General features: G+C 34.4%; 6 protein-coding genes across 9 annotated transcripts; 1 reads left to right on the top strand and 5 right to left on the bottom strand.

The window, feature by feature from the left end:
• Positions 1 to 15,803: 15,803 nt before the first annotated feature.
• LOC113769389 (1-aminocyclopropane-1-carboxylate oxidase 4-like) lies at positions 15,804 to 18,434 on the bottom strand. Its single transcript, XM_027313841.1, has 3 exons — positions 18,079 to 18,434; positions 16,213 to 16,537; positions 15,804 to 16,127 (listed from the first exon to the last, which is right to left on the bottom strand). Exons 1-3 carry the CDS (start codon positions 18,432 to 18,434, stop codon positions 15,843 to 15,845), a joined length of 966 nt encoding a protein of 321 aa, XP_027169642.1. The 3' UTR covers positions 15,804 to 15,842.
• An 18,084-nt stretch (positions 18,435 to 36,518) lies between these two features.
• LOC113769387 lies at positions 36,519 to 37,160 on the bottom strand. The gene is made up of 2 exons (XM_027313840.1): positions 36,970 to 37,160; positions 36,519 to 36,849 (listed from the first exon to the last, which is right to left on the bottom strand). Exons 1-2 carry the CDS (start codon positions 37,158 to 37,160, stop codon positions 36,519 to 36,521), a joined length of 522 nt encoding a protein of 173 aa, XP_027169641.1.
• Positions 37,161 to 38,435: 1,275 nt separating this feature from the next.
• On the bottom strand, positions 38,436 to 39,722 carry LOC113769386 (flavonol synthase/flavanone 3-hydroxylase-like). Its single transcript, XM_027313839.1, has 3 exons — positions 39,364 to 39,722; positions 38,845 to 39,166; positions 38,436 to 38,708 (listed from the first exon to the last, which is right to left on the bottom strand). The coding sequence occupies exons 1-3, from the start codon at positions 39,720 to 39,722 to the stop codon at positions 38,436 to 38,438; spliced, it is 954 nt and encodes a 317-aa protein (XP_027169640.1).
• A 3,794-nt stretch (positions 39,723 to 43,516) lies between these two features.
• Positions 43,517 to 44,800, bottom strand: LOC113769385 (flavonol synthase/flavanone 3-hydroxylase-like). The gene is made up of 3 exons (XM_027313838.1): positions 44,442 to 44,800; positions 43,937 to 44,258; positions 43,517 to 43,789 (listed from the first exon to the last, which is right to left on the bottom strand). The coding sequence occupies exons 1-3, from the start codon at positions 44,798 to 44,800 to the stop codon at positions 43,517 to 43,519; spliced, it is 954 nt and encodes a 317-aa protein (XP_027169639.1).
• A 3,163-nt stretch (positions 44,801 to 47,963) lies between these two features.
• On the bottom strand, positions 47,964 to 53,770 carry LOC113767816 (NAP1-related protein 2). The gene is made up of 10 exons (XM_027312019.1): positions 53,548 to 53,770; positions 52,287 to 52,409; positions 52,142 to 52,192; positions 51,879 to 51,950; positions 51,682 to 51,795; positions 51,540 to 51,601; positions 50,707 to 50,770; positions 50,530 to 50,586; positions 50,350 to 50,394; positions 47,964 to 48,394 (listed from the first exon to the last, which is right to left on the bottom strand). Exons 1-10 carry the CDS (start codon positions 53,689 to 53,691, stop codon positions 48,314 to 48,316), a joined length of 813 nt encoding a protein of 270 aa, XP_027167820.1. The 5' UTR covers positions 53,692 to 53,770; the 3' UTR covers positions 47,964 to 48,313.
• Positions 53,771 to 59,358: 5,588 nt separating this feature from the next.
• On the top strand, positions 59,359 to 65,102 carry LOC113768283 (probable serine/threonine-protein kinase PIX13). Of its 4 annotated transcripts, none has more exons than XM_027312567.1 (9): positions 59,359 to 60,293; positions 60,441 to 60,572; positions 60,966 to 60,988; positions 61,583 to 61,975; positions 62,641 to 62,915; positions 63,435 to 63,570; positions 63,672 to 63,844; positions 64,169 to 64,210; positions 64,348 to 64,425. In XM_027312567.1, the coding sequence occupies exons 1-9, from the start codon at positions 59,677 to 59,679 to the stop codon at positions 64,366 to 64,368; spliced, it is 1,812 nt and encodes a 603-aa protein (XP_027168368.1). In that variant the 5' UTR covers positions 59,359 to 59,676; the 3' UTR covers positions 64,369 to 64,425. The 4 variants fall into 4 exon arrangements, with proteins under 4 accessions (XP_027168368.1, XP_027168367.1, XP_027168366.1 ...); XM_027312566.1 differs by having other exon boundaries at positions 59,360 to 60,293; positions 61,589 to 61,975; positions 64,078 to 64,210; positions 64,348 to 65,102; XM_027312565.1 differs by having other exon boundaries at positions 59,360 to 60,293; positions 64,078 to 64,210; positions 64,348 to 65,102.
• Positions 65,103 to 71,915: the final 6,813 nt, after the last annotated feature.

Below are 71,915 nucleotides of genomic sequence, written 5' to 3'. Positions count from 1 at the left end.
TCTATGAATCAACCCAACACTTGCCTCTAAAATTAATGATTTTGAGTGAATCCCAACAAATCATAATTTTAGTTAAATCAAACCCATCATTCTTGAGAACATTTCGCATAGCAAAAACACATAGTAAGTAAGGCAGCCTTGGGTGAATCCCAACAAACTAGCACTTAATAACTACTCTAGTTTTAGACTATAATGATGGAAGGCATTTTATTGATTTAATATTATTGTTGAGGGATTTGTCTCCTTTTTTCCAAAAATATTTTATAATTAAATTTTGGAAAAATTGCTCATTTGGTCTCATCAATAAACATGCATATAACCATATCAAACTTATAAACATGAATTTAAATCGTGGATGGTTGTGGATATTCCTAGACTAATTTCCCCGGCCATTAGGAAAATTAGCATGAGACTAAAATCTTTAATACCGCGACGAACCCCTTCGTTGTAGTATGCCTCCTTTCTTCTTTTCAAAGTTACAATTTCTATATAAATAATATAAATTTCTATCATCTATTCCTATCTATTGTACATTACAAATAGTATAGAAGAAACCCCGAGTTACATTCGGGGGGAATTTAGATGAGAAAAGAATTTACAATTAGAAAATAAGAAAGGCAGGACACGCAGGCCCTATTTTAAAATTAATTACAACCATTCAATCTTAGAATGATTGCAACCATCCAAAATACCACAATCATATTGCGTACTATATCCACAACCATCCACCATGCATTTTCACGATTTAAACAACTTTAAATAAAAGAAAAGCATGTAAAATAAGCAATCTCAATTCATGGATTAATTGGATTTAATTCCTAAGGTCCCAAACAAATTTTGGGTCCATGCATACGCAAGAAATATTGGTAAAATTAAATTTTATTAGGTCAACTTTATCCTCAACTAATTTGAGGAAATAATGGGAAAATAATTCAAATTAATCAAATTAGTTCTAAATTAATTCCCAACCTAATAATATATGAAATAAATGATTCCATAATACATTTTAACAATTAAAATGGGATTTAATTCAGAAGATTGCCAAAAGTTCAAAACTTCAAGTTTCAGGGAAGAAAAAAAAAATTTTTTTTTTTTCTTAAACCTCTCCTGCAATCGTTTTCCATTATCACCAGCAGCTACCACTGGACACCTCCACTTCAGCCACCACCGCTGAGGTCTCCACTGACCATCAACGGCAGCAACTCCCAGCGGCAGCCACCAGGGTGTTCACTGGAAGCAACCATTCGGCTGCAACACCATGCTTCCGCTGCTCCTGTCTTGTTGCTGCACTTCTTTTTCCAGCAGCACCGGCAACCACCACAAGCCACCACTGTTTTAGCCACCACCACTGAGGTCTCCATTGACCATCAATGGCAGCAACTCCCAGCGGCATCACCAAGTGGTCACAGGACGCAACTTCACGGTTGCTTCACCATGCTGCAATTTTCCTTGCAGATGTTGGCCGCTGCTCTTTTAACCCACAGAGCTCATAGCTCTTTACCCAGCAACTTCCAAGAGGGGTTTAACCTCTCTCCATCACCAAGGTGAGCTACCATGGCTCATTTGGCAGCAACGGCCGGTGACAGCAATTTGCAGCCGCGATATCGCAGCATCTGCAAGTTTGCAGGTTTTTTTTTTTTTGTTTTCAATGATCATCTTGCAACTTTTGCAGATGATAAACTACATCCATGGGTGACCCAAATCCACGAAAGAAGGGGAAACCAGGTGCTTGTGAAAACTTGCAGCTGCGGCCGCGGCTGCTTCATGCACTTAACGCAGGTTTTCAAAACCTTTCATGAAAACCTCTTTTTTTTTTTTTTTTAAACGAAAGTTAATTTTTTCCATAATTTCGCATATTAATTAAATCCAATCAGTAGTATTAATCCATGAATCCAAAATTGCCTAAAATCATACGTAAAATTCTTAGGGATGGCTCTGATACCACTGTTGGGTTTTAGGGACACTACGCAGCGGAAAAATAAAAATTTTTCCCTAAAACCATCCAGGAATCACCCTAGATTTTACGTATGATGTACTAAAGGTAGGGTTTTAGGATTACCTTAATCCAAGCGGCGTCTCCCTGCAGCGTTGTTTGAGGATGGTCAGCCCCTGAGCAGTCTAGTCGTCCTGCCTCTACTGATATCCACGCTAGAGCAACCCTGGATCGTCTCACGAACTATGTACTTAAGAGAAAAAGGTGCTAGCCTTTTTACACTTTTCAATTCTCTCTTTTGTGTGTGTGACAATCACAAAGCCTCGATTTTTAGTTTCTATATCTCAGTCCCCAAAAACCCATAGCAAAAAAACCTAGAGAGCCATTCATAAGAGAGATATATGATGATGTATATTGATAAGTCTTCTTGTCTGATTCAAAATCAAAACCATCAGACTTCTCATCACACAAGACTCTATCTATCATTATCTGATAGATAAGAGATAACCATTTACTCTTATCTGCTCAAAAAGGTCTGGAATTAATTTTCTTTTAAAATTAAACCCCTATAATACACATAGTTTCAATCCAGGATTAAATCTCTATTGCGTGTGACCCAATAGGTCCCGAATACATTGGTAATAATTATGGTTTAATAATTAGATAAAATAAACGACTTTATTTTATCATAACTTATAATAAATAATTAATCCATAATTATAAATCACGAGCGGTGTCTAGCAACACATCGTGATTGCCCAATTATTCGGAATTAGTCAAGGGAATTTGACCTAACCTTTCCGTGAAAAATTACCGTGTAATTATTATCCTTTCACCAAAGATATCCAATTAGTCAGGAATAAGGAATAAGTGCCAATTCCCTGATGACTAATTAAATTTTCTAGTTCCCGAAATTTACCCTTAATTAGGTTAAATTGAAGACATTCTTCAATTTACCTAATAGTCGACTTTAGGGTTAATTTCTCACTAGTGGCCATCCGGATATCAACTCCTTCTATCAGAGTGGTAAATCCTATCTTGATCACCCATTTTCTTTACGTGCTTCACACTACATCCAACTTCTACACTTTAAGGTACTCACGAAGAGTAACAAGTAAATAGAGTCAAAATGTAGCGATTCACACTCAAGATACTATGGTGATCTCAAGTCGTAGGATCACTTACACAATTTTTCACTAGAGATACACCATTGGCACTAGATAGATATCCTAACGGGATCTCTAAACGGATCACTCCAATGCATTTGTACTTTTCAAATCATCTACACATTAGCCTAAGTATCTTCATACCATAGTTGATGAGAACAACCACTAATTACATTAATTAGAGGCTAACTGTGTACTAGTTTTACCGTACTAAAGATGTCCTATTTCATTAGTACAAAAACTAGGAAATTTTAATAATATTACTATAAATGTGATTGATATCTCATAGTCACCAACTCTTGTGACTATCATCACATTAGTAATATTATAAGGACTTTATCGGTTGTATCTAATATTTAACAGATAAATAAGAAGTTATTAAAATACAAAACATATAATAAGGAATGTATAAAATAAAAACAAATACATTGTTTTAGGGCATACATTCCAACAGCTCATGGGACATACGAAGAACTTCAAGATCTTCACAGAAGCAATTGAGAGTTTTGGAATGTTTACTCTTAGATTTGGCTCCAAAAATTTGCTGTAATATCATAATGTGTTACAATATGTGCAGACGGAACGTTGGCTGCATGAAACTCTTGGATTTGTTTGAAGAAATTGAGGAAGAAATGGCCAAGAAAGGAAGATCATATCTCGAACATATTACGCCAAGGAAGCAGTATGAACATACTCGAATTCCTTTGTTTGGATTGGGCTTTATTTCCCCAAATTTATTTGCTTACATCATCATTGCAATTTCCAATACACCTTTTTACCTTCCCAATTATCTTTTTATCTCACATACATCACATCACAAAAAGTGCTATAGTAAAAATATCTCTAATAATTCACAATCCAAACAGACCTACGTACTAGTAATAGAAATAGTTGATATTGTTGGACTAATGTGCAGCTGAAGTTGTTGGCTCATGCCTATTTTGCTGAGGCTAAGTGGCTGCACCAAGGGTACATATATACCAACAATGAAGGAATGTATGGCAACCTGTGGATACACCACTCTTAAGATAACATCCTTCCTAGGCATGGGGGATATTGTCACGAAGGAGAGCTTCGATTGGGCATCAAATGACCCTGATATCTTAAGAGCTGCATCAATTATTTGCAGGCTTTGGGATGACATTGTGGGGCACAAGGTACAAACCAATTTCTTAAGCAAAACCCAAGGCAAATCTTGTCCTTAAAGAGTGTGGTCTCCTTCCTTTTTCTTTTCTTGTCTTTTTTTTTTTTGGTTAAAAAAATTCTAACTCTTGAAATAGGGACGGGTTATAATCAGTGTTTTAAAAGGCGAAAGCGTTGAGTAGGACGTTATATGTTCGCCTAGACGGAGCAAAGCCCCAGGGCACAAATTTTTATTTTTAAATATTTTAAAGTTTTAAAAATATAAAAATATTATATATATATTCATGTGTGTGTATATATATATGTATATGTATGTATAAAGGATTAGATAAAATAAAGAACAATTATAACCTTATGTCTACATAAGAAAGTAAAACTTATTTATGTGATTAAAGTATAACCTGCTTGTGTGACTAATGCCATGCCATGAGCAGAAATCCAACTAACTACTGTAAATTTCGATGATTATTTGTATAAAAAACTTGATATCATCACGCAAATTGATGGTCACAGTTGCAAAAACTTTTTTCAAGGCATTAACAAATGATATTTGTGAGTTTTTACCATCAAAACTAGTGTCTTTTCCCTATTTCTTTAGAGCATCCTCAATATGAGGTACAAAGTTTTGAAGTTTTACTTCCTTTACATCATTAAATTCCAAACTAACATCCATGTTCGCCAACTTAAATTTGCAGGCCAACATAAGAAAAGTTCTCAGAAATTTTTAGCTTGAGGGTCTCAACTTCCTTGAACAAGTGAAGAGAAAATTCAGTTTAGATGTTCTTTTGTAACTTAAAAGAAAGGAAAAAAGTGCTGAAATTTTATAAGCCTCGTAAGCCAACCAATGTTTTGAAAAATCGGATCGGTTCGATCGATTGAACCGTAAATCGATCATGTTTTTTATTCGATTCAATTAAAAATTCAAAAAATTAATTTAACCGGTCAAAAATCGATTGAACCGATCAAAATCGGGAAGTTCAATCTATTTTTATTAAGTATTTATTTTTTAAAATAAATATTTTAGTTTTATTCAAAAAAATTATTAAATCTTTGAATTGAGGTTGAACCGATCGAACCGTGAACCGAAAAGTTTTTCAAGAATTATCCGGATTTAAAAACATTGAAACCAACAACTCCTCGAGCCGACAAATTGAGGATGCGTGGAAGCTCATGAACCAACAACTCCTTAAGCCGAAGCTTTTTCAAACTCGCACAGCTGTTTCAATGATTTCATTGGTATACAGTCCAATGTCAATTCAATCTGAGCACCATTGTAGCAGCTGAGAAGGCTGAACTTGTGGGGGCCAAGTTAGCATAAAGAAATCATAAAATGCATAAAATTAAATTGAAGAAAGAGCAAAATAATTGGTTACCGGCGATAACCAGTGCCGGTAGAGATAGAAGTCGCATGACTGCTGGGTTAAAATTGTCTCTGCTGATTCAAATTATCTAAATTTATGAATCATGAAATGAGTTCTTTCTTTCTATTTCATATAACTACAAAATGAATCCAAAAATTTTTATGATTCTTACAATTTATTATTCATAAATTTAAAAACATGATTAATATGGTTTTGCAATTATTCTCAGCCCTTTTTTATCGTATACACAAGCAATTAGATCATGAATCATGAAAAGAGTTCCTACTTCATGATTCATGAATCCTGAAAAGAGTTCTTTCTTTCTACTTCACAAAACTACTGATCGAATCCATGAATTTGTAATTATTCTTACAATTATTGTTAAGACTTTCGCGATTCTTACACCATATTTGATTTTCTTTGCAATTATTCTTGGTCCTTTTCCTTGCAACTATACCTGATACTATAGGATGAAGTCACGAGATAAGCAACAATACATTAGAAAAGTTAGCTCTTATAAATAATCATTTCCTTACAATATCTCGTTCTATTAATTTGATCATATATTTGCAGTGCTTTTTCAAATCACAAAAGAAATATAAATTATTTGTTCATGTCTAATTTTCCAACATGCAAAGTATAATCTTGTATTTGTCCATGCTAACAATTGTTCTTAACTGTGTTATGACAGTCTAACCAATACGAGTCTTTGAATTTAAGCATCTATGAATTGGTACTATATTTGTGCACCATTACTCGGTATGATACTTTCTTCTTCTTTTTTAATGCAATCATAAGTAGCAATAATTATAGCTACATGGTTTATTTGCCTTGAAGTTATTGAATGAAAGTACTAATTTCTCAATTTAATGAATGCTACGTAGTTTCCATAATACAAATTACAATAAAACCTCTACACATTAACAAATTGGGACTATACAAATTCTATTATTTTAAAAAGGTATTAATTAATTGATAAATTAATAATTTTTTATTTATTGATTGTACTAACAATTCATAATTAATCGACTAAAGTTTTATTTTGTTTTATAAAAATATTAATTATTCTAATAATAAAAGAATCTTAAAAGTCTACATATGTTAATTACTTATTGGATTATCCGAATGAAAAAAAGACAAGATTAGAGGTCTCAAGTTTAGAAGAAATAATTGGTGGTTGTACTGAAAATCCTGCTAATGATGAAAGCTATAGATGATACAATAACTTTGGAGCCTATTACATAGAAGGGAGCGCTTAAAGTTAAAAGCATAATTAACTCTTCATAATTTATTGCAATATGAGAATTCACGTCCAAAACTTTTAGATACAATAAGAAAAATTAGGGATGAGGTTAGGATAGATTTAAATTTCAAGAAAAAACAAACAGCAATAGACTTTTGTTTTAGAAAAATATGATATATAAATGTTAGTGAATTATTAATTTATGACATGAATGGGATCAAAGGGTTATGTAAGGTTTTCAAACAAAAATTATTATCTTATTATTTTATTAAAATTATTACTTTGGTTGATTAGCTCAAGTCGGGACCCAAAAATTATTATTTAATAGAGCTTTTTTTTTTTTTTTTTGGCGAAACCCCAATGGGGGAGGGTAGCCAACCCTAAATTTTATTCACGAACGGTATTTAATAGAGCTTATTAATTTATCAAGTATTAATTTATGGATGCTTTACTATATATGTAGAACTTAATCATTATTAATAAATGGATATTTCTAACAACACTCGTTAAACACTCAAATCACACTTAACTTGAAATGTGAATGCACATTAACAATTATTATACTCTTTTGTATTTATACACTTTCTCTAATAAATTTTACTTTTTCTCAAATTTAATACTTGAATTATATCTTAATTGGGCACTCCTCATTAGATTGACCTTTTATAAAGTTCACATTGCCTTTTTCTTAATAGCCAAAATATTTTATTTTATGTGGCCTTCCATTATTTTGTAATATCAATTTATAATGGTTAATGCGCATATTCATATTTTTCATACTTTTCTTACGACAAAAAATAATTTCATGCTTTCTTTTCTGTAACAACATGGGTTAATGAGTATTGTGTTCGACAAGGCCATTTTTACAAGTGGACCAGCTTATTAAATAGCATTCTGTCAGACAGTACAACTTTTATAAGCAGGACCAGTTTATTGTTTACTTATGCGAATTTCTTTCTTCAACCGGGCTTATCTCTTCTCAAAAAAACCTATACTTTAGTGTTTGTTGTGTTGTCTTCCTCATAGCCGCTAATTTTGCCTTTACCACCAAAATGGTAGAAACTACCATATCATTTTATAAAATTTTTGCCCTTTAAGCCTAATACTACTGGTTTTTGCTGCAGCTGAATTTGTTCCTCCCAAGGCCAGTGTTTTTAAACTCAGACTGCCTAGTGGATCAGTTCCCGATTTTATTAGTTCAATCGATCCAATCTGCCAGTTCAATGATTCTGGGGTTTTTTTAAACAGTGACAAGGTAGTGGATAGAAAATAATATGAAATATGCCAAGTGCTAGTTTTTTTTTTTTTTTCTTTTAGACACAGGGAGTATCCGGGCTTTTGACCCGACTAATCTCCCTGCGGTCCTAGAGGGGAGGCCCTACCCCCTCGGATGCGGTAGCCCCAGGCAAGACTCGAAACCTGGTAAGCGTGGCCTGAAGAGGCGCTTGCTACCAGAAGAGCTAACCCAGGGAGGGCTCCAAGTGCTAGTTAGTGCTTCTAGAAAAGGTACTCAATTCAATTTGTAAAATTAATAAAGTTCCTAAAATCTAAAACCTCAACAAATAGAAAGAAACCCATCAAGTATTTTTATTTAGTAAATTTAATTTGACAAATGTGCTTGTTATGGTATTTTTTATTTTCAGTAATTTTTTCAAATTTTTTTTAAAAAATTTTTATGTGCTGCAATGTATGTATTGCCTGATATCCAATCGATATACCACGATGAATATGGAACAAGTTGTTGTCACGACTTGCGACCGTGAATCATGATTCGTCCATATGTGCTAAAAATAATGATAGGTAGACAGAGCTACAGCCTCCTCGACACCAAAAACTCAAAATATATCGTCCGAGGCCACACATCAGACTTCGAACATTTGAGCTCACCACAAGCATGGCTAACTAGCTAGTTGCTTCCTTGGATTTTCCCCCAACAATAAATTCCATCCCTGCACAGGTTTTTTCTGGATGCAATAATGCAGAATCTAGAATTTAAAAAAGAAATAATCAACAACCATGCAATAGTTTTTGTACAACCATGAATTGAAGAGATAAAACAAACACTTAAAATATATATGGGAGAAAAGAAAATAATCAACTCACAATATTATTAAAATCTCAAACAATGAAGAAAGTCACACCACAATAGAAAACCTAACAAACTCTTCTAAACTCTTTCAAGAAAACATCCTAAATAATGTCCTATTTATAATCTACCAAACTTGTTAGGAAAGAAACTACTTGAATAAGAAATTACTAAATAAAACACAAATTCTTAAATCATACAACTGCTAAAAATTTAACTCCAATAAAACCAATAAATAAATACTTCTAGATTTGATTTAATATGCCAACAGTTTCATTTGGTTTTACTACCTAATCTATAGGAAACCGGTATTAAATGATGCAGGAGAATGCGGATTCCATTAGGCTTGTCTTGGCTTAGAAGTTAGTGTGAGTACTGCATTTGAATACTGAATATGGGTTGCCACCATATACAAAGCAAATTGGTGGAATATATAATGAAATGTAGATGTTCATGCATACAAGTCGAGTTAAGTCGAGTTTCAACCTAATCGAATCGAGTCTCAACATAATTTTATGAAGTTCGAACTCAAACTCAAGTTCAATGAGTTCAAAATATCAAACTCGAGTTCGAGCTTAAAATAATAAAAAAATAATTATTTTATTTTTAAAAATAAATAAAATAATAATTGTTCTTAACAAATAATAAAATATCAGGAATAAATATAATTTTACTATTAAAATAATATATATATATATATATATAATCGAGTTTGAGTCGGCTCGCGAGTTAACGAATTTAACATTTTTGAACTCAAATTCAATTTGGTTAGCTCGAACTCGAGTCAAGTTCGGACTCGAGCCGCTCACGATAAACTCACGAGCGAATCGATTCGTTTGCAACCGTACTCGTTCCTCTAGTCGGAATCTTGTTTTGTCGTACTATTTGACGTCTAAGTCATCTAGCCTTAAGTCAATTCCCCCACTTTCTCAAGGACTTGATTTGAATCAAAGTTCAACGAGCTTGAATGGTGCTCGCACAACAATTGTCATGATTCCATCAAATTATTGAAAGTTCGAACTTATAAACATTCGGGCTGGATAATGGTCTAATCTATATAAGCACAGATATTTTGTTTGCACAAAGGACAAAATCTGGAAATGATGTTACATTGGCTATAAAAGTTTAAATTTTTCAACATTTAACTCAAATAAAGTGATAATCTCAAAGTTTTATGGCAGTCAGACTCACTTTTTATATGTTTATCCTGCGTCATCTGTGACATAAAATAGAAACGGCATCATTAAACAATGTTAAAATCAACATGCACATATCATTGATAAGCAAAATTTCGATTTGAGCCTCACAATTTTGAAGTATGATTCAGATCGGCATTAATCTTTCATTCCTTCTCCATGTCACACAGTTGTCACAATAATATGGGTGCCAATCATCCAATGTGGGAGAAATTGTTACATCAACCCCATGCAAATGTAGGAATTGTAGCTTGTTTTCAAGCCCTCGATTTTGTGCATTTTTATCATTTCCAATCACATGTTCTTGTGTAAAGTTAGATTACTTAAACACTTCACTATCTAATGTTATCCATAAAATTCTAATGAAATCCCCTTTTTAGAAGATTTTTCTAATTTGGAAAAATTTCTTTCTATGAATGGCCACCTTAAATAATTATTCTTGAGATGATCTTTCGTATTATTATTTATGCATTTTAAATGTTGACACATACTCATTTTCATTTATTAAAATTACTATTATTATTATTGTAATTTTTTTCTTTAAACGGTCTCATGAGAAATTGAACCATATGTAAATTCAGTTTAGTCCTAAAACCAGGCCCATAAATCAATTGATCTTACATTTATTTGAATCTTGGGCTTAAAAAATAAACTTGGATTTATAGAAGTTGCTTTTGGGTTCAATTAATAGCATTAGGTCAATTTTGATAAGGTTATTATTTTTTATTGTTTTATTTTTATTTTTTTCTAAAAGAAGCATTAGATTAGTCCATTAAAAGAAGATTTATATTTATTTAAATTTGGGCCTTACTGTTCTAAAATTAGACATGAGGCTTAGAATAATTATTGACATTTTAAATTCTTTGGGACCAAATACATTTTGTATTATCTGAGTAGATGACAGGCCCAACAAGCCTTTTGTGCTAAGGTATGATTTCCTCTAACAAGTATATTTTTGAATTACGAAATTAGTGGCTGAATAGATACTCAATCTGTACAGGCCTTTATTTAATACTTGTCTGCAGAGAAATAACACCGGTCCATAATATTAGGCCCAAATCCTTTAAGTTGAACCTATTTAGAAGAGTCCAATATTAGCTTGACCCGTTAACCAGATTTGTCTGACCCATTTGAGCAAAAGCTTGACTGATTTTACCCAAAGACTCGACCCATTAGTGAAATGGGTCATCTTCCTCGAAAATTCCCAAATCACAGAAATCTTATATTCCGTCTGGATTAGTTGTTTTTTGTGTGTTTTCAAAAATTTTACTGTAACTGTATATATGAAAAACTTTTACTGTAAATATTTTTGGGAGTAATTTTTAGAAGTATTTTTAACGGTTTTTAAAATATATTTTGGGGTATTTTACAATTTATCACTTTTTTGGGATATTTTTTTTTTAAAATTTTACATCACCTAACCACCACCACCCCCTCCCTCCCCCTCCTCTCTCTCCCTCTCCTCCTCCCCACTTTTCCCTCCTCTCTCTTTTCTCTCCCTCCTACCCCCTTCCCTCCTTTCTCCCCGATCCCAAATCCCTCTCCTATTCGCAGGTGGTGGCTGCAGCAGCCACTCTAGTCGCGACCTAGAAGGTCGCGGTCAATGGAGGGGAGGGGAGATTGGGGGAAAAGAAAAGGAAGGGAGAACAGAGGAAGGAGAAGAAAAGGGAAGAGAAAAAAAGGAGAGAGAGAGAGAGAGGGTGGTGGTGGTGATAGTGGAGAGTGACGGATGGTGGTAATGGTAGTGGTGGTGGGTAGTGTGTGGAAAAAGAAAGAAAAAATCTTTTTATTTTTTTAAAAATATTTGAGATGTGTTGTATTTTTTGAGTTTTTTTGAAGTTGTTTTTAGAGTTTATTATTATAAATGTGAAACATAAAAATAATTTTTCAAAAAAATGTTAAATCTCAACGGAGCCTTAATTTTTCAAATTCTAAACACCAACCACTTCCATCAAACATCATCACCACCATCACTACTTCAATCGTCATTATCACCTTCATTGCCAACCAAAAGTTCAAGTCCGGGCAGAAACATCATCTTCATTTATTTTATTATATATGAAAATGAAAGATACAACCCTTCGTATATCTATTTTGAAAGCTTTATGAATATAGAAACCCCTTTTGTCAACTCAATCTATGATTCTTTCAATCCTTTTGATTCCAGCCGCGTGACCACAACAAACTATCAATACATTGTCTTCGAATTCCGTACAAACTTTGGCCTTGTCGTTATATCATGAAATCCCTTTTCTCCAAACAAATAATACGTGAAAAGTATATAGTCTCAAAGGCTATTATGAATCAAGTCCAAACCAATATTTAGAAATATTAAATATACAAGAAGATCTAGACACATTCTTAGAGAATTTCTACATAGGTATCTAAATTTATGTAAATTGTAAAGTCAAAATTCACAAAATCCTGAGATTCGAGTCTTACTTGTACCGACATAAACAATGAGAATTTCTACATAGGTATCTAAACCTATGTAACTTGTAAAGTCAAAATCACAAAGCCTTAAGGTCTACGCTTTTATTATCTATAGTTTGCTACCTAGTGTTATTTTTGTCATAAAAGATCATATATAGAACTGCCAATGGACAAAATAATTGTCATGAGATTTACCTTGGTAAAAAATGTAACTCGAGTCAGTTCAAAAAATGCAAAAAAAAAAAAAAAAAAATGCAACTCGAGTATTTTCCTTTTTATGTGATGTGGTAGTGGAACAGTACTAATTATAACTTTAGACCATTTTGGCTGTTCTTGTGTATTATTGGCACAAAAAAGAGGGAACAGAATGTGGATGCATTGCAATCGCAATAAAACACTTTCTCCCTCGAGTGGTATTTATTTATTTATTTTTGTTCTTTTTTTTTTTAATTTTGTAAAGCTTAAACAATAGCTAGGAGGACACAACACTAATTATTGACAAGATCTACTCGTATTTTTGTCATAATCTGGTGCATATCACAGAAATGCTAAAAGATTTATCCTCAAGCTGAGCGCGGTGACAAGATCTACTCAAATATTTCCCTTTTATGACACTAAGTTGAAAACAGATTCTGGAAATGTAATTGTTCAGCATCAAGGCAGAAAGTAATTATGAATCATACTTTTGAAGATTTTGGTCGCTCTCTTGTGTTTAGCACAAAAAAAGAGGAATATAATGTGGATGCACAGCAACTGGAAAACTCAAATCTCTCTCGAGTGATATATATATATATATTCGTTTGATGGTTGTTTTTGTTTAGTTTTGTGAAGTTTAGACAATAGCGTATTGTGGGGTGGGTAACAAAACACTGGGATGATTGATAAAGTCCAATTTTGTGCTCTCATCCATGTTGTCTTGATGCTGAATATCATTCGTCCTTTTCTTGGTCGATGAGTTATCAATAAACAACATAGCTCTTTTAGTTTTAAGGGATAATTCCAGAAACCTCCTCTGAGGTTTCTAATAATTTCATTGAGCTCCTCTGAGATTTGAAAAATTACACTTACCTTCCTTGATTTGATAGTTTTAGTAACAAAAAGTCTTAAAATAATATTGACTTGGTCAATTTTTTAAATGAATACCCAAAAATGCCCTTATGTAATGAGTTTTAATTTATTTTCCTATACAATTATAAGATTATCTAGTATAATTATAAGGAAAAGGTGCCAAAATTTTCATGTCCATACCTACTATTTGATAAACAACTATAATAATAATTTTATCATTATGATAAGTGTTGACCTTGGTCGATCAATCCTTGGTTTTGATGATTAACAAACCAAAATGTAGATTTGGTCTAATGTTTTTATGTGAGAAATTTGTTAGAATCAGGTTCAATGGTGTCAAGGAAAGAAAACCAACCAAATAAAGAAGCAAAATCAGGTCACTCATGTCGGACGGCCAAAAGGAAACTATCGGACGTCCGAAAGGATGAAGAACATCAAGAAGGAAACTCTGTCGGACGCTCGTGACGAAGCATCGGACGTCCGGAAGAATCGGACACACGCCTCGGACGCACATCGATCGCATCGGACGTCCGAGAAATTTCGCAAAGATTTGATGACTCTCTGCCTACGTTCGGACGCAGGGTTCGGACGTCCGACAGGTGGTTCGGACGTCTGACAGGCACCTGTCGGACGTCCGACAGGCCAACGGCTAGTTTTGACAGCAATTAATATTTGACCGTTGGAGAGTCTTTTGGAGCCATTTCTCACCTTCTATAAAAACCCCAAAGCACAAGAAGACTAGAGACTTTTGCCAACACAAAATACAAGCTTACAAGTGAGATTTTTGAGTAGAAAGATTCTTTGTTGGTTGTATAAGGGGTTGGGGAAGTTGGGTTGTGAGGTTGCTCAAGTGAAGGTTACTCTCTTGGAGTAGTAAAACCTTGGTGAAGGTGAACCAATCACTTGGAGTGGTAAAACCTTGGTGAAGGTTGCCTCATTTGTATAAAATAGTTCTTAATTGGGTGAGTGATCTTTCAAGTGTAGGTTGTTGAGGGTTAACTAGAATAGTTGTAAAACTCCTTGGCTCAACCAAAGAGTATTTGGGGTGAGGAAGGAGTGAGCCTTCACTTGTACATCTTGGTTAGCATCGCCATCAATTGAAGAGGCTATTGGTTTGATATTTGGTTTGCATTTCTTATCTTTTCTCTTTAATTAAGTTTTCTTTATTGTGCTTAAATTTGATATATCTTTGTGCATCATTGTGAATTTGTTTGTACTCATTGGGTTGCACCGGGCTCTTACAATAAGATACTTTTGATGGTACTTTATTATGGATTTAGACTTATAAGATAGAAAAGAAAATGTTGAAATAATTCATTTAGACTTTATGAATTTTTTGGGTAGTGGGATTATCATAATTTCGTAGTGATTTTGGGCCATTTTTTGATTGATTGTTAATTTTAGTTCCAAAAATAAGAAAACAAAGATCATCAAGATTACATATAAAATTAACTCGTCAAAAAAATCATTAGTTCGACATTTGATTACAATAGAAACTAGAAACAATAGTGGTTATTTTACAGTTTTATTGGTGAAAAATTAAAAAAAAGGAAAAAGAATGAAAAAATAATTTTAAAACTCATTTTAAGTACAAGCATACCAAATAAGAGAATTTCATTAAAATATTTAAGGATAAAATTGTCATTTTAAATGATAAGAGATGTATGTATAATTTTTTAAATCTCCAGAGAGCTCAGTGAAATTGTCGGGAATCTCAAGGGAATTTCATTAAAATAAAATATTATTTTAAATAACAATAAAATGTTCTTAAGGGTTTCTCTTTTTTTTTTCTTAGATAATAAAAATCATAATTTTATTCGTGAAATCCGCATTAATGGTAGAAAATATATCAGAAACAACATAGATACAACAAAATTAACGGTCTAAAGACACATTAGATCTGAACAATAACCAAAATTTACATTTGAAACTCCAATATATTCAACAAATTGATATCAATCGCTTTGACTACCATGAACATATGTACATATCTTCTATTATCAGATCTATTATTTAACTTCTTTAAGTTAAAATATCTTGTTGAGATGGGAGAATACGCACATTAGAAATCCTGAAGAGATTTTATTACAAACCAAAACAAACAAGAAAGCAATTAATGATGGCCTCCCTCATAAAATGTTCATACTTCATAAGTAAAAATACATCACGAACACTTAATTTTATTCCAGATTTTCCAACTGAAGCTATTGACATCAATTGCCTTGATCCTGAGTGGAGATCGAGTAATGGGTAATATTTATGGCATCTTCAGGTCTGGCTGGTGGATCTAACTTGTTCTTTACTCTCAGTTGCAGGTATTCCTTGTACATAAATCCTCTATATTTGGGAGATTCTCCAATCTCTGTAGCAAATTTTGGCAGTGGCTCAATCCATTTGTCTCCATGTAAATTATCAAAAAATACGATGGAGCAACGACTTTTTCCTTTCTGCCTGATTACCCTATGACTCGCACTCTTAAACTTGTCATTGCTTAATACCTTACAAATGAAAAATATATGCGGGATTAACTACACGATATATATCAAACAAAAGCATAAAAAGCTAGGAAATGGATTGATTTACCTGAATCACATCACCTATGTTGACCACTATGGTACCTTTTGCAGGTAGTATTGGAATCCACTGCTCATTTTTTAGTACTTCCAGGCCTCCAACTTCATTCTGGAAAATGAAAGTGAGGCAGTTGGCATCTTTATGTGCTGGTCTTCCATTAATCTGATCAGCTTTCTCAATAGGGAAGTAATGAACTGCCTTTAAGAAGTCACAGCTCCTATCATTGTTGTATTCTGCGAGGAAGTTAGGAGCAAGGCCCAAGGATATGCTTACAATCCTCTCCATCAACCACGGCAATTCGACCAAGTTAGGAAAAATTTCCTCCAGTACATTTCTGGCAATGTTAATGAAAGCACCTCACATATCAACATGTCAAAACAAAATTTTACTTTGCAATTTGAAAAAGTGAAATTAGAATGATGCTACAGTTTTAATCAAGAGATGATCCTTCTCTAAACATAATGATTTATTTTTGGTTAGGGATGACAATGGGAGCGGGTGCCCACAGGGGGCTAATGGGGCCGGGATTGGGGCAGGGGGGAATTTTTTTCCCCCATTTAGAAACGGGGCGGGGGCGGGGGAGTATACCCTCGCCCCATCCCCCGCCCTGCCGCCCACTAAATATATATATATATATATATAAATCAATATATGTATATAATTATATATATAATATTTAATTTAATTAGTTACAAACTTATGATAATGATATTATTAGTTATATGTATTATAAAATGTATATTAGTATATATAATATAATTGATATTATCAATTATACTAATAATTATATATGTCTACTAATAGAAATTATTAATTAGTTATACTAAATTCACTAAAACATTTATACTAAATTCCTAATTGCACTTAATACAATAACACTTTTTTCTCAGAAAGAAAAAGCACAAGTACAATAACGAATTAGTGATTGTATTTGTGTCAAAAGTGAAAACTTGATTCCTTTAGTTGTATTTGTTTCATCATGTTGGATTGTATTCAAATAACATTTGTTTGATTGTTTTTATGAGTTTCAATTGTGAAATTACAATGAATAATAACTTGGTGATGTGTTGATATTTTAGTATTTGATTATTTGCTAAAATTTAACTATAATAAAATTATATAACAAATTTTTATTAACCTCACGTGTGCCCTCGTGGGGGAAGTGGGGCGAGACGAGGGCAGGGAGTAGGGGAGGGGTTCCCCGCCCCAACCCCGCGCCGTTGCCATCCTTATTTTTGGTGATAGATGTGCTAAAAGCTATTTTCTTTTTTGGTGCATTGAATATGGCAATCTTAAGATTCTACAATTATTGTCAAATTGGATTTAGCAATGTCAGCAACCACCTAGATTATATACTTTATGCCCAAAGCAGAGAGTTGGTTTACTAACTTTGGACGTAAATCACGAGTCGACAATGGATAAACTGAGTCAGTCTTTTAAGTATATTTCTGATCAATCAATCCTTCCATATCTTTTCGACGGGGGACATGGCCAGATGGGTGTTACAAATTGGGCAATAAGACAGGAATGATTTTTTACCAGATAAGGGAAGGGTCGCTTTAATTTGATTCAAGTCCAAGACAAGCCACTAATATCCTAATTGTTTAGTTTCAAAATTCGAATTCTGTATCTCACGGTCAAGGATGGAAAGGGTCTGGAAAAAGGTGAAAGAGTATAATAAAAAAAATGTATTGAGTTCTCAGCCACCCAATTGTTTAGCTTCCCAATCCATTATAGACAATGTAGGCACAGGTTGAAACTTTTTCAACTCTCTACGGACTTTCCACATAATTGATTCATTGCTCAAGAATTATAGCACAATCCATGTACTCAATTTATAGCATAACCTTGATGAAAAAGAAAGTTCGAACATACCTGAATTCAGGAGGATTTTCAGGATAGATATTAATGCCTGAACTTGGAGATAGAATCAAAAAATGTTCATTCCCGTCATTGGAGAAGTCTTGAAAGTTGACATAACCAGGCGGTGGTGATAGGCCAGGCTTCAGCAGAGATTTCTTTTTCTCCTCCATTGGATTGTTGAAGAACTCCATGGACAGGTCAATGGCTCTAGCCATTAGATCCAAGGGCACCCCATGGTTCACTACTTGGAAGAAGCCGAATTCTGAACAAGCTTGTCTTATTTCCTCCGTTGCCTTTTTCTTGGCATCTTCATCTCCATCTCTCAGGAAGGGTTCAAGATCAATTGTGGGAGTAGTTGAGCTAGCCATGCCCGTACGTCAATTTAGTTCAGTGCCTTCACATTTTGTTGGTTCATATTTAGTAACATGTGGTTCCTATATAATTAGTGTCTCGTATGTATAATGTCTGGACCAGAGGCGGGTATGGTTGGCAATTTCATACAATTGTCAAGTTGTTATACTTTTTATACTGTATAGTGTACGTTTATATAACTAGTAATAACGCACATGCTTTGTATGTGAATATATTCTTCCAAGATATAAAACCTTTAACATACTAATAAATTTTTGTGTAACACTTTGATTGTTAGCATAATATAAACTAAGAAAGTATAAAATGAACAAATTTAAGCAATTGATAGTTGTAACAAAATGTCTATTATATACAAAGTAATTAAAAATTTATTATGCATTCTGCAGTTATAAAAACTTTGAAGATGGAAGATTATTATATTTAAAGTAAGTTGTTGGTATGACATTGACTAAGAAATCATATAGTAAATAAAATTAAACAATTGTTAGTTGTACAACACTTCTATTATACACAAAGTAATTAAAAGTTTATTGTGCATATTAGAATTACAAAAACTCAGAAAATGGAATATTATCGTATCTAAACTAAAATATTGCATATTTTACTTGAATTATAACAGTAAAAAAAGGAAAAACTAGTACATGCAACAAAATTTGAGCAAAATATATGCTAAAACATTCTAATTTGTATACAACAAATTTTTATTAGTTTTAGTAGTTGTAAACCTTTTTTGTTGTTTTTTTTTATAATTATCAATAACTTTTTTTGGGAGTTTTCTTAATCAATATGACATAATATAGTGAATTTAATCATCAATTTAACCTTTTTTTATCTTATTAACTGTTTATAACTTTTTATCTTCTTATTAATCGTAATTTTCTTCTAAACCAATACGTATATAAAATATAATTAACTTTAATTATTCCTACCCTATAATGTACACACACATTGTACATACAGTACACCAATCATATTTAACCGGACCTAAACCAACTGTACGTGGCCTTTCCTATAATGTCTAAAGCCTAAAGGATCTCATATATGCTATAGTGTCTCATAGATTATTTTATAAAGAGAAAGACTTTTTAACTCATCGTCAGAAACTCAACGAATTTGGCCGGATGTGTTTTTTAACCTACAATCATGAACCATGTGGGCCACTTATTTCATATATAGGAGTCGAACATGAATTTTTGGAGATTTACTCTTCTTCTTTTTTATTGTTTTTGCCATTTTGGCTTGTCTTACGTTTGGTTGCTAAAATCCAAGCTCCAGCTGCAGGAATCTGATTGAGAAATGCCAAATGCTGCGACCAGCGTTCTTCATCTTTGACATCTGTTTAACACCCCTTTATTTGGCTTCTTAATCCATACATTCATCTTCTTCTTGAATCCGTTTTGATTTTGCTTGATTCCTAGATTCTGTTGCTGGAATATAATGCAGATCAATTTTACGAACCCAAATCGTATCATGATTGTATTCTTTGTGGAAGTTTTGGGGCAGATGAGGATAGTCAATTCTGAAGCTCTCAACAAGTTTAAAAGTTAAACCAAAAAAGAAAACGTTTGCCAATTTCTGAGGAGTAATTGAACTATTCTTCCAATGTTTCCCTAACCTTTAAAATCCACAAGGCCAACAAACCAATCAGCATCTGAACGTTCAGTTTTTTGTTTTTTTTTAAGCAAGCAGAATTAACAGCACATGTACACAAGTATTAGTCAAAGTTCTTCTTAAACCCTATTTGTTAACCAATTCAGCACTCTTAAACATGTTTGATAACAAAAAATCAAATGTCATAACTAATTAAGTAACTCTAAATTTTTTAGGTAAAACTTACTTAAAATAATAAGTGATAAGCTGTTCACTTATCTTTTAACCCAAAATACACTCAGACGTTAAGATTTCAGTATTTAACAATTCAATAACGTAACATATTCAAATTTTAGATTTCAAATTTAGTTTTAGTCTGCTCTAACACTTCAAGGCACAAACACAAGTAGCAATTATAGTTCTTGTTAGTCAGCTCCAACACTTCTGGGCACAAACAATTTTTTTTTTTTTTTAAAAAACCTTGTAGTTTTATTTATTGGACAAGCAATGAAGTGTTCATAAAGGGCCTATGCTGTACACAATTACAATTCCTTGTACAACTTTACGAGGAAACACAACAAACGAAACTAATTAATGTAAGAGGAGGGGAGGGGGGAGGGGGATAATGATAAGAAAGAATCTGATGTTGAGCATTTCAGTCTGAACCCTTGTCTTCTTTCGCCTTCATGGCATGGCATATTATGCGAAAGAATCTTTTTTCCTTTTTTTTTTTTCTAAAAATTATCTCTTGCAGCATTGGCATCATTGAGGGTTTTTTTTTTCTTTTTTTTTTATATGACTTTAACCTGAGAAATCCCCCAATTATCTGTGGTTCACAATAGCAATTTTATAAGTTTTTAAGAAGAATGTGAACCAAAAGAAGATTTGGTATACAACTAGTTGTACTAAAAAAGAAGCACTAGTATGCACTGTCAATATATATAAAGTTTACTCTAAAACTATTATTCATTTATTTACAAATCGAACTCTACCGTTCCCATATGGTTCTGTAATACCAATTATTCTTTCATTTGTTAATTTGTTTCTTCTTGTCCTGAGTAAGGCTTGAATCTGTATATCGAAAATTCTTGAAATCTGCTACCAGCTACTGATGCTTGCAAACAAGTAGCAAGACAAGGTTAGAAAACTTTCAAAAAACAGGATGATGCCAAGCCATTTTTTTTTTCTGGGAATACTAGCCCTAATTTTATTAAATCGTTAAAAAGAAGGGAGACATGAGGCTAACCTCCATTACAAGAGTGAATAGAGACTGTATGGATTAGAAATTATTTAGGATTTTAATTAGGTTATCTTCTATGATTTTATTGTTATTTTTAATTAATTTTAGTAGGAATATTATTGTTGTTATCGGCGTCAAAGGAGCCTGCAAAGGAAAGAGAAAGAAATCGCGTGAAACACTAACTTCAGACGAAGTTCGGCATGGTGCCCGAATGATGACCGTTTCCACTGGCAAGCTTTCGACAATTTCTAGCCTAACGACTGGTAGAAAGACAAGCACCAGATTATCGGCAGATTTTTTTTTTTTTGTTTCCTTATTTTCATTGTATGTTCTTAGGGTTTAGTATTAGTTCATTTCCTATTCTAATTAATTGTTTTAGGAATTTCTTAATTATCACTTAAGTTACTAGACCACTATTTTTAGCCTATATCTCTATGTCTTTTGTATTCAGTCTTTTATCAAATAATATATCAAAATTTGGTTGGTTACTAGCAATTGTGAGAGATTCCTCTCTGTTAGGACCGGGCCAGGAAATAGACAAACTCAAGTTAGTACAAAATAGGCGGTATAACCGACCATATAATAGATAGGCGGTAGATACCGGCCATATAATAATTATGCGGTAAAACTGACCATATAAAGACGGATAATAAAGCAAATAAAAGACACAGAAGATTTACGTGGTTCGGTCAAATTGACCTACGTCCACGGGCGAGGGAGGAGCAATATTTCTACTATGAAGAAGAAATACAAAAGACCGTAGGAAAGTGGTTCCTAGGCCAATAGGCACTTACAAAAGAGTTTAGAAAATATTCTTAAACTCAAAAACAAGAGATCCTAAAATATTTAACTGAATGGGCTAGATGACTCAAGAAGCTAATAGCCCATATAACTCTCTTGAGTGGTGCACCTTAAACCTTCATACGCTTCCCTATTTATAGGAAAACAACGGAAGGCTTTCCTTGGCTGCCATCGATGTGGGATGGAAATGTTTGCCACACAAGTCAAGCCGCAATGCTTGACAATTCAACAAATCTCCACCTTGGCAAAATTTGGAATCCCACCATTGACAATAGTAAAACTGCTCCACCTTCTCCACATAAGCCCCAATGGGCTTAAATCACCAACAATGAACACCAACCAAATCCAAGCACTGCTTGAACTTGTAAACTGGAAGAGGTTTCGTAAACATATCGGCTGGATTGTCCTTAGTATTGATTTTCTGAATAAGGACTTTTCCCTCAGCAACGATATCCCGAATGAAGTGATACTTCACATCAATATGTTTCGTCCTCTCATGATACATCTGATCTTTAGTCAAGTGTATGGCACTTTGACTATCACAGTGAATATCAATAACACCTTGATATAGATTTAGCTCGCTAAATAAACTCTTCAACCACAAGGCTTCTTTGATTGCCTCGGTCACAGCCATATATTCTGCTTCAGTAGTAGACAAAGCTACGACAGGTTGTAGAGTAGCTTTCCAACTAACAGCACAACCGCCAATGCAAAATACATATCCTGAAAGTGATCTTCTCCTGTCAAGATCCCCAGCGTAGTCTGAGTCTACAAAACCAACCAAAGTGTTATTATTTCTTCCAAACTCCAAACATGCATTTGAAGTACCTCGCAAGTATCTGAGAATCCACTTCACAGCTTGCCAATGTGCTTTACCAGGGCAAGACATATATTTGCTAACAACACTGACTGCATGTGAGATATCTGGACGAGTACAAACCATTGCATACATAATACTGCCGACTGCACTGGAATAAGGAACCCGTGCCATATAATCTTCCTCTTCATCTGATTTTGGTGATTGAGCAGCAGATAGCCGAAAATGGCTAGCAAGAGGAGTAGATACTGGTTTAGCATCTTTCATGCCAAAACGCTCCAAAACTTTCTCAAGGTAATTTTTCTGGGTCAAGAACAACTTCCCTACTCCTCGATCTCGCTTGATATCCATGCCAAGAATTTTCTTAGCTGCTCCCAAATCTTTCATTTCAAATTCACTATTTAACTGCAGTTTCAAAGTGTGAATTTCTGACAAATTCTTGGCAGCAATGAGCATGTCATCAACATAAAGCAGCAAATAAATGAAAGAACCATCATTTAACTTCCGGAAGTAAACACAACTATCATACATGCTCCTCAAATAACCATGACCCAACATAAAGGAATCAAACCTTTTATACCATTGTCTTGGAGACTGTTTCAATCCATATAAGGATTTCTTCAATAAGCAAACATGGTCTTCCTTACCTTCAATTTCAAAACCCTGGGGTTGTTTCATATAAATTTGTTCTTCAAGTTCGCCATGTAAGAAAGCTGTCTTAACGTCGAGCTGTTCTAACTCCAAATTATACATGGCAACTAAAGCAAGCAAAACACGAATAGAGCTATGTTTAACAACAGGTGAGAATATATCATTAAAATCAACACCTTGTACCTGACTATAGCCCTTTGCAACCAATCGTGCTTTATATCTTGCATCTTCAACCCCTGGAATACCTTCCTTTTTCTTGAAGACCCACTTGCAACCAACAATTTTCTTAGCTGACGGCGGCTTTACAAGAACCCAAGTTTCATTCTGATGAAGAGATTCAATTTCTTCATTCATTGCAATCAACCACTTTGCAGAATCATCACAAGAAACTACTTCTGAATAGGTGGAAGGCTCACCAGTTGCATCAGTTTCTTCTGCAACAGACAAAGCATATGCAACTAAATTTGCATATCTTTGTGGTGGTCGAATGTCTCTCCTTTGTCTATCTCTGGCTATGGAATACTCCTCTTCTTCTGAACTATCTTCAATAGTAGATTCAAGTGCATCTACTGGCACTTGCTGAATAGAAGATTTGGATTGAGAAGGACCAGAACTGCCAATATCAAGCTCCACCTGCTTCTGTGTACTATCAGTAGTACAAGGACTACAAGACTCCTTCTTGGAAGATAACATAGACAATTCATCAAAAGTAACATCTCTACTGATTACAAATTTTGAGGATTTGGGATCAGGACACCATAATCTGTATCCTTTCACCCCAGAAGCATACCCAAGAAAAATGCACTTTTTAGCCCTAGGCTCCAATTTTCCATCATTCACATGCATGTATGCTGGACACCCAAAAACTTTTAAATTGGAGTAATCAGCAGGAGTACCTGACCAAACTTCCTCAGAAGTTTTGAAATCAAGAGATGCAGAAGGAGAACGGTTGACAATATAACAGGCCATATTGATCGCCTCTGCCCAAAAGTCGTTTGTCAACCCTGCATTAGAGATCATACACCTTGCTCTCTCCAAAAGCGTCTGTTCATACTTTCGGCCACACCATTTTGTTGAGGTGTCATCCTGACGGTGTGATGCCGAACAATTCCTTCATTCTTGCAGAATTCATTAAATTCACCTCCACAAAATTCCATGCCATTATCTGTTCTCAACCGCTTAACATGTTTTCCTGCTTGTTTCTCAATCAAAACTTTCCATTGCTTGAAAGTTAGGAAAACATCATTTTTATGCTTAAGAAAATAGACCCAAACTTTCCTTGAATAATCATCAATGAAAGTCAACGTGTACCTAGCACCACCTTTAGAAGAAGCACGAGAAGGCCCCCAGAGGTCTGAATGAATGTAGTCCAAAGTTCCTTTTGTCCTGTGAACTGCCGGCAACTGGAAGCTAACTCTCTTCTGCTTTCCAAAAATGCAATGTTCACAGAGTCCCATCTTTCCAATACTTTGACTACCAAGAAGACCTCGTTTGCATAAAATAGATAAGCCCTTCTCGCTCATGTGCCCCAATCTCATGTGCCATAGTTTGGTAAAATCAGAATCAGACAAAGTTGATGTAGAAACAGCAGCAACACCTGTAACAGTAGATCCCTGCAAAATATATAAAGTACCAGATCTGTGTGCCTTCATAACAACAAGGGCTCCTCGACTGATTTTGAGAACTCCATCTCCACCTGAATACCTGCACCCAATAGACTCAAGAGTGCCTAAAGAGATGAGATTTTTCTTCAAATCTGGAACATGTCTAACATCTGTGAGCGTCCTCACAATACCATCGTACATTTTAATTCGGATTGTGCCTTTGCCAACAACTTTACAAACAGCGTTGTTGCCCATTAAGACAACTCCACCTTCAGCTGATTCATATGTTGAAAACCAGTCCCTATTGGGACACATATGATACGAGCAACCCGAATCTAAAATCCACTCATTGTTAGATCTAAAATTATTTTCTGTTGCACAGAAAATGGTTCCATCATTCTCATCAGCTGCTATACTAGCTTCAGCGGATTCAGTATTTTTCTCAGCAAATTTTCCCTTTTGCTTTTCTTTATTTTTCAATTTAAAATAATCAGAGATAACATGGCCCTTCTTTTTACAATAATTGCACACCACATTTTTATGTCTGGATTTGGATCTACTTCTATTTTCTGTGTTTCTCTTTTCAGATCTACCCCGAACAAACAAGCCATCGGCTTGACTCCCACTAGTTTCCCCGGTAATGTCCCTATCTATCTGCTCTTTAGATTTTAATGCAGATTTAATTTCCCGATACGAAATTGTTTCCTTTCCATAAATCATAGTATCACGGAAATGCTTAAAAGATTAGGGAAGGGAACACAAAAGTAATAGGACTTGATCTTCATCATCAATTTTCGAATCTATATTCCCCAAATCCATAATAATGGAATCAAATTTATCAAGATGGGAGAGTATAGATGTACCTTCAGACATCCGAAGCATGTACAAACTCTGCTTCAAATATAGCCGATTCTCGACTGTCTTCTTCATATACAAGGCTTTCAATTTATCCCACATAGCCTTGGCCGAAGTCTCCGTTGCTACCTCACGCAATACCTCATCGGAGAGATTTAAGATTATGCTGGATCTGGCCTTCTTATCCATATCGGCGAAATCCGCATCCTTGACATCTTCTGGTTTGTTCTCGATTCCGTGAATCGCTAGATCAACTCCATCTTGAACAAGAATGGCCTCCATCTTGAGCTGCCACATTCCAAAGTTGACATTCCTGTCGAATTTCTCGACAACCGTCTTTGTTATCGTTATTGTTGCCACAAAATCTGTAACGTGAAGTTTGTCTCAAAAAACTGGCTAAACAAATATGCAAGTCTCGTGAGCGGGCCCCACAGGGTGAGCGGACCCCACGAGATAAGCGGGCCCCACGGGGATGAACGGACCCCACAAGGTGAGCATGCCCCCACGGATAAACGGACCCCACAGGATGAGTGGGCCCCACAGGATGGACGGACCCCACCAGATGAACGGGCCCCACCAGATGAACCTGTCTTGCAAAATATAACAACCAGCTCTGATACCAGTTTGTTAGGACCGGGTCAGGAAATAGACAAACTCAAGTTAGTACAAAGTAGGCGGTATAACCGACCATATAATAGATAGGCGGTAGATACCGGCCATATAATAATTAGGCGGTAAAACCGACCATATAAAGACGGATAACAAAGCAAATAAAAGACAGAAGATTTACGTGGTTCGGTCAAATTGACCTACGTCCACGGGCGAGGGAGGAGCAATATTTCTACTATGAAGAAGAAATACAAAAGACCGTAGGAAAGTGGTTCCTAGGCCAATAGGCACTTACAAAAAAGTTTAGAAAATATTCTTAAACTCAAAAACAAGAGAGTCTAAAATATTTAACTGAATGGGCTAGATGACTCAAGAAACTAATAGCCCATATAACTCTCTTGAGTGGTGCACCTTAAACCTTCATACGCTTCCCTATTTATAGGAAAACAACGGAAGGCTTTCCTTGGCTGCCATCGATGTGGGATGGAAATGTTTGCCACACAAGTCAAGCCGCAATGCTTGACAATTCAACACTCTCGTTCTTGCAAATCTGTGATTTGTATTCAGGAATTAGTTCGACAAAACTTGTTATTATTAAGTATTGTACTTATTATTCAACTTTAAGTATTGTACTTATTTAAGTATTTTACTTATTATTCAACTTTTAGTATAGTACTTAATTAATTTTAAATGTTAAGTATTGTGCTTATTAGTTAATATTTATTTTGAAATGCTTGAAGTGCTCGAAATGCTCGAAGTGATGGGTCATTAAAAAATTTTGGTTAGATTTTTCTTTAAAAAAAATCAATGAGAAAGGCTCAATTGAACTCGAAATTCAGCTCGAGTAATACTCAAGCTCGAGTTGAGTTCTAAAACAAGGTAATCAACGAGCTCGAACTCAGATTAATTCCAATTTTACGAATTTCTCATGAGCCTCCCAAGCGTGGAACATGTTTAGCATTTGGTGGGGGATCAAGAATATGTGGAGTAAACATGCTTGTTAGACTACATATTTCGATTTTTGTACATCATTCGGTTGTAGGCTACGGGTAAGTACTATCGTTGTTGGTTAAGCAATGGCAATTAATTGATAGGTGGAGGGTATTAATATTCTTCAAGTTCATTCAAAGAGAAGGAAAAGAAAAATCTTTAATACTTAATTTCTCGTCCTTGCTAGTCTGTTTTCCATGCTATGAAATTCCTTACATTATGCTTGCAAGTCTGTTTTATTACAACAGAACTCATGTTTTAGCTTCTCAGGCTAGCAATGTATATAATTTGGTAGAGTGAAACGAATCTTTTTTCTCTTCTGTGGCTTCTTAATGACACTTAATTAGGTTGACGAAGATCAAAAAATGCAAAGGACTTCTTCAGCAATAAAATCCTTAAATAATGCGAAGAAGACAAATGGTTAGAAAAATGAAAAGGAGTGTCTGCTACTTTGAGAATTGGAATTCTGAGTTGCAATCAGAATTTGCGGTTGTTCAACACCAGAAAAAGTTGTTTTGAGTCTCAAAAAAAAAAATTTTTTTTTTGGTTTGTTTCGAAGCAGCTAAGAATCTTTTACTTTGCAGTTTGGAAAGATCATGAGATTAGAAATGGAAAAAAATTACCCAAAAAGCAAAAAAAGGAAGAATTTCAAGGTTTGCAACTGATCTAGTCATTTTGGTGGCTTTTAATTAGTTACGTGAGTAAAATCACTAGTGTTGATCACTGTCGTTCTTTCTTGTGGGATTATAATTCATAAGGTCAATTCACCTTTTTTTTCAGGCTTCTAGGCTGCCTGCATCATCCTGAAGTACAAAGTTTACGCAGTTAGAAGTCTTCAGGTTCTGATGTTCCATTCTTCTCAGATCGACCATAAGATCCTAGCGCCTGTCTTGATTGTATTCTTTGGAAAAGTTTCAAGGCAGAAAAAGACGGTTATTTATGCATGATGCTCTCAAGAAGTTGGCTGATATTTGAGGGGAAAAAAATATGAACATTTATGATAACAATTAAAACGGACAAAGCCAACAACAAATTGGCATCTGTACATTCAATTCTTTATTTTTCTTTTTCAGCAAAATTATATTGATCAAGTAGAATGATCAAGAGGTATCTCACAAATATCAGTCATAATTCTTGTCAGTCATGGGCAAAGTTATACTTGCGTGAAAACGATTAGAAGATAAGGAAGTCACTCTTTAAGCAGGCAGTTTTCAGGGTTAGAAACTGGAGCCAGAATCAGGGGGAACATCATGACACATTCATTCTTGTCAGATGACATATTCGACCGGCCGCTTGACATAACCTGCCGGAAGAAGTGCTCCAGATTTTGGACTACTAATCTGGATATGTTAATTGTTAAGTACGTTTCTCAGAGCACCATTGCATAATAGACTTGGGGGTATCCGATGCTAATCGAAAACCTTGACATCATATCCCAATCTGAGATTGGACTCTCCTGAATGCTGATGTGAGGAAGTGCTTTATCAATTGATTTTAACCTCCAACTGCACCTTCTGGGATATGTAATGCAGCATCTGTGACTGTATTAGTGGCACTAAAGATTTAGTTGATTGGACTGACATTGCTTGCAGCACCGTTGAAATAAAAGCTCAGCAACTTACAACAGCGGTCATTCCTGAGGTTTGGAGTTGTGGTAGGAAGGAACGATCTTGGTAATGCATGGCAATCATCCATCCTGCCAAATCTTTGAAGATATATCATATACTATCCTATATCTGGACTCCTTGTTCATGTGGATTCTTTTGGGTTATGTAAACTGTTCCCTGACTAATCCAAATGATATACTTGTAAGACTTGCCTCCTTTTGAGGCAATTGTAACCCACATGATTGATTTTAAAGTGATTGATATCATAATTAATTGATTGACATTTTGTCAATAATTAATTAGTATCTCCAATTATATAATGATTGGTGATTGACATCCTGATTAATTGATTGACATTTTGTCAATAATTAATTAGTATCTTTCATTTGTCAATGATTGATTGATATCTACTGTTAATTGATGTCTTATTCAATCAATTAATCAATCAAATCAATCAATTAGTCAGAAAATATATTATTTCAGTTATGAATTTTGGCAAGATTTCCTTGATGGAAGGAAATCCTAGGGATTTTTGTATTTGTCAGTAAGGGTCCCTAGCCTAACCTATAAATAGCCTGTGATATTCCATCAATTACACACTTTTGGGTTAGGCATAGGCTAGAAGATCCTTACTCTAAATTCTCCTTCTACTTTTTCCTTCTTCTACATATTTTGTTTTTGTTAGAATAAACAAGAAGAAGTGAAAGACACAAGAAGAGATCAACTTGTATTTGACAACAATGGTTAGAGGTAAGTATATATTTAAATTTCCGTTGCGTAGTATATTCACATGTACATAGTTAGTTTATCATGTGGTATCAGAGCCAACCTCTAACCATGTTGTTCAGCTTATAATTTCATGGTTTATTGGCAATATGATAAAAGTTTTAGAAATTCGTATTAAGTTTGAACGAATCGAATTTAATTTGCCATGGGATCTATGTTCTATTTTCTCAATAATTGAGATTTATTGACTAATCCTATGTATATGTATCATTCATATGATATTTTATTTAGTTATGCAATTCATCCAGATTTTCTCCAATAATCTGGTATAATTGCAAGTAATTTGAATGTTTCTTGGACTTACATATTTGTGATTGTAAGGGTTATATGTATTGATGGTTATTATCAATACAATATAACAATTCGAGAAACATATAAAGAGTTGTTATATTCAACAATCAAAAGATTAATATCATATTAATCTATGCAATATAATTGGTTGACTTTATATGAATGGATCTGCAGGTTTATTGAATCTCTGCTACCTTATTATGAGATAAATATCTAAAGGCATGATTTCAATATGAATTTGCCTCCACGTTCTTGTTGTTATTTGGAATTATGTAGTATTTTGTGCATTACGCTTCTGTTCATTTATCTCATATTATAATGTCAACATTAGTATGGTTGATTACATTTAAATTTCAGAGAATTTCCTTTATAAAGTGTGTTTTGCATCTCAATTATTTGATGCATGAAGTATTTTAATCACATAAAGGCTAGTGGTTAAAAAAAATGAATACAAGAAAAAAAAAGGAAATATGAAATTTTTTTGTCAAAATACAGATTTTTGACTATTTTGATATCCTTATAAAGTCTAGCACACTTTATGTTTGAGAGTAGCCATAGCATCTCAAACATTGATGTACTACAATTTTGATCGCATATAGTTTAGTGATTAAATCAAGGATTTCTAGTCAACGAGTTAACTACTTATTTTCTATGAATTTTCATTAGAATTTTTTTTACATCGTATATTTGGGAGTAGCCATAGCATCTCAAATATACGGTATAAATAACTTTAATCACATAAGATTAAGTGATTATAAAAGGAAAGGAAAGGAAAATTCGATGAATTTCAGTCAATATAAAGTTTTTTGACTATTGACAAATAACAAGATGTCATGCTAAGAATTTCATTTTTACATTACTATTTGGGAGTAGCCACAGCATCCCAAATATTTGATGAGAAAAGTTTTCATCACATATAGTTTGGTGATTGAAATTATAAATTTTTAGTCAACATATTGACTAGTTGATAATTTTTCTTATAATGCCGTATACTTAGGAGTAGCCACAGCATCTTAAGTATATTGGTGTTTGAAGAAATTTTGTATTTCTTTTTCACATATTGTTGAGTGATTAAAGAAATTTAAAAAAATGGCATCTATATCAAGTTGCAATTAATTCATTGAGATAGTTATCCGGCCCCACAGGGAGGTAATTATTTTGGTGAGATTAATTGATATAAGATGGTAAATTGGACAGTCAATTAAGAGATATTTCTATGCCCACAGGTACGAATTATTTCTTTAATTCATTGTTCTAGATTACTAGTCTCATGATTAAGTAAAGTAAATTCTATGCACGTTTGCAACCGTTGTCCACAGAAAGGTTTGAATTTACTATTTGAATTGATATAAGGTTGATTCAAAATCAAGGTACAAATCTCATAGCTTTTTATGATATAGTTCTTGATTGTTAATTCAGTGTTTCATTCCAATGATTTTATGGTTCTTATTAGCTTGATTTTTAAATTCATTCTCTTTTGTTTTTGGTGCAAGTTTTAAATTGGCACTTTTATGAGAATGAACAAACCATTCTCATAATGTGGATATATTTGCTAATATAGAGGTTGAGTATGAGAATTGGGAGCAATTTAATAGTTTGCTCATTCTATCTCATATTCATATAAAATAGGGTTCAAATCCTAATTATTTATAGTTAAATCTTGCATGAAAGCCATAAAGAAATTGTTGCAAGTTTTAACTAGCACCATTAGAAGGCTTTCTTTTGTGACACTTAAATATTGAAATGTATTTAGCTCATTTCTTAGAGTTGAGAATTTTGCTATATCATCAATTAAAGTCCTATCAAATTAAGATTGAGTTATTTCTATAGCATTTCATTCTTGATTCTTTCATGTAGAATTTCGTAACCATTCAAACCTTTATAATACACATAAAGATATATGGTTAATTACTTGTTTTAACCATGTGTATTAAGAAAGGATAAAGTGGTTAAGAAATAAGAGAAACTTAACCTTTATGACAGAAGAAATGGAAAGAAAGGTAATTTTGTTCTCATTAAATCAAACAGCGATAAAGACCAACGTTATTTGTAAGAGAATGATATTTGATATTCTACTTTGAGAGAAAGTAACTCAAAAGAAAATTTCAATTGTTGAGTGTTATAAATTGTGATATATTTGGTGAATTGGCTAAAGCTGTCAATTTACGCTGCTAGTATAATAAATTTCTGATTATATGAAAAGTGAACAAAAGTTTCTTTATAGAAACTAATAAAAAAAAAATTGTTCACATAAAGATAAGTGATGTATTATTGTTCATTTTAAGAAAATTTGTTATTTTTTTCTAAAACATTATTTTCTTGTTACTTTAGAATTTCTATTTTTAAATTAATTACTATTGGGTATGATTATGAATCTCATTATCCAGTAGTAGATTTTGAAAATAGTAAAGTTATGAATTCTAAGGTTTCTAGTACTATCCTTTGAATTGAGCAATATACTGCACTTGATCATAATAATTATATTGGCAGCAAGTATGTTTATCACTGGGAAAACTCCTTAAATTTTGGCATAAGAGATTGAGATATATCTCTATAAGGAAATAAAGAGTTGATAAATCATAAATCTTTAAAGATTTTAGATTTATTGACTATAATATTTCAGGTAGTTTGCGTAAGTAAAGCAGACTATTCAACCATTATGGATGCCATAAGAGTTTCGTTATAACACTAAAATTTTGTGAATTATTTTCTTTCATTTTTTATTGGTGAAAGATATTTATCTCATTATTAGGTAACCATTCATCAAATATAAAGTTCCTTTCTTATTTGATAAAGGATCAATATTTGATACCTTTGTAAGTGTTCAAACGAGAAAGGAAATTTGAAATTTGAGGGATAGAAAATAAAATGAAGGAACACAAAATTAGGGGACTATCCTATATGTGCTCATTTTATAAATTTCTTAATTATGAAGCATTGCTAATGAGTAAAAGCAATGCTTAATTAGTTACATCCAAATGATGTACCTTAAGAAAATAATGAGATAGTTGTAGATATAGCATTTTGACAATCTTTATATCTTGTGAGTAATGCCTTGAAATTGAAGTATATACTTAAACAATTTCCTCCAATGTTGTTTAAACACAACTTTGATTATGGTATGGATAGAAATCAAGTTTAAAATATTATGTTCAGTTTTGTGAGAGTAATCAACCTGCACATAAAGAAGCTGTACAAAGGAAACAAGGCTATTTTACTTCAAGAAATTTACATTCCTTTACACTTCAATTAGAACTGGAGATTTAAATTTCTTAAGAACATGAAGTAAGTGGGAGTGTTTTTTTCTCTAGAATGGAGTTTTGAAATGGTAAGGATTCATATTTGACTCCGTTGCATATGGAAAATTAATAGCTTTTCTCAAAATAATTATTTAATTATTTTAGATAAGCAATCAATCGAAAAAATTCCTTGTCAAATAAACACATAAAGATAAATCCATTTTGAACCTACTGATTGACTTATCTTTGAGACAGTGGGAAGCAAAATGTTCTCTATAGAGAATTGAAATTCTTTGGTTACTATGTTGTATATCTACAAGAGTTTAAGGATGAAATGGATGATATTTTCATAAGGTGCAAATGGAGGAATCTCCATATTCAGGAATAATGTCACAAATTACCACAAAATCTTGACCAAATTTGAGAGATTTTATTTAGGGTAATTATGACACTAGTAACTCACTATTAGGGTTACATTAAATATGAAAACAAATGTCCTTAATGTGACTCTTGATAATTAGGTATACACATGTGTCACCATAATACATTTGTAGAGAATGCAATTTAAATTATTTCTTCCCGATGGTATATTAATTTATTCTTCATTTGATCTTAGAAGAATTTTTTCTAGTAAATTAATAAACATTAAGATTAGTGGGAGTAATACTATGAGAGTTTTTCTCAATCATGATATTTGTGAAATTCTTCTATCATTGATATTCACAAAATAGAATGTAAAAGATAGTTAATCTATCTTAAGACCTTCATGCAAGGGTTCTTTGATTACTTTTAAGTAATAATAGTGAACAATTGTATAGTGTTCACATCATGCATTGGAATAAATTCACCAAGGATGCTATGAAGTTATACCACAGGCATCTACTGTTTGGCATAAAGTTTGTCGATATTGAATTGTAGCCATTATAGATATTTGATTTGACTATACCCTTCATTATGTATACATGAAAGAGAGGGAGTCAGAATAGGCAAGTCGACATAAGGTATTCAATAGTTATTTGAAAAGCAAAAGGTAGCTATTGAGTATACAGGAAGGAGTTATTATTGTTGATCAAACAACTAAAGGTTGTCAGCTGAGTTGTTAATAATCAAATAACTCACATGGAACTCAATAGTTCATTTAGTATTTTGCTATTATTCTCAAACTATTGTTATTGTCTAGACACTTGAGATATTTATATTTACATGATTTTGTGCACATTGTTGTTCATGTATAAAGTAAGGATCATGTGATCCATAAAGTTGGACCCTGAATAACTTATATGAAGTTATTCATAAAGTTCTTTTAAAGCACTTGATTAGGAAGTATAATACATTGTAATACATGGAAGGAAGTGTTTGCCATGAGAGCATAACCGCCATGATTCATGTATTATTATTTTCTAATTAAGCAACTGTTACATAACTGTTGAATTTAGTGAGTGACAAACAAGGTTTATGGCCATTTTTTAAGTAGCTAGTCACTCATAAGTTATCTGATTATTTCATGTGGGTCAAGTGGGAGAATGTAAGACTTTTCTCCTTTTGAGGCAATTATGACCCACATGATTGATTTTAAAGTGATTGATATCATAATTAATTGATTGACATTTTGTCAATAATTAATTAGTATCTCCCATTATATAATGATTGATGATTGACATCCTAATTAATTAATTGACATTTTGTCAATAATTAATTAGTATCTTCCATTTGTCAATGATTGATTGATATCTATTGTTAATTGATGTCTTATTCAATCAGTTAATCAATCAAATCAATCAATTAGTTAGAAAATATTATTTCAGTTATGAATTTTGGCAAGATTTCCTTGATGGAAGGAAACTCTAGGGATTTTTGTATTTGCCAGTAAGGGTCCCTAGTCTAGCCTATAAATAGCCTGTGGTATTCCATTAATTACACACTTTTGGGTTAGGCATAGGCTAGAAGATCCTTACTCTAAATTCTCCTTCTACTTTTTCCTTCTTCTACATATTTTGTTTTTGTTAGAATAAACAAGAAGAAGTGAAAGACACAAGAAGAGATCAACTTGTGCTTGACAACAATGGTTAGAAGTAACTATATTTAAATTTCCGCTGCGTAGTCCATTCACATGTACATAGTTTATCAATACTGGCATTAGACTGCCAGGAATTTAAGAAAATGCCCCGACTTTCAATAAAAGACTAATGGGAAAAATGCACTTTTCATCCTCAAAGTTTGGGCTGTTGACTAATTTCATCATCAAAGTTTCACCCAAAACACATTTCATCCTCAAAGTTACGTAATTTTGGCCAATTAAGGACAATTGACGGGAAATAAAGAAATTGGTGTTAGACCCAACTGTAAACCCAACAAAAAATGGATTTAACTGAATGAAGCCATTTTTTAACGGAACAAAAATTGTTGCAATGGACGAAAACCAACATTCTTCTCCTTCTTCCCTCTGCCTTTTTGCAACCCCAAAATTTTTTTCCCAATCTCTGGATTTCTTAGGCGCTTGTAAATGCCAAATCCAGTTTTAGGGCTCATTTACTTGGTGGAGTTGATTTCCACCAAATCCCCATCCCCAACACCCATCTTGGTTTCTTCCTCCTCCACCTCCCCATCCCCAACCGTCTCCTTCACCCCCTCCACCACCACCACCACCTCCTCCTCCTCCACTATTGCCGCCGCCACCACCAGTACTCCCACTTCCCCAACCATGGCCTCCACCATTTCCACCACCACCACTGCCAGCACCTCTACCATCACTATCTCTCCTTCTACCGCATATATGTTTTCCTCTCCTTTTCCTCCTTCCACCACCTCTCCCTCCACCACTACCACTTCCACCGCCTCCACCTCCACCTCCACTGCCACCGCCACCACCGCTGCCGCCACCCCCTCCTTCTCCTCCACTACCTCCATAGTGTGCAACCTGAATGCCATTTACTTCCAGAACTCGTACCGTTATGGTGATCAATCACATTCCCATCCTTTGTATGTTGACCATTTCCACTCTCACTTCCCCAACCACCGCCTCCTCCCCCACCCCAAAACAATAGATGGGATTATCTGAGGATGGGTGGAGAGATTGTGAAATATGGATATGATATCGAGCTTAGCCTGCACGCTTAGATTCTGGAAACCGCGTTCTTCTGCCAATTGGGAATTCAGAGATCCAACCAGGATTCGGACAGCCCCAGATGCTGCGATTGCTAACTTGTTAGCAGAGCAAGAAGAAAGAACCAAGAGGGCTGCTGCTGCAAGGTCAATCAATGACTCTTTTTGGCATTGAATGATCTCCAGCAATACTGGTATGGCACCAGAATTTGCAATTCGGATCTTGTTTCTGCAAAATCATAGCAAAATTAGATGGGGAACAATTCTACAGCCAATGCCTCAGATGCAACTTCAAAATTTGCAAATTTTAACTGATGCAAACAATACCTTTCATTGTGAAAAGCTAGACAAAGCAGAGCAGAGTGCCGCTTCAGCGGCTTCATAAACTTGCTTACGAAGCATCGTAACGAGCCGAGAAATGATCCCTCTTTCTGCTAACTTCTGTCTTAGTTTGGTTGCAAGTTTACCAAGTTCTCTGGCAGCTAAAATCTGAGCTTCCCGTTCATTAGATAGAAGGGCTTCCACTATCACATCTTCCATGGTTGGAAGCCCTCTATCCCCCTCAGTCACTTCTCAACTCTCTTTATGTGAATTTGAAAATATAGAAATTTAGTATTTGATTGCTTCAAGGTGGTGTAAGGTTTGGCTTTTGGGAAAAAAATTTTGGGGTTGCAAAAAGGTAGAAGGAAGAAGGAGAAGAATGTTGGTTTTGGTCTGTTGCAACAATTTTTGTTCCGTTAAAAAAAGTCTCCATTCGGTTTAACCCATTTTTTGTTGGGTTTACAGTTGGGTCTAACGCCAATTTCTCTATTTCCCGTCAATTGTCCTTAATTGGCCAAAATTACATAACTTTGAGGATGAAATGTGTTTTGAGTGAAACTTTGAGGATGAAAAGTGCATTTTTTCCAAGACTAATTCTGATGTCATTTTCTCAACAATGAACTGGCTGAAGGTTTCATTGGAATAGTGAATAATTATAAGGAGGAAGAAGTAAAAAATCAGATGGCCAGGTTGCAAAAAGTAATTGATGATATAACTGTACGTGGAGTCTAGTGACAAAATTGCAGGATTAAGTTAAGGTTGTCCATTAATTGGGCATGCATACTTCAAATTATCCCATGCAGAGTTCAAATTATCCTGTGCAAACTTTGTATTGAGGTAACAGACAGAATTCATACCACAAGCTTTGTCTGCTTTACAAAAGTGTACAGTCCTAGTTTCATCTCAAACTAATGCCGTTTGAGATGAGCAACATTATATCTTTAGACTCTGCTAACTTGACCAATATCAGCATCAATTTTTCAATGAAATTTCTGTCTCATAACTTTCTGAAGAAAAAGATTAGCAAAACGACTACTTGGGACACCATATGTTAGCTCTACTTATCAATTAGCTGATATTTTTTTTTAAAAGCTTTTGCACTGCTTATTTTCATGTTTGAGGTTTCAGAGGGCTGTAGAAGATTAAGATAAACTAATACTATGATTACTAAAAGCAGCTACTTGATTGCAAGAAATCAAAGAATATGTGTATCCCTGTAATTTTTATCACTTTTTAGTGCAGTCTCCTCTCTTTTCCACATTAGGGAGGATTTTAACTTTAGTGAGATCTTCTTGTACTTTTTAGCTAATAATACAAAAACTGAAGCAATGACATGACTTACACACAGACACTAACATCAAACAGCATCTTATTTTTAATGCAAAATCTCATATTAATACATGCATGTCCTGATAAGCATTTCGTCCACAAAAAGTGCACAATGATGATCTAATTTATTTATGTTTCATGTAGGTAACATTTAAAACTTGTGCTTCATGAGGTGGAAATTTCATAATGAGTGATGTTGATGGCATCTTCGGGTCTTGCTGGTGGACGAGTCTTGTTTCTCATTCTCAATGCCTGGTAATCCTTGTAGAAGAACCCCCTGTACTTTGCTGTCTCTCCAATCTCTTTAGCGAATTGTGGCAATGGTTCTACCCACTTGTCTCCTTGTATATTATAGAAGAATGCAAAAGAGTGTCTGCTTCTTCCTTTAGGCCTTACAACTCGGTGAGTTGCACTTTTAAACTTCTTGTTGGTCATCACCTGCAAACACTTTGTGCCTTAGATAACAATAGGAAAAAATGAAAAGAATGTTAAGAAAGTGATATTAATCTTTGACAAGATGAAGCCATTAGAAATCAGAGAAATATGGTGTTGCTGCAAACTAGCTACTATTTACCTGAATTGAATCACCTAGATTGACCACTATTTTGCCCAGTTCAGGGATCACTGGAATCCATTCTCCATTCTTGCAAACTTCAAGTCCTCCAGCTTCATCTTGAACAACGAATGTTACGGTGTTTGCATCTTCATGTGGTGTTATTCCATTGTTCTCACATTCAGTAGCTGGAAAATAGTGCATAGCCACCATAAAATCCCAGCTCCTATCATTATTGTACTCTTTCAGGAAGTTTTCAGGGAGACCAATAGAGTCATTCATGATGCACTCTACCAATTGACCAGCCCTGGTGAAGTAACTGAACAACTCTTCCATTGCTTCCCTGGCAATGATAATCAAATTGAACAAAAACAATATGTCAAAGGGTAGGCCTTTCAGAGTAGTAAATATTGATCAAAAAGGACAACCGAAACAAGTGTATCAATTACTTTTAACAGAGTTAAACACACATAATAATCACAATATAAATGCAGAATTGATATATTCTTGATCCATTGATGAGAATGTTGTGGAATTTACCTGAAATCAGGAGGATTACTGGGCAGTATATTGAAGCCAGTTTCAGGTGGAAACATGAGAATGTATTCATTCTTGTCAGGTGATATCTCAGGCTGCTTGCTATAACCAGCTGGAAGAGGTGCTCCAGTATTAGGACTACACTTGAGCTTCTCCTCATCTGAGAACTTGAAATATGTCTTTGAGAGCTCCATTGCTCTGCTTAACAAATCCAGGGGTACCCCATGGTTCACAACCTGGAAGAAGCCATATTCAGAGCAGGCTTGGCGAATAATTTCTTTAACTCTCTTCTTGCTGTTCTCAGCATCTTCATTGTTGAAGAAAGGAGAGAGATCAATTGTGGGAATAGCTAAGTTGGCCATGACAATTGGACTTGACTTTTGTTTCTTGCTTTCCCCATTGTAAATTTGAAACCAATCAGTGGTAGCTTCAGGACAGAAGCCCATTCCTACAGGTAAAATTTTAATTAATGAAAAGAAGATTAAAAAATGAACATACCAGTCTGAATACTCTGTCTTCTTTTGCTTTCTTGATACGTGATATTGATGAGGAAGAATCTACTGATTTTTACTGTTGCAGTACTTACAGCATAGAGGAGTTCTTTTTTTCTCCTTCTTTCTTTCTTTTCTTTGGGTCTATTTTATGACTTTAACCTGGGAAATCCCAGAATCATCTGTGGTTCAAAACAGCAATCTGAAGATTGTAGAAAAATCTGAGCACCAAAAACATTTTGAATTTACTACTTAGCAGCACTAGAATTTCTTCATGTTGCTTCAATCAGTTGACTTTACTGATCAAACTTTTGTAGTTCTAAATATAAGTACCATTTTTCTGATAGAAAATTTACCGTCTTCATTTGGTATTGTGGTACCATTTCATCTTTCACTGATTATTTGTTGCTTCTTGTCCTCATCAAGGGTAGAATTTGAAGAAAGATGCTTGAAATCACTACCAGCTATTGATGCTTGTACACTAGTTGATATTAGAAATGTTAGAGAAATAGGATAATGCTCAATTATTGCATGAAAAACTATTCACCATTTGATATTTTTCTTTTGTTGTGATAATTTGGGGCAGGTAATGGAAAGATTATGTGATAGAACTGCTAATGGACAACATCACTATCAGTGCATTTTATATTTTTTTCCTTCATGACGCAAGGTTGACATTATAACTATGAACATCTCAAGATGTAGTCATTAAGTATTTATAACTGATAATTAGTGGATTTGGAACCCCACCCCACCCCCCACTCCCCAAAAAAAACAAAAAAAAATGGAAAAGAAAAGATATAGGTACTTGAAAAGATTATTAACACATTAGAGGTGAAAATGTCACTTTCTCCCATTTGTTTTTTCTAATGTTCTACAGCATAAACTAATGATATTATGTATTTCAGATAATTTTTTTCCCAAATAATCTCCTGTCCAAACGGACCCATAATGTTGTCTTGATGCAGAATTTCAAGCCAGATGACATGTCTAAAGATGTAACATTCCACTTTATCTTCTTTAAATCAAACTTAGAAACATTGAACACTAGATGAGTTATCCATTAAATCAAACTTAGAAACATTAGACACTAGGTGAGTTATCCATAAAATGTTCAATTTATTACTACATCATAAACATTTGAGTTTGTTTTGCCTGTAGCTAAAAAAAAAAGGGTTTGTTTTGCCCCATTTTTCCAATTGAAGGTTTTAAATTTCTTTGTTTGTTGATTGCTTTGATCCTGGGTAGAGATCGAATAGTAGGTGATCTGGATGAGATCTTCAGCTCTGACTTATTATTCCTTTATTCTTAGTTGCATTTATTCCTTGTACATAATTATGAATTCTCCGAATTTAGGAGATTTTGCAATCTTTTTAGTAAATTTCGTTAATGGCTCAACCCAATTGTCTCCGTGTAAAAGAAAGATATGACCTGTAGATAGGGCTGCAAACGACTTTAGATCTAGTCTAATCAAACTAAAGTTGACTCAATTTACCTAAGTTGAATTTAGGTTCGAATTTAATGAGCTCTTAATGTAAAATTTGAGCTCAAACTCAAACTGAAATTTGAGTCTAATCGACCTCAAGTTAGAGCCTAATCAAGCTCAAACAAAAATAAAAAAAAAAATTAATTTTTTATATTTTAAAAATGAATAAAATATCTATTTCACCTTAATAAAGAATTAAAATATAAAGAACATACATGTAACTTCACTACTAATAATAAAAGGGTGTTAATAAATATATAAATTCAAGCTAAATCCAATGAGTCGAGTATCTTTATACTCAACGCAACTCATGCTTTAACCGTATTGATTTGTTTGCAGCCTTACTCATAGAACGAGTACTATGGAGAAATGCATGAGAGTGATCGGTTTTTCCTTTTGGCATAATTACTCTATGATTTGCAATCTTAAACTTGCTATTGCTCGGTACCATAGAAACAAAAATAATCATAGACAATTTTAATTCATCTAGGGCCACGTTAGAACATATACCAATTGCACAAAGATTAGGAAACAAAGGACTTACCGAGTGACACCACCAAAGTGCCTTGAGCAGGTGTGACTTGAAATCTACTGCCCATTTTCAGTGCTTCCAAGACTGCTGCTTCATATCTTGGAAAACCAAAATGTGATGCAGTTCAGGTCTACATGTGCTGATTATCCATTGTTTTCAGCTTACTCAGCAGGAAAGAAACGTAAACCCATTAGGAAGCCACGGCTCCTATCATTGTTGTATTCCTTTAAGAATTTACAATTCTAAAAACATAATGAGTCTGCTATGGGTCTTATCAAGAAATGCTTCCTTTTTTTTTCTTCTTTTATTCAAGTTAAAAGGAGATTTCAAACCTTACAATGATGAAGAGAAAATATGAGAGCTTTGGATTCAAACCAGAAACCTCAAGATCACATTTGGATTCAAGCTAGAAACCTCACGATCACATGGCTAATGTACCTATTAGTTGAACTTGTCCTACGAGTTTAACTGAGTCTTAGAATATTAGTTCCTAGGATGGATGCTCTGCTAGGCAGCATTGGCCGATTTAAGGCCACTAAAGATGTTCTTGAAGCCCTGAACAATTGCCACATTTGTCATTATTGTTTGGGCTGGATATGCATTTAACTCCAACCTTCATTAGTTTGATACTTCCTTGACTCGCAGCTGACTTTCATTTTATCATAAAACCAACCCTCATCAATTCAAGACTTATTAATTCTTCCCACATATGTTTATGCGAAAAGCCTTGATGTGAAGAAAAGTTTGAGCATTTAGGATTTCAGGAGGATTTCCAGGATATACATCAAGCCTGAACTTGGAGTTGGAATAAAAAAATGTTCATTTCCCTCTCTGGAGTGGTTTGGATTGTAGAAATAATCAGCAGGTCGCGTCACGGAGATACACCAGGCTCAGGACTAGACTTGATGTTCTCCATAATCGAAGTGCTGAATGTTTCACCTCTGGGAGCAATCCAGGCTTATTTCGTCGGTTGCCATTTATTTTGGCAACTTTGTTTTCCTCTATAAAGAAGGGTTCAAGATCAATTGGTGGAACACATAATCCAGCCATGCACGTAGATCAAGTTCACTGCCTTCAAATTTTATCACTTTGTTTTGGTAATATATAATATACAGCGAAAAGCCACTTGTAAGTTGTGTATAAAGGTGATGTCAATGACTGTCAAGAATTTGAAATTGATGGTAAATGCAAATGTTGCTAAGCAAAACAGATAGATAAAATCACTACTTCGAGTATAGATTTCCTATCCCCTTGCACTCTGATCTTTCACTCCTCCTTGAGTTAGCTCTACTCGTGGTCCTCATAGTAGAAACAGATAGATGGTTCAGCAAACAAACTTAATGAACGGCTATAACACATAAAACAAATTCGCATTTAAGAACAATCGTATTAATCGTTGAACCACAGTCAAAGAATGAATCTCTGCATTATCAAGTGAAGAACTTCTTCATGATAATCTTAGCATTACAGAATACAGAAGCAAATGGCCAAAATACAGACACTAACATCGATAGAAATCATATTACTCCACTGAAGCAAAACCACATAATCATAAATGCATGTTCTCATACACACGCCCTCCACAAAAAGTTGAAAATGATGACACCATTTATTTGCTTGATATATGTCATATGTAGAAGTCATGGTTCATGATGTAGAAATTGCATAATGAGCAATGCGAATGACATCTTCAGGTCTTGATTGCGGATGAAGTTTGCTTCTCGTTCTTAATTCCAGGTAATCCTTGTAGAAGAACCCCCTGAACTTTGCTGTCTCTCCAATCTCTTCAGTGAATTGTGGCAGTGGTTCGACCCACTTGTCTCCTTGTAAAGTATAGAAGAATGCAAAAGAGTGCCTGCTTCTTCCTTTAGGCCTTACAACTCTATGAGTTGCACTTTTAAACTTCTTGTTGGTCAACACCTGCAAAAATTTTGTGGCTCAGATCAAAATAGAAACAAGAAGTACATGTTATAGAAACTAGTATTGATTTTCTACATGATCATTTCATCAGAAATTGGTAAAAAGTGGGATACTTGCCAACTAGTGCTGTTCATTTTATTTTATTACCTGAATTGAATCACCTATATTGACCACTATTTTGCCTGGCTCAGGGATCACCGGAATCCATTCGCCATTCTTGTAAACTTCTAGGCCCCCTGATTCATCTTGAACGACCAAAGTTATGCAGTTTCCATCTTCGTGTTCTGATGTTCCATTGTTCTCAGTTTCAGTTGCTGCAAAATAGTGCAAAGCCAACATGAAATCCCAGCTCCTATCATGATTGTATTCTTTGAGGAAGTTTTGAGGCAGACCAAGGCACACATTGATGAGGCTCTCTATCAATTCACCGGCCTTGGAGAAGTGACTGAACATCGCTTCCATCACATCCCTGGCAACAAGCATCAAAGTGAAGAACAATTATGTTTGAAAATGTAGGCCATTAATTATCGATTGATCTATTTAACACTGTAATTATTGATCAAGAGGGATGAAAAGCAACTGCATGCGGAAATATTATCAGCAACTTTAGACGATATATTTTTCATCAATTCAAGAAATTTGCAGAATATACTTGAACTCAGGTGGATTGCTGGGTAATGTATTGAAACCAGAATCAGGTGGAAACATGATCATGTATTCTTTCTTCTCAGGTGAGAACTCTGGCGCCTTGTTATAACCAGCTGGAAGAGGTGCTCCACATTTAGGACTACATTTGAGCTTCTCCTCTTCTGGGAACGCAAAATACGTCTTTGAGAGCTCCATTGCTCGGCTTAACAGATTCAGTGGTACCCCATGGTTCACGACCTGAAAGAAGCCGTACTCAGAGCAGGCTTGGCTAATAATTTCTTTCACTTTCTTCTTGCAGTTATCATCATCTTCATTGTTCAAGAAAGGAGAGAGATCGATTGTGGGGATAGCTAAGTTGGCCATATTGTTTTGACTTGCTATTGTATTCTCTTCTGCTTCTTGCTTTTCCCCCTGCAAATTTAAACCAATCAGTAGTTGCTTCAGGACAAAAACACACACTTCCTTTCTCTAATGCCATGCCTACAGCATATTCTCTGGTAAAACTGAGACAGAAGATTAAAACATGAATATATTAATCTGAACACTTAATCTTCTTTTTCTGTCTTTTTCTTGATATGGAATATTGATGAGGAAGAATTAATGCTTTTGCTATTGCAGTATTCACAGCATTGAGGGATTTTTTTCCCCTTTTTTCTGGGGGAGGGGGGCGTGGGTGGGTGTTGTGGGGGTCATTCTATTTAGTGGGGCTGGTTGTACTAAAAGCTGTACTAGTACTGTTCTTCTCCGATACCGGACCTGGACGGTTATCAGTAATAATCGTTCAGAACAATCTAACATTTTTTAATAAGGTATAACTCGTACTTGTAAAAGTTAACAGAGACGTAATTATTATATATAAGACCCACATAAACAGTAATAGAATATCACACCTCTGTTGTAAGAATACACAAGAAGTTTACATAAATTACAACTAGTATTAGGAGTTGGTTGTGGTTATGGAACTCCGTAGTTATCTAATAGTTCCTTTATCCTGCACTATTCCTGAATTTGACAACCTGCTATAAATTTGTGATACATGAATCAGTTCTGTTGTTGAAAATTTCACACTTTGGTGACTGATTTTAAAATTTGCAAGTCCTGCCATCTCAGATTTGGCTACTGCAGTTGGATCTGCAGGCATATCTACCATGGACTTAAGATGCAAAATGTAAAGATTGTTAGTTTAACTTTATGTTGTGCTCGGATGGCCATTTTTGTGGAAAAATATCACTTTGTGTTTTGGTTGAAGGATTAGAAAACACGTTTGGATTGAATGTAGGTACTCTGGGGAGAAAATTTTTTGTCCTTCTAGTTCTTGGGGTCAAGTGGGGGCAGAAATCTGTTTAGATCCAGATTGTCAATGCCTCCATAATTTCCTTCTTTACAGACCTATTTCTACCGCCTGTTTAGCACGATTCCTCCATTTTCTTTGTTGGTTGTTTTACACATATCAAACCAATTTCTTCCTGATTGAAAGGGGGTTTTTAAAAGGGGCATATAGACATTGTGTGAATATGAGTGAAAAACTAACAATTTTTTTTAAACACATGTATATATCTATTTGATTTCACTTGAGCAGTACAAATAACATGTAATATATCTCTATTTGATTTCTTTAGGCAAAATCAAATAGAGATATATTACATGCTATTTGTACTGTTCAGATGAAATCAAATAGATATATACATAGATTTAAAAAAAAAAAAAAAAAACTATTCGCACATATGATCAATGAGGGATGAAAAAATCTATTGTGAAAAATGTGAAGGATGAAAAAATTCATTTTATAAAATGTAAGGGACGAAAAAATTCATTTTGTGAAATGTGAGGGACTATAAATCAAATTATATAAAATTTGATTTGACAATTTTGCCCTTATAAATGATCACGTGCAAGGCACGTAGTAGATTCCGACTAAAAACTAGTCGAAAATCAAAGTAGGGAGCAAATTTGATCCATGTGAATTTGTAAGGGATATAAAATTATACTTTTAAAAGTGAGGAATGAAAAAAGTCATTTTACAAAATGTGAGAGATGTTTTAAACAATTTTCCCCTTAATTTATAACCACAGCTTAATGATTTTGGCATCCAGCTCCATTTTTTAGTACATAACTAGGAAAGAAGTGCCCACGTATCATGCGGGTGTTTGGTTCATGTGATTAAAAAAGATTTGTTATGGAACAAATAATAATACATTTTAGAAAAAAATAGTCATCAAATATAACAAAACTAATAATAGTACATTCTAATTGCAACACACACTTGTACACCTTACTTTATTAATGCTTTTACAATTTTACCAATTTCAAAAGGCCCTTACAGATGTCAATTAAAAATTGCCCAAGAGCAGATATAAGTTGTTTCAGACAAAGGAATGTCCTCCAACGGTTGGTTATAGCAATGTGTCTTTGTGTTAATTGCACAACAAAAGCCACACTTCAATCAAATGTGTTTATTGCACTATTTCCGTAATTACACCAACATATCAACTTATATGAGTTGTACTCGATGCAAAAAATGTTGCAAAATAATTTCATATTCCAGAAATACCCAAATGTCTCTATAAATCAAAGCTTTAAATATACCAAAACGACGATATTTCGGTAAACATATTCAAACACATGTTGCCTTCAATTGTACCAAAAGTTTTTAAAAAAACTACGTAACATTTCACATTTTCAAAAAATTCCTATCTATGCCGTTGAAATTCAAACCCCTCTGTTGACCAAAATTCATTCTTATATAGTATAAGGAAACGTTCAAAAAATGTTACAGTGTTCAAGAACAGTGTTAAGATCAACCGTCCCTGCCTCACGTCTGTTCTTCTCGTCCCGAGTAAGGATGAATCTGGATATTGGCAATTCTTGAAATCTGTACCTCCTGTTTGCGCACAAGTTGCCAGAGACAAGGTAGAAATGTGAGAAAAAATAGGATAATGGTCAGCCGGGATATACTTCTTTCTTCTTTTGTCAATATTTGGCTAGATATTATACTGGAAAAGATCATATGACAGAACTGCTAAGTTCTAATGGACAAGAACACTACCTTGAGAATCATCCTCAAGCTGGGTATGGGTATACTCGAATATTTTGCTTTCATGACGAACCAAAGTAAAATAATAATGGTCAGATAATAATTGGTTGTCACGTAATCATAACTGATAATGAGAAGATTTTGGCACATCATATTCCGCTGTTTCTTCAATTTATTTGTCTGTTTCTTGTCCTGTCCTGTCCTGCGTAAGGTACGAATCTAAATGTTCGAAGATGCTCAAAATCTGCACCTTGTACTGATGCTTACACGCAAAGTTGCCAGACAAGATTAGAAATGTGTGAAAAGTTGGATGCTGCTCAACTGGTGTAACCATAATTTTTAGAGACTATATTATTTACTTCACTATACTTCTGTTGTCATAATTGGTCAGATCAATAATTGGTTGTTGAATTATAACTGATAATGAGAAGATTTTGGCTGTTCTGAAAGTTGGACTTCAGATCTGATAAGATGCCCAAGACACTTTAACCCTGATTTGAAGCTGATCTATATTTAACAAGGTCATATAAGTTAGTCAAACTAAAATCTATTACATCCTCCCAAGCCAAAAGTATCTAGCATATAGCATGTCCAGGATGACAAAGCCATAACTTTAACTCTATAGAACATGAAAAGAAGACGGTGAACTAAAAAGATCCACTCAAACTAAAGGTGAACAGGTCAAAGAACCTCTTGTTGTAAAAACTAGAGTCCATTAAAGGCAGCAATCACCACTCTGCACCTTGTGTTCCTTGCAAAAGTAAAATCACCACCAGACACCACTGGCAAACAAGTATCATAACCTAGGGACATGCATCTGCATATTGAGTGACCTGATTGGCCTAATCCTCATCACCATTTTCATCTTCTTCATCATCATCTGGCTCATCGTCATCATCTTCAGTGTCATCACTACCCTTATCCTGCAAAGGACCAATTCATTAGATGTTGCAACAAAATCCCCAATATGCCTAGCTAGAAAACGGTTCTGGGAATGAATTACTGTATCTGATCCCCAAAAAGAATTGGACAAACAATACACTCCGTTATGCATGTTTCTGAAGAGCATTTCTACCTCTTCAGCACAAGTATGTACTGTAGCTAAGAGTGTAGCACGCACATTTGCAATCCAGAGTATATATTCTTTTACTCAAAATGCTCAACTCTTTACTAGAGTAGAGTTCGCTAGATTAGCTAGTGCATTCTAAGTGGTACAAGGTTCAGGTATTAGAAATTGAAAAGCGACTTCCTTAACTAATATAAACAACCACATTAGCACTTCTGTTTCATCACTCTGACATTCTTATTCTTCCATATGTGCACTCTCACACTGATCTGTTTGAACAGGCAGGACTTTGCAGCCACTCACTCTCTGATCCACTCTCCTCTCTTCCCTCGCACTCTGATCTGTACTCCTCCCCTCAATCTATATTCTTAGTCCTCGCAACAAAGAGTTCAATAAATTAACAAAATTAACTGGAAACTTTGGCATTGCATCAAATACTAGTCAGCTACATAGGCTAGCCAACATGTAATAAAATAATCATGTGTCTGACACTTAAAGGACAATAACATCATTGGTAGCACCAGACATGAAGAAACAAATCTCTGCATTATCATGTGAAGATCTTCTTCATGATTATCTCAGCATTACAGAAGCTCAGCCAAAATTTTTTAGGATTACTAGTAGTATTAGCCAAGTGTGCTGCCATCAGAAGGGATGTACAAAAAGATTATCTCACTGTCCACCTCCAATAGAGTAAAATGGACATCAAAGCCCTTGCGCAGAGTCCCAAACATCATATGGCAGATTAAAACAGAATGTAACAGTAATCTACAAATCCAGTACTAGCCCAGTCTAAATAAGTAAAAATGCATAAAAAGAATAGGACAACAGAGATGAGATTACAAGTCAAAACAAAGTAAATTCGAATTGCATAGAAATTTATGCTAACATAATCATCTAGCAGTACATTTTGAAAGAAAATATCTACTTGCCAAACGAACCAATTGCAGAATCATGATACATTCTTTTAACACATTTGGTTAGTGTCAAGTGCAGAGGCCAAAAATATTTCAACCAGAGAATAAAAAAGCTAGAAGACACAAGAATTATTGTAATGAAAAGGATTGCTCCAACAAAACAACAGAAAGAAATAATAATAATAGGAGGGGAGGGGAGATTAGCGAGTAGGGGGAAACAGAGAGAGCATTAGATCAGAGAGTAAGAAATGAAAAGAGAGAAGGCTATTGAAGAGTTTAAGCCTGCAAAAAGTTAACAGAAGAGTGAGTCCAGAGTGATGAGAGGGCTTTGTCATCATCATTTTCTAAACTCAGCAACATCACTTGAGTACACCTTAGCAGTTGATACTCCAGGTAGTAAAAGCTTATATTTTCCTAATAGGTCCTTGAGCCACATTTCTGAATTTTCCATTAAAAGATATTTCACTAAGAAAGGGGGAGAAAAGCTACAAACTCATCTTATTTTTAATAGATATGTAAATTTTCTGTCCCCATAAGCACCCTACTCCTTAAATGCACATAATTTAACTTTGCAAGACTTCAGCGTAGTCCAAGAACAATTGGGATTTAGATATCAACATGTAACATGCTTGATTTGACTTGATTATTGTTGCAAGCAAAACAGTAATTCTGTCAAAGCAAGTCAAAGGGGATAACAATTAAACATGCTAATTTAAACATATTAGTCCTTCCCCAAAATAGGATTCAGCTAGAAAGAAAAGATAAGCAAGACAAAGACCTAAAATTATTAAGGGAATCAATAAACCAGACTAAGACCTAAAATGATTAAGAGAATCAATTATGTAAATATAAACCACCCAAGCTTTCTTAAACACTATAAGGCAAATAAGTTTACCTCATCATCACCTTCTTCCTCATCAAAATCCTCTTCATCAGCATCCTATGCCAAAATCAAAGAACATTAATTAAGATATAATGCAAAAAGGAGGAAAAAAGTAGAAGGAGCAAGAGCTAACACTTCATGATTAAACCTCAACTTAATATCAAATGAAAAAAGAGAGAAAAGTGCATTTACAGTGTGAAAGTAAGTCAGGGGGTTGGGCCATAAGTCATCCTTAATTATCTCAGCAATCTGTCAAAACGGGTTTGCAAATTAAAAATAGAAGAGTTGCACTGCAAGTTATTGAAAGCAAGAAAGCAACATAAACATATGATCTTAAATTCTCAGACACCATGAAAGAATAGAGTGTACCTCATCATGAATGTCATCCAATTCATCATCTTTTTGCTCGTTTCCACTGAACCAACTAAAGAAGCTGCATCCAAATCATTAAAAGACACAAATTTAAGCGTACAAGTAGATTTGATGCCGTTCGCTACTTGCTATGAATTGAAAAAAGTCCAACTATAGACTACAAAAAGAAGAAATGCTTGTTTTGTTCATCATTTTGCACCTCATGACTACATTGATGCATGAAATGAAATGCAGCATAAAAAAGCATCATCAAAACAGATTTAATTAGAGCAAGCAGAAGAAAAGAGCAAATTAAGAAAAACGTACTCGAATTTAATAAAGTCCGAAAGACATTTCAGCATTCAATCAGGCTCGTGGAAGAATATTGCAATTAAACTCAAACAACGCTAATTAAAGTTTGCTCTCTACCCATCTTAGTAACCTAAGATAACAGGTTAATGCATATGGGATATGTTTTGGACACCGTCAACTTGCCCAAGAAACAAAAGTTACATTTTCACATCCTACCATTACTTATACATAAACAATAGAGTAAAATCTGAAAAATAACAAATATTTGGACCCTTCTAATTAACGCATGGGCACAGATAAAAACAAGATGTTGAAACAAAACAAGTCTTTTAACAAAATATACCAGCATGTAAAACATGGGTGGTCTAAACAAGGTTCATTGATAGTTACTTAAAATTTCAAACACTCAATCAAGTTCGCTAGAAACTTTATCACCTTGAATAAAAGCACATGTGGCAAGACTTTTTTAAAAAGCAAATGAATTGCACCAAACTTCAATATCTAGAAGTGAATTTACATACAATACCAATAATACCAACCTTTCGTCAGCATGCACTCTCTTGTTACCTTTCTTCTCATTAGCTACTCCGTTAGGAAGGCCCTTCACAAAATCAACAAAACCATCTTAGACAAACAAATTAAGCCATAAAAACCTTAAAGACAGAAAAACAAGAGATCTACCATTCCCTCTTTCCATTTAATTGAAGTTGCAGTGACTTTCGTAGTTCCTTCATCGAGGAAGGTAAAAGTCTTTGTAAGCTTTTTATCTTCAAAATAAGGATTTGGACTGAAGTTCTGGAGCAAAATATAGAACACTTAAGAACAAATTTTTGTAAATGAATATGCTTCCAACAAAAGAAGAGGAACTATAAACTCACAAACGTAATAGAGTAACCCGATTTCACATCTTTGGAATCTTCAACTTCAATTGAACTGAGATGCTTGAAAATCTACCATGAAAGGGGGAAGTTACAAACTTGGTTAATCAAAGATCAAAATTTGACAAGTCACTCTATCAGCAACTATGTCCAAAAGGATTAACCTCATTATTCACCAAAGGCTAAAAAATACGGAAAAATATGCACATTCTGAAAAGCGATAACATATTATCTCTAGGGATGCATGGAAGTGAAACTCAAACCTTTTGGTCTTCTTCAGTTAAAAGTTCACCCAAAGCAGGATGACTCATAAACTGCAATAGGCAATAAGACAGGTCAACTGACCATAAGATACTTGAGAAATGCAGTTTCAATGACTAAATGAAGCAAGCTGAGGGAATCACTAACAGCAGTTAACCAGAAGTCCGGAATAGATTTGACAATTTCAGTTCTCTTATCATATATGGGCTTTCGCTTTTCATTGAACTCCTGTTCTATCTCCAAGACCTTATCACTTGCTTCCTCGTTGATCTGAAAGCAAAAGCCAAAGTAACAAACACTTAATCTAACAAGAATTTGGATGCCTGTAGTCTATTAAAGCCATTGAAATAAGTTAAATGAGAAGATAAAAGGTTCACTGGAATAAAATAAAGTCAATATGCCTAAAAAAGCTTAATGCATTATTGTTTAGGATTCTAATCCCATCTTACCAAAGGAAAAACAACTAGCAAAAAAAAATCTCTCCATGTAAACTCTTAACCACTCTGTTTTGAGTTCAAAATACATGTTGTTGAAGCAGAAAGTCATAATTCAAAACTCAAAAATCAGTTTAATGCCAAAAAAAATGGTTTCAGGAAAAGATATAACAAGTAAAAAAAGAAGAGGGCAACATAATCAAGTGGTAAAGATGCCTATCATCGATATCCAACAGCGCGACTTGAATGCAAATTCTCATCTGTTTAGAAAGTTGACTTCTATAAAAAGGGGCAGAATTAATACTAAACCCACTGCTGTAAGAAATCAGAAGCACTTTCCAGTACAAGCTTAACAAAAGTAACTGGAAAAACGAATTCTGTTAGCAAACTGCCGTTTTTCTAATAAATTTAAATGATAGTGAACTCATTCCTAGGAGCACCCAGATCACTATCAGTTTCACAGCTAAGGAAATCTGAATCTACTCATTAATAAAAGCTGGACGAGGAACACCCAAAAATCAAAAGTTTAATCGCTAACTATCATATTCTCACAAATTAATTTCATTAAGGGGGCAGAACCAATAGTAAACTAACTACTAATAAGAACCCAGTACAAAATCAGTCCCAAAAGTCACCAGAAAAAACCAATGTACATAGTAATACAAGCTCAACCATGAACATCTAAAACTAAAGACCTTATACTATAATTATTTAGAACAAATTAACAAAATTGAGCCACTCATTTCATCTACAACAATAGTTCATTAAACGAAGAACACTCCAACAAAAAGAAGCTAATTAAAATTTAATCTTGTGTCCCCAAAAAAAGTTACTAAAAAAAAAGACCCACCTTTTATCCCTTCTAATTTCCCTTGTTTACTTGATAAAAATAACAGAAATAAAAATCATAAGCCCATAAAATATTTTTAAAAAGGGAAAAAAAAAAGGGTAAAAGGAACGAAATAAAAAATTACCTTCTCGAGTTCATCCTGGATCTCTTGCAACTTTTCAATGGAGAGAACGAGCTCTCCATCAATGGGGTCTGAGTTGTTGTTGTTGTTGTTTTCATCATCTCCTTTTTCAGCAATTTTCTGCTTTTTACCTTTGTCAGCAACCATTTTTTTCTCTTTTATTTCTTTTTCTGCTCTGCAGCGCTCTCTAAAACCCTCCTACCGCTTGTCTGTTTGTTTTGTGAAATGTTAGAGAGCCTTAAACCCTAAAACCCTTTTGGGTTTTTATATGACACTGGCTTTGGTTCGGTCTGATTGGTGCCGCTTGTTTGGCTTTCGGTTCTGGTTCGGTTAGCTTTTTTGTTGGTTGAGAGTTGAGACTTGAGAGTTTTGCAAAACGAGTCTGTTTGGATAAAGAGATTATTTGCAAAAATTTATCCAAAATAATACTCCTTTCGTCTGCACTTCCTAAATTGTCCGTCGTCGAGTTGCCCAAACTTTGCCTATAAGTGGTGTGGCGAAGTTATACAAATGATTTATGCAAATAAGTGAACAATTTGGGCCCATTATATTATTAAAGCTACACTAACTCTTTGCTTATGTTGTACTGCACGCGCTAGCAAACATCCACTAGCACCAATCACACATTTTAAAGTGCGTCCCGGTCTTATGACAACTTGTGTTAGACCCACATATTTAAAGGTAGTGCATGAAGGGTAAAATAAGAAAAGGAGAAAAATTCATTTGCCATTTTAGACATGTGACAAACATTTTGGTACGGACTAAAATGGAAAGCATGACAGTTTCAATGGGACAAAGGGAGTATTATATAATGTAAAGCATGTAAGATAAAAAGTAATAATTAAGTACAAGGTTTCGAATTCAAATTCTCCCACTTACGCTCAAAAAAATTATCTGAGCTCCAATTGAGTGGTGCTGTAGTAACAATATTTAGGTATAGCAATTAGGACGGGTGCCATCGCAGGAGGTTGATGGGGGGTGGGACAAGGCGGGGCAAGGGTAACATTTTCCCCTTACTTGCTACAAAATGGTGCGGGGGATGAGGGAATATACCCCCGCCCTATTCCCGGCCCCATCACTCGTCTAATTATATATATATATATTATAATTATATATAGCATATTTAATATTATTAGTTATAATAATTATATTATTAGTTATAAATAGTAGATTATGTATATGTAATATACTTAATATTATTAGTTATACTAATAGTTATATATTTATACTAATACAAATTATTGATTAGTTATACTAATACATTTATACTAAATTATTAGTAATTACACTTTTTTACTAATTATACATTTATTCTATTATACACTTTTTACTAATTATACTTTTATACTAAATTACTAATTATATTTTTTTATTAATTATATATATTTTTTGCTAATTATAAGCTTTTTTCCCCTGTCTGCGAGGAAAATGAGACAGAGGGAGCGGGTGATAGGAGGTGGGGCAGGGGCCATGGAATGCTTGGGCAACTGGGCGGGGTTCCCGCCCCGTTGCCATTCCTAACAATACTTTCTTCATGAGTCCAAATTAAATTTGTCTTCAACATGATATATTGAGCTTTAAGTATAGGACGTTGGTTTCTAGAAAAATTAATAATCACTAGCATCACAAATAAAGAAATAAAACAAACATTGGATCATATAAGTGGCACATGTAACATGTTACAAGTAAACATTACTCAATTTAATATTTTTGCTCTTATAAAATTATCATGTGCTGTTGTCGCAACAGTTTCAAGTGAAAAGTGATTCAATACTGAATTTTGGACCAAATTGGTGCGTTTAAATTTTGTGAAAAACATATGTGTAACATTTAAATGTTAAAAAAAAGGAAAAATTGCAGAAACCTCCCCTGAGGTTTCTGACACTAGCATTCACCTCCCCTCTGGTTTAAGAAATAGCATGCAACACCCTTGAACATAATGAATATGTTGCAGATTCAGTCCAGGCAAGAAAATGTCCCATTAAAAAATTATTTTAAGGAGTGAGATGAGAAATTTGTGCCAAATTTGCCCTTGATCTTGCTTGGCAAGTAGTATTAGCAAGGGAAGGATAAAGGTATTAAGGATCAAGAAAATTCAGGGGGTATAAATGCAAACCATTTCCAAGCAACCTGCAACAACTTCTTCACTGAGGGAAACCAATGGCTAGATAACAGGTAAATGTGCAATTTTTTGCACCAGCTTATAAAGGATGGTCTTGATACATGAAACTCTATATTAGCAAAAAAATGAGTTGTTTGTTTCCAACTCAAAACACAGCCGGTTTGATTGACTTCAGTTTGGCAGCTTGAGGTGAAATATTGCAACAAACAGTATGCAGTCTTCCAGCCACAAGAGAGCATCATGGAACTCCCCAACATCCTTCACAATAAGGAACAAATATTGCACCTGCAATCGAAAGGCAACATTGAAGATCTTTGAGATTGAAAAGAACCCGAACAAGTTATATTTTTGTTGTGCATAATGCAAGTACTTCCAGTGGTATGAGAGTCCTAAAGAAAAAGAGGTCAGTAGTAGAAGAACTGACACCAATTCTGTTATGCAATCTCAACAACAGCTGCAAAGGTCTATGGCAATGCAAAGGGAAATGCCAATTGTAGTGGCAAGTGCAGCAGCTATAAATGTAGCAGTCAACATATTTTTCATCATCAATCTCATACTTGTTCCTGTGTATGTTTTCATCCATATTGTGAAGCCATTTTGAATATTGTGATGTGCAGGTTCAAATGTACATATCTAAATATAAAATGTAGCTGCAGTTCAAATTGGTGTTACAAGACATAGGAGAAGAAAAGTGGAACATCATGTATGCAGCACTATTTCTAGTTTACATTATAATGCAACCAATTAAGTTTAAATCTACTGTCATAAGTACAAAATCCACTTCATCTAACAATACTTGCAAAACAGATACGAAAAGCAGTTGCATTACAAGACTAATCCATTAATACAAAAGTACATCAGAAAAATCCATTACTACAAAAGAGAATCAGAACAATCCATTAATACAAAAGCATAACTGAGAAATCCACTAGTTTCAAAACACCATCTGCTACAATGACTTATAACAGATGGTGAGGATTACAAAGACCTATTAGCTCAAATATATATCTGTAACAGTCATATACAAAACATTCGTATCTATTGACCTAATTAATAGCACACTACTAAGTTGAAACTCAAGCAGTAAGCAGTAAGCAGAAAACTACAGAGTATGCATCAGAGTTGCATACTAAAATTGCTGTTGCTGCTGACATTTGTTGACTGCAGTGTTGTAGTTGCATTGATTGAGAAAGATGCAGCTATAGCAACTTGAGATGCTACAATTTGCTAGACTGGAGGAGGTTCCAGAGTTTGAGTGACCTGAGTAGCTGTATTTGAGACAGTTCTCTTGCTACTCCCTCTAGCAGTTGCTCCAGTATTGCACGATGGCCTTCCTCTCTGCACAATCACAGAGATTGAACCTTATACTCAAACATTATACTAAAGCATGTATAAAATGCAATCATTCGAATGAACCTTTTTCTTTGAAGCAGTTGCTGTGGCCTGAATCTGCTATTGTATATTTATAGTTCCAGGTTGACTTGGAGGAAAAGGATTGCTTTCTTGGCTTGAGTATAGAACAAGCACATTGCCAAAGACATGATCCTAGCAGTAAACATAGACAAGTAGTATTAGATATTAGAAGGTTTTAAATGTTACAATCCTGACAATCCTGATATCAGGTCTATGTCTATAGTCCCTCTTCCTGGTTTGCCTCTTCTATAGCTCAACTGTTAGGGAATAAGCTAACATTAGTGCATTTTATTTGTTTTCAGTATTATTTTCAATAGCAAGTTGACTACATATAAGACCTGTTGACCAGGAGTTGTGTTGCCATTCTTCTTCTAGACAGGTGCTCTTTGGCATGACCTCTTGTTGTGACCAAAAGAGCCACAGTTTTCACACTTGAATCTGCTCAACCTTTTTGGTTGTGATGTAGACTGTCCTTCATCATGTTCCCTTCTCCTGTTCACCTTTGGTCTACTTGGAGCTCTCCTCAAAGGAGAAGGCAAGATTGTTGAAGGGGTAACATGTGGCATAGGCGGCCACATCTTCTCATCAGGAATTGGATGAATCATACTTGCATATGTCTTTAAGTATATATCTCTTGAGAACCAATGATCACAGTAGGACTCCAACTTCTGTCTCTTGTAGATAATCCCTAATGCAGCATGTTTATAAGGAAGTCCTGAAATTTGAAAAGGTCCACAATCACAACTTTTAGCTGGTAAATTGACTATGTAAGACCTGTTCATATCCCCCACTTCAACTATGTCATCACTTGCCATAGTGAGTTGACATTGTCTTGATGTTTGTCCTATTTTTTGCAGTTTATCCACTATCTTGACAATAGTGGTTAGTGTGCACCCTTTCTGATATCTCTTGTGCATGTTTTTCATGAACTTCTTCCTAAACCCCTCAACCAGTGTCAAGATAGGTTTCTCTCTTAGCTCGCCTACCCATGCAGTAAAGTACTCAGTTCAGTTATTTGTGACACGATCACACTTAATTCTTGTATTAAAGGTATATCTACACCAAGTTGTTTTGGAAATTTTCTCCAAATATTTCCAAATTTCTATGTTTAGCTCCTTTATGCTGGCCATGTCTTCATTATGCCCTACAATGTCAAAGTTTTTTGCTGCTCTCCAAAACAGGTTACTGAGCAAAATACCAGGAAATTGAGCTTTAAAATTGCTGTAGATGTGCCTACAACAATGCCTTCCACTAGTCACAGGCACTATCTCTTCATAAGCAAGATTCAAGCCCTGAAATGAAAACCAAAAAATTATATTGTTACACTGATGACTGACAGAATCAAAATTGAACAAAACTATTGCAGAATTAATGTACCTTTTGCCTATCACTCATAAAGGTTAAAGGAACATTCTCTCCAAATGATCCAAAGAACTCCTCAAAGTAATGACAAAACCAACTCCAGGTTTCTTTATTTTCACACTCAGTCAAAGCAATTCCAGATTTGTATTTAGTCTCAAATATTTAATTTTTGTTAAATACAAAATCTACCAGTTTCCCTTCCGTAAAAATATTAATGTAACACTTTTTCAATTTAGTTACAAATATTTAATTTTTGTTAAATACAAAATCTACCAGTTTCCCTTCCGTAAAAATATTAATGTAACACTTTTTCAATTTAGTTACAAATATTTATGTATTTAAAATAAATTAAATGATTCAGAATAAAATGCCTATAAAAAGCCTATACTTTACTTATCTAATGGATGAAAGCCATAAAGAATTAATACTTTATGGGTCATTTCTTTTTTTTTCAAATATTTAATTTATATTAAATAGATAACCTACCGATTTTCTTTTTGTAAGAATATTACTATAACACTTTTTGAATTTTACTTACAAACATTGATATATTTATCATAAATTAAATGTTTGAAAATAAAATATCCATAAAGAGCAGGTACTTTAAATGAGTAATGCGTATTTGCCTATAAACTACACCCCTTAAAGTTTATTAATTATTAATTGATTTGTAGTATTTTGTCATTCATTGGACATGTAGCACAAAAGGCAAATCTGGTACAAAATTCTATTTTCACTCCCTAAAATAATATTTTAATCATTTGGACTGAATTTGCAAAGGATTAGTAAGTTCAGGGGAGGTCAGTGCAAGTATCAGAAATCTCAGGGGAGTTTCTGCAATTATCCCTTTGCTTTATGGGCTTCAAGTAGGCATTCACAAAAAAAAAATGAATGGAAAATGTAGATGAAACGTCCACGAAAATTCCTAAGGTGAGCATTCCAAAACTAACACATCAGTCAACGCCTTCAACCTGAGAATCCAATATTATGCCAATACTAAAGTACTATGCATAAGATCAGAGCAATGATGAATCAATAATTTGTACCAATTAACATTCCCACTTCTCGTATCTGTCCACTACATTTATGTACCTTCCCTTTTCCAAATAAGAGAATCCATCAGTGCCTGTGGGATGCTTATGATCGTTTCTGGATTGGATCAACAATGTATATACAGTTGTACTAGCATGTATATGATATTGGTTTAATATTAGTGGAGTAGATGATGATTATAGATGGCTAGAATTTACGACAACTGGGAAAGACTTGTAGATGCCACAATCCGCAGAGAGCAGTTGAGACTCAGCGCTCTAAGGACCCCAAGTGACCTTTCCTTAGCAGCATCTGTGTCATCTTCCCCCTCGTCCTCCTTTAGATTCAGTGATTTCAATTTTCCCATCATTTCGGTCGGGGATTCATTTAGTTATGAACAAATTCTTCGAGCCACTGGGAACTTGAACGAGTCCAATCTCATCAAGCGTGGACACTCGGGGGATCTCTTTTACGGTGTTTTTGAAGATGGGATTCAGGTGGTGGTTAAGAAGATTGAGATTTCAAGCTCAGTCAAGAGGGAGCTGGCGTTTATATCAGAAGTGGAAGTTCTTGGCAAGGTTTCACATTCTAGATTGGTCCCTTTCCTGGGGCACTGTTTTGAGAACATGAAAGAGGGGTTCCTTGTTTACAAGTACATGCCATTTAAGGATCTGTTTTCCTTGTACTATAAAAAAACTGCTCCAGAACATCACGAAGATTTAACGTCGTTGGATTGGATAAAGAGGTTGAAGATTGCAATTGGAGCTGCCGAAGGTCTGTGCTACCTACACAATCATTGTCATCCGCCCCTTGTTCACAGGTAGCCCCTATTCATTAGAACTAGCATTAGCTAGCAAATGATGCCTACATTGTTACTAGTTTCTTTAACTTATTCTTATTTTTGCCATATTGAGATTTTTGTTTACTTAGCAATTATGGTTTTTATTATCATCTGTCTTTGTTAAAGAGATATTCAAGCTAGCAGTATACTTCTTGATGATAACTTTGAGGTCCGGTTAGGAAGCCTTACTCAAGTATGTTCTGAAGAAAAAGACAGAACCAGTCCGAACACGATTGCCAGGTTCCTACGGTTGTCAAAGTAAGCATTTACATTCAACTCCTCATAATCCATATCAGTAAATCTTTTCTCGACTAGAGAGCTTAAGTTGGTAGTTGCTCATTTCTGTAAGACAGAAGCATATTCATCAATGTCTGTACATGATCTGACTAAATTTCTGGACTGTGATTCCTAGCATCTGCTTTTGTTTCACCAAAATTGATTATTTGAACTCTTTCAGTGTGATTGAAAATCAACCAAGGCTTGAGGTTTTAGGTGCTCTTGAAATTAACATATGAAACTGAGACTAGATTCTCTTGTCAAAAGTGGCTTTTAAGGCTATCATCCACAACAATGAAGCTATTCGCATTTTTTCTTCCCAGTTTCTGCCTTCTTCTGACCGAGTTTGCAACTTGCTGTCTTTTTTCTGCACAGGGGATCTGAACAAGGCACTTCTGGTATGTGAACTTAATCTACGTTAATTCTCCCTGGATGCTGTTTTATGCTCTTGATGTGTTGTCCTTCTTGAAGTAGTGGATGCTGCTGCTTTCAGAGAGATCCTCGAAGTCATTAGTGATTAATTTACTGAGAGAAATACACACATTTGCATTATAGCCACATTAAGCACTAGTCAGTGAAGTATATAGGGTAGCGAAAACCATATTTTGCCAAACCTTCACATTTTTACCCACCAATGCCTTAGCCAGCATCATGCTTCACAAATTCGGTGCCTTGACAATTTGATAGTACTACCAATCAGCAGGACAGTTTCATTAGGATAATTGCAAATAATAGAGCGAGTTCACTTGATAATCTACTGTTCTGGGCTACTGAAAGCTCGAAATTTTGGCTATCTAGTCATATACTTCCTTTCTTTTCAATGTTGTATGATAGTCAATAGAGCAACTACATTGATCTCGTTTTGTGATATCATCCTTAGTGCTCCCAAATTTTCTGTTTTATCACTAATTATTACTTTTGGAGTTCTTTTCAGACCTACAACTGAGTCCAAAAATTTACACTAACTTTCTTCCTTAAAATGTTCCTGGAAGGGCTAGGTGCATCTGATGGAACTCGTGCCTATGACGTTTATTGCTTTGGAAAGCTTCTGCTTGAACTAGTTACTGGCAAACTGGTTAAGGATACTTCCGATAACTCCAGTATGGAGGATTTGATTGCAAATACTCTGCCTTACATCAGTCCATCCAATAAGAAACTTGTTTTAGACATTTTGGACTCGTCTTTAATCGTAGAAAAGAATGTTTCAACGCAAGTTTGGGCAGTTGCTTTTGTTGCCAAGGCCTGCCTCAGTCCAAAGCCTTCTAAGCGACCTCAAATGCCACAGGTTCTGATAGCTTTAAAACATGCTAAAAGACCAAGTTTGACCATTTCTGAAAATCCAGGTCTGACAATGACAAAAACACTTGATGGATCTGAAATAACAGGTGGGTCTATACTGAGTTAGAGTTGGAGATATTGTTTCTATGTATGAAAGTTTCTCACTTCCTCTGCTAACTGCTAACCTCATTAGTTACTTCATAAACGTCATTATAAGGCTGTTTTCTTTAATTTTGATGGAGAGAAATTTAATTATGCTCTTCAACATCGACCAAATTCATAGTTCACTCAAGTTTTAATCCAGCGGTAGATCAATTTATGCAATATAAACTTGTACTGACAAGTAACAAGTTTGTCAGTACAAGTTTGAAGCTGATGTTTTAATTGGTGAACTGTTGAACAATTGAAATTGGGGAATCATCAGACCACAAGGAACATGAGAAGGTTCAGTTATTCTGATATTTTAACACTTCCTTTTTCAACTTCTGTTTCAAGATTCTTCTTTAGCTGATAATTTGAAGCTACCTTCTTGCTGTTTATTTTTAATAAGAAGGTAACTGGTGGAAAAAACCCACCTGTTCCTTTTCAACTTCTGTTTCTTCCTATTTTGGTCTATTGTCGAATACAAATAGCTGGAACTAAAATGTCTCTCTCTCTCTGATTTTTAGGTACAACTCTATTGTAACATATTTGTGTAACTTTAGTTTACTGAGTATTAGTTTGAGGTGACATGTTATCAACTTAAGTTGCATCCACCAATGCAAAATTTCAGGCAGCGGAACATCACCTGAGAACAACAGATTTGTGGAAGCTGAGAAGTCTTATCAAAGGGGGGAGATTTTGGCCCACCCAAATTTAAAGATTTTCACTTATTCAGAACTCATGGTTGCTACTAGAGATTTTGCAGAGGATACGGTACTGGGAAGAGGTGAACATGGGAGAGTATACCAAGGGTGGCTTGATAACAAGTCAAACAGTGACACCCCATCGGTAATTGCTGTTAAGAAACTGGATTCTAAAGAAACGCTAGGATTTGGAAAATGGAAGGTAATTCAGATTGGACCTGTGATTTAATAGGATGGGGGATCTTTTTTTGTATCCTTTTTCGTTTTCGCATTTCTCATCAAACAAATAGGGGAATTTTCATTACTTTAACTAGTACCGATTGATGGCAGAGAGACATATTTTGATTTGTACAAATATTGCCATATTCAAGATTCCAACAGAGACTCAGTGTGGTTTTTCGACCCTATCCATTACATGGAATAGAGTACCATATGTTTCAAGGGAGCACATACTCAAATGGAATTCCTTTCAATTCGTTTCTGACAGGCTTTTTCTCATTCTGAAAAAGCTGATGCATACATTTTTCTGTCTCTAAAGCTTGGGACCATCTCTCCTGAAATAATTTACTATTGGCCCTTTTGAGGCATAAACTTGAGCAACATTTTAGTAGGTACATTACGATAAGTCCTCCCAGTTGTGATCATAGAAGAAATTTAGTGGCCTCAAGGTTGATACTATTCTAGTTGCATCAAATCTTAGTTTCACGTTATTATCTTGCAGTCTGTCTTGAACACGCTTGGAAGGCTGTCTCATCCTAATGTCACGAAGCTCCTTGGATACTGCAGCAAGAATAACGAGCTGCTACTTGTATATGAGTTTATGCAAAAGGGCAGCTTGGAGAATCACCTCTTCAGAAGTAAGAAGATTCTAGTTATGCTTTTTACATATTTGATAGCATCTGTAGTGGGAAATGATCTGCAGTTCAAATAATTCACTTCGGTTCTTTGATTTCTTCAGGGGACTCTGCAGTTCAGCCACTTCCATGGAACATAAGATTTGAGATTTTAATCGGAGCAGCACGAGGTCTGGCTTTCTTGCATGCATCAGAGCTATATGGTTTCTTTACCCAAAAAGGAAGGAGGCAAGGTTTCTACCAATTCTTTGAGCCCTCAAACATATTGCTTGATAGTGTAAGTCAGATATTTATCTTTCAGAAGTACACGTTTATAGCATACGGAATTTTTGCTTTTTTGTTTTCTCTAAAGCTTTGAGGTTTTCTGATTCTGCTCAACAGTCAAAGATCACTATACTTTTTCAATTCAAACTACACAGCTCTAACATATTATGGATGAAAACAGTAAAAGTCAAGGGCATGATACTACTGACAAAAACATCATTTCTTTCCTGAACATTTTGGTTGCAGTCCTACAATGCCAAGATATCTGGTTTTACGGTGGCAAATGTGTATCCTCCTGAAGTCGTTGATGGAAAACATCCCTTTTTTTATGTCACAGGACGTTATGTTTATTGCGCTCCTGAATGTAGTCCGCTATCAGGTAATCAATCCCAATCAAATCTCTTCAGCTTCTATACATATTTGAGGTTCTAATTAAGCTGGTGCAAATTAAGTTTGTGGAAGACATTAACAGAAAGATAAGGTCATAATTCTTTTACTTGTACTCTTCTTTTATAGGAGACTATTTGTTGTCTGTGAAGAACGATGTATATGGTTTTGGTGTCGTATTGATCGAGATGCTAACAGGGTTATCTGCAAAAAGCAAATATGGTCTAGTTCATTCGGCCAAATCTGAGTTCACCGCCAAAGGAAACTTAGAGAACCTAATGGATCCCCTCTTAGAAGGGAAATATCCTTCAAAAGCTGCTCTACAAATGGCTTATCTTGCTATAAGATGCCTTCAGAATTCACCTGAAGCTAGACCATCAATGAAGAATGTTGTGGAGGCTCTAGAACACATTTAATCTATTCAGGAGAACCATAGCTAAAATATGTGCACCCCCAATATCTAATCGATGTCCTCGACAGCCTTTGGATCAGCAATGCTCTTCTTCAACAAAAGGAATGAAGGGCTTCCATGATCCATGAGATCCACTTCCAGAATGTTAATAATTCATATGCACTTCCTATCCAAAAAGACAGATCCTTTCACAAATTTGTCCTGATCTATATGTTTCTTTTACAATCCCAAATTGCAATGGGATGTTGCGGTGCAATGGCTTGGACTGTTATTTTACAAGTTCAAATCATAGGCTAGAATGCTTTTGGCTGATCTCTTACCAGCTAGTATTTGGTAAACCTTGGCAGGATGGCAGTTTTGACTTCTGATAGAGTGCCTGTAGATAGCAAACCTTATTATGACATTGAGAATATCTCGTGTCTATACATACCTATACTCCATATAAAATTGTCTTGTATGATTTACATTTTTCCATTTCTTCCTATTAGGGGTAAACAACGCTACAAATTCGGTCAATTCAGTGTGATGAACTCGGTAAATTCGGTTATTTCACTTGTAAATCTTTAAACCTATTTCAATTCCGAATTGGAGATAACCAAATTCATTTCCCTTTCGATTTGAATTCAGAATTGGCAATGAAAATGGGATTTAACCGTTTTCAGTGAAAAAAAAAGGCTACAATTAGGGATGGCAATGGAGGCGGGTGCCCGCGGGGGGCTAATGGGGAGGGGGTTGGGGCGGGGACGGGGGGAATTTTTTTCCCCCCGCTTAGAAATAGGGCGGGGGGACGGGGGAGTGTACCCCCGCCCCGCCACCCGCTTTAAAAAAATAAATATATATGTATATAATTATATATATAATATATAATTTAATTAGTTACAAACTTATGATAATGATATTATTAGTTATATGTATTATATAATGTCTATTAGTATATATAATATAATTGATATTATTAATTATACTAATAATTATATATGTGTACTAATACAAATTATTAATTGGTTATACTAAATTTACTAATACATTTATACTAAATCCCTAATTACACTTAATACAATAATATTTTTTTCTTAAAAAAAGCACAAGCACAATAATGAATTAGTGATTGTATTTGTGTCAAAAGTGAAAACTTGACTACTTTAGTTATATTTATTTCATCATGTTGGATTGTATTCAAATAATTTTTATTTGATTGTTTTTATAAGTTTCAATTGTAAAATTACAATGAATAATAATTTGATGATGTGTTGATATTTTAGTACTTGATTATTTGCTAAATTTAACCATAATAAAATTATATAACAATTTTTTATTAGTCCCGCGGGGGCACCCGCGGGGGAAGCGGGGTAGGGGGAGAGGGGGATAGGGGATGGGGCGGGGGCAGGGGGAGTTTGTAGGCAACGGGGCGGGGGATGGGGGAGGGGTCCCCCGCCACAACCCCGTTGCCATCCCTAGCTACAATAACTCCATTCAAATGTAAACTCCATATACGTTGTCTTAGTTGTCTATGCTTAAAGCCTTAAACAAGATTAGTGATTAATGAATATAAAGACTAAAGTTACACATCCAAATATTCAATAATTCAAAAATGAACAATAAACCAATGCCTAATTACTAATTATGTTTAATATTTAGTACTATACCTATACTTATTACCTAGTTATGTATTAAAGGATAAGTATTATAGTTAGTGTACTATTATAGTTATATTACAAATACTAAAGTAGTATATTATACATAATTATTTATTATTATAGGTATATGATGATACTATGCGCTATCTACTACTAATAGCCTTTACGTATATAATATATTTATAGTATATAACGTTTACCTATATGATGCATAATTTGATAAACTAAATTAGTAAAGAAATGTGGTAAAACAATTCCTATTCCGTTTCATCGATTTTGAATTCAAAATTAGTTATTATAAAATTGAGAATCTCATTACCTATTTCTCATCATATTCGAATTCGATGAATTTCTTTTATACCAATTTCATACCAAATCCCAAATAACCGATTTCAATTTATCAAATTCATTTTGAATTAGATTGGCAATTCGTTACAAACCGCTTATGCTGAACCCTAATTCCTACAGTCTATATATATATAGTGCCCTGTAATTTCTAAGCTTTCCAAATTTCATTTGGTACATTATATTCGTATAAATAGAAATTGATGAGATTATCTCTGCATGAGATACAAATGATTCAAGCATAAACCATTCCATAATTTAATATATGCCTTTAGTATGGCTTGCATGGCTTGACTTTCTCTTCAAATTTCACACAAGTAAGAGCAATAGAAATTTTTCTGTTTTATCTGTGTACATGTGATGCAATTTCTACTATTAATACATATTTAATGAAATTGTGATATTTTATCCAAAAAAAAAAAGGGATGTTCTGCTCACTAATTTGAACTTATCAGGCTTGGATGTTTGTGTCGTCATTGTTTTGAACTAACCCAAACAACGTTGTCACCTGAAACATTAGCATTGGGTCAATGGCCAGCCGGTAAAGTGGGCAGCTTATTGGATAATCTGATCGTTCCGTCATTTCATTGTGAACGACTTTATTACTAAAAGATTTTAGGTAACTTTCATACGCCTTTTTTCTTTTTTCTTTTTTCTTTTGGGGATGCCTCCCATCTTTCCCTCTAAATTTGACAGTAAGAAAATTCTAAAAGCCCTCTTTTGACTACTAAATCAATCCCAATGATTGATTTTCATATGAGGTATTGACAGTCATATGTGAATAATTAAAGAAATTGACTCTAAAATCCAACTCAATTGATAGGACATTAGTCACGTGATTGTTGGATCTTTGCCTCGCTTCTCAAGTCATTCCATTTCAGCTTCTCCTTGAACCAAAAGAAAGAGTTTTTAGATAATTTAGGATAATAAATCTTATACACTAACTGTGTATATATTATTACTATTGGATTCATAACATATGTGCAAAAGTTAAATTTCAAATTCAAATTATGTATGACTGTCATTTATCCAATACTGATAATACATACACTATTACTGTAGGAAAGATTAATCATAAATCTTATCTGCCAATAGTAGATATTATTGGTGGTTTGACAGCATAAGTTGTTAATGCTTAGTATGACTCCGATCCCTTGTTTCATATATATAAAGGTTTGGAGAAGATCCATCCAGGGACCATTCAATAGAACTCATCTTTACAACAAATTGCAGACTGGTGCTGATATGATTAGGAGTAGGCAAAAGCTTAGGTGTTGTTTGGATTGCTATCTTTCGTAGAAGAAATTTTTCGTCTTTTGTAAATATTTTTTTACACATTTTTTAAATTATTTTATTTTATTTCACATACATCACATCCTAAAAAGTATTACAGAATTTTGTCCAAAAACTCTCCAGAAAATGCAATCTAAACAATTCATTAATTTTTCACATTGTTAACTGATTTCTATTTTTGATGGTATCTTAAAACTAGTTCAACCTTTTACTTTTTCTTTGATTTCATAAATAGCCCTTTGCTTGTGTGCAAGTATTTCGATACTATTTGATTTATTCGTTTCTTAAAATTATTTGAATTTGGTGTTATTTGGCTTGACTATTGTCATATTCGATTATTAAAATTCAAGCAATGTATCATCCTTTTTCAATGGACACTTTCTGCCACTATCCTACATCTTATTGTGTTTGTCCTAGGTCACTTGAACTTGTCTACAACAATTTGAGTCCTCTTAATTGGGGCATGGTATGTTCCAAATCAGCCGTTGTTCAAAATTTTTTATTTTTTTTTTTTTTTTTGCAAAAACAGAAATCCCTTATGGTTTGAGAAATCACAATTTGCCAATAAATTGTCAATTGAACATCTTACACCTCAGGAGAGAGGGTTGGATTAGGTGGTAAAATGGAAATAAATATAAGAAGGAGATTTTGAATTCAAAACCTCCCACTTAACTCAAAAAAAAAAAAAAAAAGAAGAAGAAGAGCATGTTACATCTCAAGATGATTAATTGTCCATCCACCATAAAGGGTATATTGGACATACAATAATACTTTGAAAATGTTAAAATTGAAAAGAAATAAAGGATATATTTCTTTTTGTTTGTGTTGGGGGGGGGAGGGGGGTTGGGTAGGGTTGGGATAGGACAATTGGTTTCTATTTTGCTTGCCTATTATGTCTCTATCCATGTCGGCTACAATTCCAATTTTCAACTTAAAAAAAATGTTGGATGGTCTTTTCCTCTTTTAATCTTTTGTTTACTTTGCCAAGATTTCCTGTACTTGATAGGTGTTTCTGCCACTGTATGTAAACAGGGTCTGCGAATAATTGTTACTTATCTAATCAAAGTCGTAATTTGATAATGATTTGTCAGATTTGGCATTCAGCTCACAATTTCTTTCGGTTTTCGGTTTTGCACGTTGCATGTATTCCACATTACTTGCTCCAGACAACTATCAGTTCTTCATCATTCCTTTACATTCTACAGAGCTGTAGTATGTAGTAATTCCCTTCTTTTGGTAGAAGATTGGCATCTGCAAGTGTTTGAGGTTCAGATGAAAAACATTACAATATGTTTGATCAATTTTCTTTTAGGAATAAAAAAAGGATCCTTACTGAATGCACGCACTTTCAAAAAAGCAACACAAACCCTTAACACAATGTGTTGGCTCTGATACCATTTTTGTTAGAATTTAGAGCATAAATTAAAAAAAATAACACTCGTAGTTAGTGATGCAAACAAATTGCTTGTTATTTTTCATTCATCATCTCCCTTTTTATAGTGGTATAACAACAAACTAAATACAGCTATCTGTTAAACAATCTTAACAAAATACTAGAAAATCGAAGATAGTGAAACTAGTCAAAAGGCTATAAATGTGGAACGATTCTAACAATTAGCTAACAATCTAACTTATTTAACTGAATTATCTTATTCTAAAGCTAGAAAGCTGCAGCGGAAGTTACATCATTCCAACAGAAATGACATAGAAAATAACATTTTATAGTAAAAGTTAACCACTAAAAACATTAACAATTTTAGACCTTTTTTTTTCCCTTCTTTTTACCTTTCCACTCCTTTTCACACCCTTCCTACTCCTAAATATTAGATTCAGGATTTGAACCTGAATCTAGCAGTGAAAAGAAGTCTAAGAGCCCTTACACATCAATTATGTTGAATTAGTTCCATAATGGCACATAGTAGGGCCGTAAACAAATTGAACTTTTTACAATTCGAGTTTGATTCGAAATTTTGGACTTGAACTCAAATTTGAAATCGAATCCTATATGAGTTCAAAATCTAAGCTCTAGCTCGATTCTATTTAATATTAGATGGGTTCAAACTCGATTCAAGAGCTCAAAAATTTATTTAATTCTTCAATTTTTAATATTAAATCATCACTAATGCACATATAGTATCGATATAATAAGATAATAAATATATAAATTTATATAAAATATTAACAAATGTTCTAAATAAAGAATATTAAAAATTATTCGAATCGAATCGAATCGAACTCAACGAGCTGAATATCTACAAGTTCGATCTCAATTTGATACTACAAATGAATCCTAATTCTTATTCAAATTCGAGTTTGAGTTCATTAAAAATAAAACTCGAATCGAACCTTGACGACTCGAGTTCGAACTATTCGTTTATAACCCTAGCACACAGTATGCTGTCTCAATCTCCCTTTCTAATTATTGATTGTTTTAAAGTGCCCAAGGATCCCTGATTTAGTACCAACTTCCCAGATATATATGCACAAGCATACATTTATGCAATCGTTGGACATACCCTTTCCTTATTAGTGCTACATAGTGTAGGGAAAGAGAAAAACAAATTTTAAAAATTCTTTTTTTTGCTTGAAAAGACAAATTTAAAAAAATTCTTAAGCAAAGATCCTTTCAAGACGCACATTTCCACCTACACCGCTTGCCAACCTCTAATATCTATGCTGTTAGGCTTGACCTTATACATGTGGAGGATATCCATCAGCAGAAGATAATAGGCAGTAGTTGCCTGGTAGGATGGGATTCTTTAACCAATAAGAATGTTGATAGGCTTCCTCAATATTCAGGCCTTCGATCAGCAGAAATTAAAGGCATCTCGAAGATGTAGAAACCAGAGAGAATGACCACCACGGCTTTGAAGTGGTCCTCAGGTCCAGACCATCAACCATTAAGCAGAATGTCCTCAATCAAACTTCAATTGGGATATTGATTTGAAACTTCTATTGGTCCCTTGGAAAACATTCCCATGACATTCCCATACTACTAATAAATACTTCTCACCCACAAAGTTTATCCACAATGTGCACTGACATACATCCAGGAGAGTTTCTCAGAAATTGTCGTTGGAAACAATTCTTGAAGGAAATCTTTCATTGAATTTATTTTTTGCAATTAGATACACCTAGCTGCCGTATAGTACATGCAATAGCATGTATAGTTATATTGCATCTAGTTATACTTTTGCAAGATGGTGAATGATAGATGATGATACCAAAATGATTGGTATAACTATCAATCTTGACGGTATGACATGTAATTACACGTACATCCAAAATACTGGATTTATCTAAATTTTTTCAAGCATATATAAATATACTCCATTATTGCATGAGATACTTGTCAAGTGAATAGATAGTGTAACAGGATTATTACAGGAAAAAGTTGTAATCGAAGATTCTTTCTTCAGATAAACATGATGGGAGCACCTATATTGTCATGCCATTTTTAATCAAAAAGAGAAGGAGTGACCATTATGTTTTTGAAGAAGGAAACACACCAAAAAAGAAAAAAAAAACTGAACTTTAGTAGTTTTTTCATTTTTGTCGGCAAAGAGAATGGCACAACTTTAACAACCCACAAGGGGACCAAATCCAGAATCATGATACTGCACCCAACAACTATGAAACTTGATCCCAAAATCTCTCACTCTTCAAATTATTTTAGAAAAACTAATTTCAAGAGCAATATCCATAATGTAGAATTAATTAAACTAACTTCCCTTGTTTTTTATTTTCTTAAATTTCTATCTTGTTCACATCAAGAAAATGGCTCGATGTGTCCGTTTCTTGTTCACATCAAGAAAAATGCGAATTTTGTTCCAGATGTTTGGAACATAATAGGTGAGTGTGAAACCTCTTTTTCCTTTTCCCTAAAATTCTTCTCAAGAAAGAGGGAGGAGAGAAGAAATAGGCAGTACTGGAAGGACAATGATGGCATTGAAAATTGGAATTCTCTCAATAAAGAGGAACAAGAGAGATGATATTGATATGCGGTACAC

Source organism: Coffea eugenioides, chromosome 4, assembly GCF_003713205.1.
Source record: "Coffea eugenioides isolate CCC68of chromosome 4, Ceug_1.0, whole genome shotgun sequence".
Lineage (NCBI taxonomy): Eukaryota > Viridiplantae > Streptophyta > Magnoliopsida > Gentianales > Rubiaceae > Coffea > Coffea eugenioides.
Note: the sequence above shows the minus strand (reverse complement) of the source record. Positions and strands in the feature narration are given on the sequence as shown.

Coding starts and splice junctions, on each gene's coding strand:
- LOC113768283 (XM_027312565.1), top strand. CDS start 59,677: ATGGCTAGAATTTACGACAACTGGGAAAGACTTGTAGATGCCACAATC. Junction 60,294..60,440: donor CATCCGCCCCTTGTTCACAG/GTAGCCCCTATT, acceptor TCTTTGTTAAAG/AGATATTCAAGCTAGCAGTA. Junction 60,573..60,965: donor AGGTTCCTACGGTTGTCAAA/GTAAGCATTTAC, acceptor TTTTCTGCACAG/GGGATCTGAACAAGGCACTT.
- LOC113769386 (XM_027313839.1), bottom strand. CDS start 39,722: ATGGCCAACTTAGCTATTCCCACAATTGATCTCTCTCCTTTCTTCAAC. Junction 39,167..39,363: donor AGTAATCCTCCTGATTTCAG/GTAAATTCCACA, acceptor TATCATTGCCAG/GGAAGCAATGGAAGAGTTGT. Junction 38,709..38,844: donor ATCTAGGTGATTCAATTCAG/GTAAATAGTAGC, acceptor AAGTGTTTGCAG/GTGATGACCAACAAGAAGTT.
- LOC113769387 (XM_027313840.1), bottom strand. CDS start 37,160: ATGGAAGATGTGATAGTGGAAGCCCTTCTATCTAATGAACGGGAAGCT. Junction 36,850..36,969: donor GCGGCACTCTGCTCTGCTTT/GTCTAGCTTTTC, acceptor ATGATTTTGCAG/AAACAAGATCCGAATTGCAA.
- LOC113767816 (XM_027312019.1), bottom strand. CDS start 53,691: ATGGTTGCTGACAAAGGTAAAAAGCAGAAAATTGCTGAAAAAGGAGAT. Junction 52,193..52,286: donor CGGACTTCTGGTTAACTGCT/GTTAGTGATTCC, acceptor TGCCTATTGCAG/TTTATGAGTCATCCTGCTTT. Junction 50,395..50,529: donor CCCTGACTTACTTTCACACT/GTAAATGCACTT, acceptor ATTTTGGCATAG/GATGCTGATGAAGAGGATTT.
- LOC113769385 (XM_027313838.1), bottom strand. CDS start 44,800: ATGGCCAACTTAGCTATCCCCACAATCGATCTCTCTCCTTTCTTGAAC. Junction 44,259..44,441: donor AGCAATCCACCTGAGTTCAA/GTATATTCTGCA, acceptor GCTTGTTGCCAG/GGATGTGATGGAAGCGATGT. Junction 43,790..43,936: donor ATATAGGTGATTCAATTCAG/GTAATAAAATAA, acceptor AAATTTTTGCAG/GTGTTGACCAACAAGAAGTT.
- LOC113769389 (XM_027313841.1), bottom strand. CDS start 18,434: ATGGCTAGCTCAACTACTCCCACAATTGATCTTGAACCCTTCCTGAGA. Junction 16,538..18,078: donor GAAAATCCTCCTGAATTCAG/GTATGTTCGAAC, acceptor TAACATTGCCAG/AAATGTACTGGAGGAAATTT. Junction 16,128..16,212: donor ACATAGGTGATGTGATTCAG/GTAAATCAATCC, acceptor TTCATTTGTAAG/GTATTAAGCAATGACAAGTT.